At 38.2% G+C, this 72,089-nt stretch overlaps 3 protein-coding genes and 1 long non-coding RNA gene across 6 annotated transcripts in view; 1 reads left to right on the plus strand and 3 right to left on the minus strand.

The window, feature by feature from the left end:
- PNKP (Polynucleotide kinase 3'-phosphatase) overlaps positions 1 to 6,215 on the minus strand; it is a 17,985-nt gene extending 11,770 nt beyond the window's left edge. The window contains exons 1-4 of the mRNA XM_090170092.1: positions 5,790 to 6,215; positions 3,901 to 4,164; positions 2,424 to 2,725; positions 2,250 to 2,329 (exon numbers count right to left, since the gene is read on the minus strand). Coding sequence (XP_090026218.1) covers positions 2,250 to 2,329; positions 2,424 to 2,725; positions 3,901 to 4,164; positions 5,790 to 5,940 — 797 coding nt within the window. The 5' untranslated portion in view covers positions 5,941 to 6,215. The remainder of the gene's footprint in view (positions 1 to 2,249; positions 2,330 to 2,423; positions 2,726 to 3,900; positions 4,165 to 5,789) is intronic.
- A 6,113-nt stretch (positions 6,216 to 12,328) lies between these two features.
- LOC149951638 (uncharacterized) lies at positions 12,329 to 21,046 on the plus strand. Of its 2 annotated transcripts, none has more exons than XM_090170093.1 (8): positions 12,329 to 12,352; positions 13,401 to 13,564; positions 15,493 to 15,651; positions 15,997 to 16,055; positions 17,331 to 17,458; positions 17,900 to 17,988; positions 19,334 to 20,077; positions 20,728 to 21,046. In XM_090170093.1, the coding sequence occupies exons 2-8, from the start codon at positions 13,414 to 13,416 to the stop codon at positions 20,889 to 20,891; spliced, it is 1,494 nt and encodes a 497-aa protein (XP_090026219.1). In that variant the 5' UTR covers positions 12,329 to 12,352; positions 13,401 to 13,413; the 3' UTR covers positions 20,892 to 21,046. The 2 variants fall into 2 exon arrangements, with proteins under 2 accessions (XP_090026219.1, XP_090026220.1); XM_090170094.1 differs by having other exon boundaries at positions 17,900 to 17,979.
- A 537-nt stretch (positions 21,047 to 21,583) lies between these two features.
- LOC149951639 (putative G protein-coupled receptor B0563.6) lies at positions 21,584 to 26,746 on the minus strand. Its single transcript, XM_090170095.1, has 2 exons — positions 26,640 to 26,746; positions 21,584 to 23,073 (listed from the first exon to the last, which is right to left on the minus strand). Exon 2 carries the CDS (start codon positions 23,052 to 23,054, stop codon positions 21,909 to 21,911), a length of 1,146 nt encoding a protein of 381 aa, XP_090026221.1. The 5' UTR covers positions 23,055 to 23,073; positions 26,640 to 26,746; the 3' UTR covers positions 21,584 to 21,908.
- Positions 26,747 to 37,946: 11,200 nt separating this feature from the next.
- LOC149951640 (uncharacterized) lies at positions 37,947 to 41,493 on the minus strand. 2 transcript variants are annotated; one of them, XR_016480069.1, is made up of 2 exons: positions 41,422 to 41,493; positions 37,947 to 38,238 (listed from the first exon to the last, which is right to left on the minus strand). It is a non-coding gene; the product is annotated as an uncharacterized LOC149951640 (long non-coding RNA). The 2 variants fall into 2 exon arrangements; XR_016480070.1 differs by lacking the exon at positions 41,422 to 41,493 and adding an exon at positions 40,417 to 40,476.
- Between the last annotated feature and the right edge of the window lie 30,596 nt (positions 41,494 to 72,089).

Genomic DNA, 72,089 nt, shown 5'->3' on the forward strand with positions numbered 1-72,089 from the left:
TTAGGCCAATCAGTTTGATCTCCTTTTTTCTAAAGGCATTGGAAAAATTGCTGGACAATTATATTAGGGGGGTAGGTTATTTCTCAAACGCCTCTCTCGTCGGCCCAGTACGCCTATCAAAAAGGCAAATCTACTCAGACTGCCCTCAACGGCATAACCAATTGCATTGAGAGGGCTATTAACTTTAAGGAAATTGCTTTAGTGGTTTTCCTTGATATTGAGGGTGCTTTTGATGAAGTGTCGAGTACAGTCATAATGAAAGCTGCATAGTGCTTTGGTATTAATGACACTGTGCCTGTGGATCAAAGCTATGCTGACGAATCGTGTGGTGGTTTCCTCCCTGCTTGATGAATCGCTTATGGTCGCCACTAGCCATGGCTGCAAGGTGGTGTTCTTTCACCACTGCTGTGGTGCCTGGTTTTGGATGAACTATTGGTGAAACTAAACAGAGATGGGTGCCGCTACTTCGACGATTTCGCCATCATCTTCACGGGAAAGTTCCCCAATACTATTAGTGATTTAGTAAGAGGGGCTTGTTCCTTTTACTAAAAGATTCAAAATACCTTTAATGATATCGCTTTATTTAGGATTATCTTGAGCGAAAGCACCGAGGTGAAGTACCTTGGTGTTATTCTGGACAGCAAACTAATGTGGAAGCCTCACCTTGACTCTATAGTTAAAAAGGCTAAGATGCGGTGGTCTGGTGGCCTAGAGTCCGAATTAAGACTGTGCAGAGTGATCTGCGCACCCTACAAAGGGTGGCTTGTGTCAGCATCACAGGAGCTACGAGAATAGCCCCAAGTGCTTCTCTAGAAATTCTCCTGAACATTCTTCCTCTTCATCTTTTCATAGAGGAAGCTGCTGCTATGGGAGCCTATAGGCTCAACCAGAATGGTTGGTGGAGGGCTAATTTTTGGGATAATTGCCACACCAAGATCTAACGGGAAATTTCAAGTCCTCTTCCTAATGGGTTCCGATATTATGGCTACTAAATTACATTTTACAGATTTTCCAAGTCGTACGGAGTGGTCTAATCACAAAACCCTCAGGGCCAGAGGAGAAATTGTCTGGTTTACTGATGGGTCTAGGACCCACTCTGGCGCAGGTTTGGGAATGTATTGTCTTACTAGCAATCTCTGCTTCTTTGAAAGCCTTGGTGTTTATGCTAGTGTTTTTCAGGCGGAAATTGCCGCTATCTGCTTCTGTATTGACTTTTGTCTTAAAAAGAAGCTTCATGGCAAGGTTATCCAAATTTATTCGGATAGCCAAGCGGCCCTCAAGGCTCTCAACCAGTTTCAGGTCTCTTCAAAGCTGGTTTATAGCTGTTTGAATCTCCTCTCGGAGCTAGGCACCAACAATGAAGTTCAGCTCTATTGGGTTCCTGGCCATCAGGGGTTCTATGGTAATGAGAAGGCCAAGAAAGGAGCAGAGGCTGGGTTCTTTGGTCCTGAACCTGCCGTTCCTATCCCCTCTAGCATAGTGCGTAGCCTTATCTCTAATTCTATGACTGACCGTCAACTCTAGCTTTGGCTTGAGATGGATGGCCAAAGGCAGGCTAAAGAGTTTATCTCGGGCCCTTCTAGGCAGAGAGCTAAGGAATTGCTCTCACTCTCCAAATCTAATATTAGGTTGGTTGTTGGCCTACTAACAGGTCACTGCCTTCTTAACAGACATCTTTACTTGATTGGAATCAATGATGATCCAATCTGTAGGGCATGTTAGGTTGAGGAGGAAACCCCCTCTCATTTGCTTTGTAGGTGCGATTATTACGCGGCCCAAAGATTTGAGCATCTTGGTATGCATCAGTTGGGAACCTCTGATATCATAACATGCAGGCCAAGAGGATTCTCTATTTGTGTCGGATATCGGACTTTTTAAGTCTTAAGGTTAAGGGACCACAGGTCGAAGTGCGCAAATGGGCATGTCTCTAGCCCTTCTCCCCTTTATAATTATTATTATTAATGAAAGTCATCTCGTGAGCTGTCAGAGAGAAACAGGTGCTCGTTTCACAATGTTTTTCCCCTTTATAGTTAGAACGTTCTGTTGTTTTATGCTGAAAGTGATGATCAGCAAGATTGCTCAAGTCAAAATCTACTTTTCAAAAATAACCACTAAATTTTAAAACAATAGAAGAGCAGCAACTAGCAAGTGAGCAGACAGTAAGCAATATAGTTATGACTTAATTTAAAAATTTTGCTTCAATTCGTTACTAACTAAACAGTATAATATAATAACATAATAGTGCATACTTCCAATCTGAATTATTTGTTGGAAATACTTTTCCAGATTTAGTTGTGATAAGAGTTCCGTCTAAATCAAAAGCAGCTATCTGAAAAAAAAAATTCAGGTGTGCAATCACGTTTTTACCCCTGCCTTGTCCCCTATTTGAATATGGGTGGGTATAGGACTAATATTTCACTTACTTGTTTCTTATTACTTTCTACTCCAGCTGCAGTATAAACATAAAGCTTTTCTTTAGCTTGCAACCACGTAGCATTTGCCTTGCTTGCTGTATTTTCATTTGATTTTCTTGAAAATATATCAGCATACTTTGTCTCTTTGCTAATACATGGACTTTTCCCATTTTTCTCTTTAGATTCAGTAATATTTTCTATTGTTGCGTGTTTGTTTTTCAACTCTGAATGACTACTCTCAAGCATATTTTTCATATCCAACAATTTCTTTTTAGCAGCTGCTACATCACTGTCATCTTCACTAGAAGAATCTAGTCAAGACAATGATATATTTTAAATAGAAAAATCTTAGTATTTGCTAATGCAATAATTGTACACTAAGCCTAGGATGAGCAGAGCAAGGGCATTTCTTGCACTGGCTCAACAAACCAGTACCTTTTTCTCCCAGATGGCTCGTGAGAAAATGCCCAAGTTTTACCAATACACCACTGGTAAAAATTATTTATTTTCTAGCTCTTCATACTTCATGTTGAGAAATTTAACCAGTTGAATAACTCTCCCAGCCTTTTCATAACCAAATTTATTAGGCAAATTTGTCTATATTTATTTCAAGGCTATTTAAGCCACATATTGGAGATGTTACAAGAAATTAAAAGTCATAGAAAAATGTCTTTTGGGGATAATGTTTTCAGTTCCCGCGGACTTTGTAGGCAGGTTAAAAAAATGTTAATTGTTTGATAGATGACTGAATTTTCCACCTCGTCCACCCTACTTTCACCCAGCCTGAAATATCTTGACATTATGGTTCATTCTTCCCTCAAGACTATCGAGGACTCAGGACTGCAATGCCCTAAAGATAGACCCACCTAATGATCACAAGGCTCTCTCAGTTATTAACTCATGTCCTTTACAATTAAACTCTATGTATATATTTTTGGTTTGTTGTTATGCATGACCTGGTATGATGGGCGATCTTTCCCTCTTTCTGGATAAATAAACCTAGAATATACCTTGAAGAAAATTACGTAGAGACACAAGGCTTACAACATTTTGTAGGTAGAAAAGAAAAGGATCTGAAATTAATTCCTTACTTCTTTATCCCATAATATTAGTTTTTTTAAGAGTTTAAACTTTATGACCTTTGAACCCTAAAATAAGTGTGTTTTCATAGTTTTTCTCGAATGTATATCTTTTCTAATGACGATTTTAATCTAATTGTCAAGATTTAATCTCAGCTACATGCCTACTGGGAGAAGCTCTTATAGTATGTAAATACGCATAGTTAAATTGTAACTAATAGACAATTAGATAGAAATGTTAACGTAGGACTCGTAAGCTTAGTTTTTGGGCTGTGAAATTTTTTTAGCATCATAATAAGAAGGGTTTAAAAGGTAAACCTTAATTCCTAAAACTTTTTTGGATAAATCTGCGAAACCACTAAAAATAATTATATTTGAACTATTATAATATTTACTGCAAAAAATACCATTTGAACGCTTCCTCTTTGCTACCAAATTCTTTTTTTGTTGTTCAGCATGTTCACTAGTCGAAGCTATGGAGACATCATGATGTGTACCAGAAAAAACAACCCGAAACTCAAGATCCGAGTTTTGTACAAGATTTAAGATATCCCCATTTTTCATTTCCTTTTTTTGCTTAGCCTTTATTAAGCCTCCATTTAAAACGGCATTATTTGGTCCAAAATGTTGAATAGTGATAGTTCCTGAATCATAATCAGCAACAAGTTCAGCTAAAAAGGTAATAGGTACATAATTACACGTAGGTAATTGTAAAAAAAAACCAAAAAAACCATGAAAGTAATTGTTTTTACCAAAACTTCAGTCCAAAATTAAATTGGTAACTTAAAAAAATATATTTTCGGGGCTTCTTGAACTTCTGATAACATGTAAATTGAGCCATTTTATTCCAATAGAGTAGATAATAAATAATTTTTTTATATACGGACAGAATCCCCCCACTCCAATTGATTGTTTGGACAAAATCCCCCATTTAATTTCACTTTTCGGACAAAATCCCCCCAAAACGGTGGATTGTTTGAGGATTTTCGTCATTTCTACCGATTTTATGTTTCTATCGCAACATACTAACGGGATCAAAGGTAAAAATAGGGGATTTGGGTGGGCAGTAAATTTATTAAAATTTAGATACATTATTTAATAGAGAAAGTTAGGTTTATATCGGTTGGATAACATGTGTCGTTGAAAATATCGTAAATGGTCTTGGTTGTGGTGGAAATAAAATTAATGCATTGAAATATTATTCTAAATTAAATTTAAAAATTAGGCCAAAACTTTAAAATCAATTTCGATTTACTTGGGGAATTTTGTCTTTTACTGGGGGGGGGGGGGGGGATTTTGTCTTAAAAAAGCACATTGGGGAGGATTTTGTCTTAGACGATCCATCTGTTAACTTGGTCCACACAATTTTGACTGCTCAAGACCATGCTGCTATATTTTAGAATAATCTTAATGAATGTATACTAAAGAGATGATATAGGACCAGAAAAGTAGTGGCGTACTCCTGTAATCCCAAGCGTCTGGGAGGCAGAGTTTGTGGATGGCTGTGTGAGGATGACCACCAATCCCCCAATGGGTGGTCGGAATACTTCCACCATGGCTGTCCCCACGCATCCCCCCGTTGGCGTGGCCGATACACATCTCGCCCTGATTAATCAGGTGGACGAGCGGACTAAATTGGTCCCACACGTTACAATCCCGAATAATAAAAAAAACAGCCAATCAAAGATAAAGCTTTAATTGTTTTAATGCTATTTAATTTCATTTAATACAATCCAATTTTGAGGAATCTAGACTGATTTCTGATTTTAGCTTACTATTTGGTTGACTTGGTTTTAAAGGAGTTCAAGAACACATGACTCAAAGAAAAAATGGGAACTGCTACAAACTCTCACCCTTAAAAATAAACGCATTTGTAGAAGAAGCTTCAAGTCACTAGAGCGAAGCAGTTCCATTAACAACTAAAAAATTATGGAAATTCAACTATCGTCTTGTTTCCTTACGAGCCTTGAAATTCAATAATTTAAAAAGAGCCCATGGTCATTAGCCTACTTTGCCAAATATTTGGAAATACCAAATACTTTCTACATCTTTCAATAAGATATTTGACTATTTGATCAGGAAAATTAAGGTATATACGTGAATGGTTTAAGCTAAATTTGATTTAATGAAAAAGTGAATATTTGATTTGGAATTCAACCGACTTTATAGGTGTCACCAAACATTTTGCAGACCCCAACAAAATTATGTAAATTGTGTTATCAGGTTATTAAAGTGTTAGATTAAGGGAAACCTAATTTCCGATTTCAAAAGGAAATTTAGTATAGCATACACTTACCTTGTCGTTTTGAACAGCGCCTATCTTTAATACCAGTTTGTCGGCTCCGTCCGACAATTACTTCAGCATTATTTGGTATTTCAATTGACAAATGTAAACCATTAATACTTTCAAGTTTACATTGTTTACTTCCAGAAGGCAAGGAATACATAACTATGCTGAGAATAATTTACTCAACCTTCGAATCTGAGCTATTTGGAAACTGCTGTAATATATTGTTCTATCAGAACTGGGTATAAACGTCAATACTCCACATCGATGTACCTACTTTACAGTCTCTAATGAAAATAGTTCGACTACAAAAGGAAAATTCGCGCCATCATTTTTAAACTTTTGGTGACCGACAGTAACATCATGGTAACATTCTAGATGGAATATACGTCGTCTCCTCTAGCGTCTGGTGCAGTGGTGCCAGTTCGAGCGACACTTTCCATTTCCAGGAAAATTTTAGCATTGAGAAAAAAAAACGGAAAATGGTAATCCCATGAAGAAACCCAAGGTCCGTCGAGAAAAATACTCAGTGAAGAACCAAGGATCCTATATGTTAGAAGGATAGGTAGCCCTCCGGCCAGCCCGTGTTTTCAAAACGCTGGCAGTGCCGTCGATATTAAGAGAGCCTCTAAACGTGGGACGTCTTGTTTCTATTTCCCCAAGGACCAATTTTCTCGGTGCTTCCTCCATGTTTTGTCCTTGACGGAATCTAAAGACGGATTCTCCATCGCGCATGACCCACCGACGGCGCTGCCATTTTTCGTCCCTCGCCTCATATCCTTCTAACATATAGGATCCTTGGAAGAACCATGATCCCATCCCATAGAAATCTCCTCCCCCATAGAAATTATCCTCCTTGGCGGAACCACTCTACGGCCTCTCATTGGCTGAAGGTTCAAGGCGAACTGGCGTCAAGCTCGGCCGTAGGCGGTAGCATTCTAGTTACCTATGAGATTTCTATGGTTAGCTGAAAGTGGCAGTAGTTTTTGTGAACCACTTAATCCCCAAAATATTAGGGGAAGCTTAGGTGTAAATTGGGTAGTACAGCATCTGTAGTAAAACCCATAGAAATCTCATAGGTAACTAGAATGCTGCCGTGTAACTGGCAAATGGGCCAAACGCCGTGGCAGACGATAGCCAGATCTCAGCCAATCAGAGCTCAAAGAGTGGTTCTGCCAAGAATTTAATGTCACCAGAGAGAATGACGTCATCTATCTCCCGCTATGTAGCGGATCCAAGGAGGATTATTATCCTCCTTGGCGGAACCACTCTACGGCCTCTCATTGGCTGAAGGTTCAAGGCGAACTGGCGTCAAGCTCGGCCGTAGGCGGCAGCATTCTAGTTACCTATGAGATTTCTATGGTAAAACCATAGGGATAGAAAAGAAGTAGAGGGAAGATTACGAGTAAAGGAGTCTTTGTTTTTGACAGGAAAATTTCAACTCTTCCCGATTTATGAATGATGACTCGATGATAGAATAGTGCCGCTTGTAAGAACCTTGGGCTACGTTCAGTCAAAGATTATATAACTACGTACCCTAGAATCCTAGATTCGAAATCTCGGCGTTTCTCGATAGCCCGTTTTCTCGTGAGGCTTTTACTGAGTTCGCACCGGAAGTCGGAAAAATCGGGCTCCATAGCAGGGTGAGAAATAAGGAATTTCAATAGATAACCCAAAATTATATTACTCACCTTTAGTTTTCTTTCGTTTAGAAATTTTTTTAGAGCTAAAGGCATGATCCATTATTGTTTTAAAACAATATAACGCAAAAATATCTGGTATCTTGAAAAACGCAAGTCAAAAACCACGGCGCAATTTTCACTAAAACATTTTAACTAGATGTGCTGGCAGGGTTACCGACAGTCGGTAGCCCTGCCAGCAGCGGCTCTATGGAGTATGGAGGCAGTTTTCTCCGACTTCCACCGGGAACTCAGTAAGAGCCTGCATTACGTGCAAGAAGCTTGATTTCCAATCTAGGGTACGTAGTTATATTATCTTTGGTTCAATGAAGCTTAACGGTCTTACGTTTGCGTTAATTCCGTTGAGACTTTTGCTGAACGCTTTTTTACGATTGTTGTAATTTTTTTTTAAATATCGTCTGCTGAGTCGTCCGCAGCTAGCGTTCCCGTGTGCTGTGACGTCACGATTCCGTTTAACAACGAAGAAACCTGCTCTTTCAATCGGTGAGTTTGTTGAGCTAACGTTGCCAACGTGACGTCAAAACTGGAAATTACAAAAACCGTTCAGTGAAAAAAGTTGTCAAAGTTGAGACCGTTGAGCTTCACTGAACGTAGCCCTAGACTCAATCAGAAGCGGAGATGGGCAGGATTTGCTTGGCATCATTTGACCAAAGAATATAAAGCCCCAGGAATGGAAGGTGTAGCTCCGTCTAGTCGAGCTTTTGCGCCTCTCGTTTTTAAAGATAGACCGGGTTGTGTTAACCGTTTCCGGTTACTCTGATTCGCTCTGCCGGAAGTTGTTATCGTAACCAAACCACGCGGCCAATAATATCAATCCTTCCATTCCTGGGGCTTTATATTCTTTGATTTAACGCTACCTATACACTCTTTTTTTTTGGAATTTTGCTGGGCGGGTTCATGTTGAGTTTACCCCCCTTTACCCCCATTCTCCATATCCTGGGTCCAAAGACCCGAGCTTAGACCCCCACCGGTGGTTTCAGGTAATGGCCAATAGCGGGCGGCCAAAAAGAGGGGTCAAAAAGACCGCGAAAAAGAGTGTATTGATTAGCCAAGGATCCTATATGTTAAAAGGATAGGTAGCCCTCCGGCCAGCCCATCTTTTCAAAACGCCAGCAGTGCCGTCGATATTAAGAGAGCCTCTACACGTGGGCAGGCTTGGAAATGAGGTTTATTTCTAAACTGGTCTATTTGGCCAGTGACTCCCAACTCTTGAATTATGTAAGTGGTCACGTAGACCAGTTGGTTAATAATATGGTAGATAATTTTGAATTAATAAACTGGACACTGGACCAGTGAACCCCTAGCTTTTGAATAAAAAAACTGGTCTGAGCAATTAATAAACTGGTCTTTGACCCAGTGACCACCGCTTATTTCCAAGCCTGCACGTGGGACGTCTTGTTTCTATTCCCTCAAGGACAAATTTTGGCTGTGCTTCCTCCATAATTTGTCCTTGACGGAATCTAAAGACGGATTCTCTATCACGCATGACCCACCGACGGCGCTGCAATTTTTCGTCCCTCGCATCATATCCTTATAATCCTTCTAACATATAGGATCCTTGGATTAGCTGAGTAACTAGTATTAGGCGAAGATTTAAAACCATTGAAATATAAATTAGACTAGAAGCACTGCCCTTTCCGCCAATCCCAAGGGAAACAGGCGAGCTAGAAGGCTGACATTAGGGTGGAATCGCGATGTACGCGCCATCTGACAACAACCCCAGCGTTTGAAAGTCGGGTAGGATTACGACAAGGATGCCCACTCTCTCCGGTGCTATTCGTAATATTCATAGATGAACTGGCTTTCAGCCTTTTAGAGAGGAACGTCGGCGCAGCTATCGGTAAAGAAAACTATAAACTAATGATCACGTGCCTTATGTATGCAGACGACATTGCTCTTTTCGCGAACAATGCTCAGGACATGCAGAATCTCTTAGACGCCTGAATTCGCTACCCATACGGGTCTGTCTTTCAGCCCACCAAAATCAGTAATCCTTGTTATCGGTGGGGCCAAGCAACATACCGCGCTATACCTACAATCAGTCGATAGTTTTCAGTACCTAGGGGTTACCTTCAACTCTAATGCAAACTATATGGATCTAATGGAGGTAATACTCATTAAACGGTGTAACAAGTTAAGATGGGCAGTTCGAAATATGGCGGAAAAGTCATACATCAAATACACAGTAGGAAGACTCTTATGGAAAGTCGTCGCAGTGCCGGCGTTAACATATGGGAACGAGGTACTCTGTTTCTCCCCGCGCCTTGGTCGAGTACTAGAGAGAACCCAGTTCGAAGTGGGGAAGACAGCCCTCAACGCAGGTGCTTTTGCTGCAAAAGCCGCAGTCCAAGGAGAGATGGGCTGGTCGACCATGATAGACAGAGAAGCCAGTAGCAAATTATGTTACGGTGGTCGCCTGAAATTCCTACTTGACACGAGCCTCCCTAAACAAATGCACGACTTTATAAGGCAGAACGGGCTGGAAACTAGCTGGACAAAAATATTTGCGCAAATGGACAAAGTGGCCGGAATTGGTACAAAAAGAGGCGCCCTCACCACTTACAAGGACTGGCAAACGACAATTAACAGCGAGGCACAAGACCACGCTGAAACGAAATGGCGAGCAGATGTGCGATCAAAACGAAGCCTGGAGCTCAATTCAGTGAAAAAAAAAACCCAGGAAAGAGGGTTGTTATAGGGGTACATGGAGCAGTGGGCTCTTATTCCAGGCCAGGACAAGCTCTCTCCTCACTAGCCACAGACAGTCGGAATTGTTCGATTTCTCCCCTCACTGCCGCCTCTGTGGCGCGACGAGGGAAAATTTGAGACATGTATTACTTGAATGCCCAGAAACAGCAGTGAATGACGACGCGGTAGAGCGGCGAAAGGCAAATTTAAACACAGACTTGAAACATCTTTTAGGCCTATAAGCGGCTGACGCGCCAAACTGGAACCCCTCGGTAATCTGCTCGATTCTAATAGGCGGTTAAATAAACCCCTCTCTGACTGTCTTGCCCCCCTGGTGAAAAATGCTGCCAGATCCATGCATAGAAAATTCTTAGCTTCGGCAGTATAAAGAGAAACCATAGACAAACCTGTTATAAGTCCAGTCGCAGCAGCACAAACTTTATAATCGGCGATGGATGATCTTTTATTTAAACGCCTATTACGTGGCAAAAGAGAAAACTTACTATAAATTCGGAACACCCGGCCGCAGGTACTACAGTTACCACAGTGGCCATTTGACCATTTGAACAACCTAATAATTTAACAATTTGAAAATGTAACACTGGAACACTGAACGTTATTTGGGATATATGAACTACCCGAAGTTTTTGTATTATATGCTAGGTTATTTTATTATTCTAATAGTTTATTATTATCTTACTAGTCTGTCCATTTTGTAGCATCCTTTGGATGTATTGAATATATTATTGTACTTTGATTGCTGTGCTCACTTTTTGTAGAGCCGCCCTGTTTTAAAAGGGTTTCATCTTGACGGCTTAAATAAAACCTTTAAACCTTTATTAAACATTGTCGCCATGGCTACGACGTGAATTTCGAAGAGGGGAAAAAGGCGATCCACTGCGCATCACGTCGTGCGCAGCGGTGGTCTTTTCGTGTTTAAATTTTTGCGTCTAAAAGAATATCCGCAAAAATGGTTAAAAACTGCGCTTTTTCACATTGTAAAGAGAGATCTGGGAAAGAAATAAAATTAACATTTCATAGGTATGTAATATTGTAGTAAATATTTTATAATAATCTCAGAATAAGAGATTTTTTTACACTAAGATTTCCTCTGAGAAATGCTGAATTACTAGGAAAATGGGTTTTAGCGGTAAATTGCGAAAATTGGACTCCATCTTCAATTACTTCATATGACTGTGTGTAGTAAACATTTTCTGCCGCATGAAATTTACTTTCAAAATGGAAGGCACCATTTGAAAGCAAATGCTGTACCTACACAAGTAAAAATTACCCTATACATTCTGAAATAAAAAACTAACTGAAATATGAATAATTTCTTTATTAAAACAAGAATTTGAAAGAGCTCCAAAAAATATCTATTCCAGAACAAAGCATATTTACATCTTCTAGAGTATGCCAATTTATTGATTTTAGTAATTGTTATTTAGTTTCCCTATTTATCAGAGGTTATTTCAGAAAACGGAAAAAGTGAACTTCCGGAAACCACTCAATTTGACTTGACTAATAGTGATGATAGTTTAAAAGACACTGAAATCAAGATTTTGTAATCTCATGTAGGCATATTTTAAACCACACTGAAATAATGAAAATTTAGTTAAACTGTGATGATTTGTTGTATTTCAGACTTACAATGATTGCGCAAAGTAAACGTGTGACTTTAAGGGTGACACGGTAGATATAGTAGATTCTTGAGATTTTTATGATTTTCCTAAAGCAGTTTAAATAACTTAATATAATGTCAAATACGATCTGTTTTATGTTATTCCACGTGACCATATTGACTTATTTAGTTTAAATTGTTTCTATGAGATGGCGCGACTATCGCGATTCCACTCTGATGGCAGCCTTCTAGCTGGTACGTCCCCGCCCAATCCAATCGCGCTTCTAGTCTAATTTCTACTTCTATGTTTAAAACTAAAGAAATAAAGGCTATTGTAGTTCATTTTACGGCGCACTGATGGCGCCACGTAATTAGCATTCGTGGTCACCTTCACCTGATTCAATTGTGCCTCTACTTGTTTTCTATCTCTATGAGAAAAACTTGAAATAAATGGCGCATACGATTGATCTGTAAAGTAGTTTGATCCGAGGTTTTCGCATCATTAGTCTTCTTAATTAAGTTAATTTTCGAAAAAATATTAAAACAAACTGTGAAACATTACGGTATGACTTCATTAAATTAGTAATTTGTTTTTATAAAGAACTCCCAATGAGTTAAGCAACCAAAAGAAGAGGCTTACATTTGAAATGAAACAATGTCTTTTAAGTGTGTTAAATACACAACTAAATTTACATAATCAGAGAAGTATTGAAGTTTATTGGACCTCTCTGCTATTACAAAAGACCTATTTAGAAAATTCAGTTATTTAAAATAATCATTTTCAATATTGTTTTAAGGGGACTCTTGCTTTCAGTTTAGACTGTGTAGTGTTAATCCAACCTTTGAAAATTATTCCTTTTTGCGTGTAGCCATGATTGTTATGCAGTTCAAATGTTTGAGCATCTTGGTATACTTTGGTTGGAAATGCAAGAATTTTTCAACATTCTGGTGAAATGAGTGCTTAATATCCAAGATAACCCTTTTAAAGGGCTAATAGCACTTCGTAGCTCCAGCCATTGTTGCCATGCTGTGTACAATTTTTTATTAGTAGGAAAATGTATTTATGGCCTTCTATAATGTCCTAGGGCCAAGTTCTTATTGACCTCCTGGGTAGTGCTCAATCAGGTTTTACCTGGCAACCACTTCCTCAATATCGATACCAGTAGGAGGGTGGCAGAGCTTGGATTATTTAACCATGGATGTTCTGGGCCATTTAAATTTATCTAGTTTGCACACATGCTTATTGGGATCTAACAGTTCTACGTCACATGACGTCACCCATGATTTCCTATTGATAAGAATTCTACCCAACATGGCAGCCACAGCCGATTCCCATCTCTCTATTGGGAAAAATAGGCAAAATAATATGAGGAATAGCCATGATTAAAAACAGGCTTGATCCATGCGATACCTTTACCGCATGTCTGTATGGGGATAGAAATAAGTGTTTTTAGAGGAGCCAAAATGCCATTGTCGGTTATGTGTGTGTGGTGGGTTGAGATTGAGGGTGACCACCAATCCCTTAATAAGGGGAATATGATACTTCCTACTCCCAGATAATTATTAATTTTTCAAAATAATCTAATTGAAATCATTGTTATTTATGTATAGTATCATGATTTGAATGGATATCAGTTTAGTTTTAAAATCTCTTGGTGACTTCAACAAGCTTGTACATGAAACTATGAACAAAACACCACCATTCACGCCTGGTAGGAAAAGTACGCGAAGCAGATTATCAAGGAAGAATTTAAGTCAATTACAACAAAATAAAGGTAATGTTTAAGATTTTGATAACGATAAAATAATTAGTTTCATATGAGAAGTATTACTGATATTCCTGGAAAAAATGTAATTGGGCATGCATTTGAAATTGTGGTTTGGGGCTAGTTTTAGAGGCTAAATAGTAATAGTAAAGATAATAAAAATTAAAGGGGTGCCACATTCAACATATTCTGTTGAAATCCTTTATTTCTACTTTATGCAATATCCATTTTTAACAAATTATCTAGGTTTAATAAAAATTAACATAGAAACAGTTGTGGTTTTTAGAGGAGATTTCACTCACAACATGCTAAGCTTAACTTGCTTCCTAGTTGACATAATGCATTGTATCAAATGTTTAGTTAAGTCTTTTGCTCTTTTTTTGAACTATCTTAATACATTTTATGCGAAACTAGACCAGTTTCATGAAGCACATGACATTATCCAATATCTTCAGTGTAACACGTAATCTGATTTTCTTAAATCCCTTTTTGTATGTCAATTTTCTGGGTGAGTGTTCTTAATATTTTTCCTGTAACGTAGCATGGTTTCTCAGAGAAGACAGCCAGCCAGTGAATTTCAAATAACGTGTTACATCTTACATTCAACATAGTTTAAGCCCCAACTGTTTCTTGAGCCGCTTTCGCAGCAGGGTTGTAATGGATCCTTAGACATTCCACGTGTATACATATATAATTTCCCTATTTTACTTATATCCTTGGTTTATTATCTTCTACTATGTCTCCAGCTGACAAATATCCATTTAGATTAGTGTTGGCTATTGTTTGGCGGTTTTGATAGAATTCTATACTAACAGGTGGTTTTTTTGCTTGTTACGGGATTTCTGAGTAGGGTAACAAGAGCAACTCTATGACGTCATTTTACTCCGATTCTGTGATGACGAATAGTTAGAGTAAAAACGTTTTTCGAAAATGGCTGCCTGTGTCGTTTTTACAGATAAATCCTGGCTAGCAGGTGAGAAAATTTTATTTTCTCCCTTACACCTTCTTTCCAGAAGGAGCGAGGTTCTAGTCATTCCACTTAATTGGTGTACAAGCAGGGTTGGCATAGAAAAAGCAATACCAGTTATAGCCACCTGGCTAAAACCAGATATAACCACTTGAAAAAATCAAGATTTTTTTGGCTTTTTTTAAAAAAAAATTACAATATGAATATTTTATTTAGAAATTTAGTTTAGTTTTTGTTTCATATTTAGTAAACGGTTTACTTTTAACAGTTTTTCGGCCTTTTCGTAACCAAGTCGTTTATGTAATTTAATCCAAACTAGTCCGTATGTTGAAAATATTCTTTCTTGGCCAGCTTTGTCGGCGCGTCACAAACAAAACTAGGGGCAATTTCCTCAGGAAATCAAATAATTCAGTTATTTTATATAGTTATTTCGCTTTATTTGTTTAGTTTCTCATTTACTACAATAACTGCAGACAATTTCTACTTACATAAGTAAAAGGTACTGTTTATATTTTAGCCGGTTATAACAATAAAAACCGATATAACCAATTTAAACCCCTGGTCTGGATTTTTTCAAAAAGCTGTTTTTTTTTCAACCCTGTGTACAAGCCTGAACCTTTGACTGTACTAATGAGATTACACTTATTCTTTAGAGTCGGTACCTTTATCAATGTTGAGTATGCTTGATCGGTGTTCAGGCCCCCATCTGTCTGTGGTTAGCCCCTCAAGAAGGAGTAAAAAGAGTAGCCTAATACTCCGTAACAAGCGAATAGTTCATGGGGCAAAGTCATTCTCTTCCCATGAACAGGCGAATAAAAAGTTTTAGTGTAAAAAGAGTACACTTTTAGTCTGAGAACAGACAAAAAGAAACCACCTAATTTAAAAGGAATATTGTGATTAAACCCCATTTAAGCTTCCACTTCAGTAGATTATAGACTGAAGTCCATTTATATCCACTTTCTTGTTTCAGAATTATACGTGCAAAATTCCCCAACAACACCTCAGCATTCTACTAATGGCTATTCTCCAACCACGCAAGACAAATTTAGCCCAAAATATTTTCCTTTGTCACAAGATCCTTCCAGGGAAATTGTTTGGGAAATGCGGCCACTCTCACCATTGACGCAATGTATGTATTTTTTTCAATATCTCCAAGTTTAATTTCTTTGCAAAGATAAAATTTTAACTTTTTAAGGGAATTGATGCAATATTAAGTACAGTATATTCTTGAAATATTTGATAGTTTAATAACATTTAGTGCAGGTTTCAAGATATAGTGAATGTAATAATGTAAAATGATGGCAAATAACTAAAATACACCTTATTATCCCGCTATCAATGGTTGAACCGAGAAGGGAAAGATTCGTAATTTTTTTTTGGTACATATGCTTAAAAAATGTCAAATTAAATTATGATAAATTATTGGTTCTAGTTTAAATCACATAGTCATTAAAACTGTACCTTTTGTTTTTAGCAGCGAGAAATGATGATTTCATGACAAACCTATGTAATTCGTGGAAAACTGTAGAAAAGGTAAGCTTTAAAAGTAAATATTAACTTGTTGATAGTTCACAGAACCTATATAATTGGTGAACGTTTGCCAAAAATTCAACTGCTTTACAATTATTTACACCTGTATGATAATTGATTAATGTGTAAAATATTGGTAGTTTGAATGATGTTCATGATACAAATGAGCCTTTAATAAATTTAATTCTAAGATCAATATATTTTCAGCTGTTTTCAGCTTCTGGGTACTAATATTTGTAACTGCCAAACCCAAAGACTACTTTTGAACTTTCAGCGATCATATAATGACAAAGTACATGAATTAAGGGAATTTCCTTAAGTATTTATTCACAATTTCTGGATTGTCCCAATCATTTAAATATTATTAAATTTTAACTGGTTTTTTGGTGGTTTTTAGCACCACTGTTTTAAATTATGAAAATTCAGCTAATGAGACTTAATGAGAGTCCACACACCAAACCTGTGAAGCCCAGAATTGTCGGCTTATATTTACCCCATGTACGAGAGACCAATATAAAATATAAAACTCTTTATTTATATACAAGATATATTTACCAGTTAGGCATAGTTGGAATTTGGAAAGAGAAAAATGAAATGAACTAAAGCCCCTTTAAGAGAGGGAGAAAATAGCATGAACGTTCCTTGTTGGCTCCAGGAAAAAAGATGCCCTTTCGTGCCGCGGCACCCATATTTATAGGGGTCCCCTCGGATGACGCCACCGTCCTCTAAACTGATTGGCTAGAGGAAAAAGCCCGCCAAGAAATCTTGACGGACCTTCTGACGTGCCATAAAGCGTCACCGGTGACTTCACCCCGCTCTTAACCTTTTGGGTCAGAGGTCGCCGCTTTCGGAGAATTCCGAGAGTGAGACGACGCGAGTGAGGATGAGTCGTCTTGGCCCTCCCTAGCAGCGTTCACCCAAAACAACGAGAGTTTTCTCCGAAGTAAATGGAAAGGCGGCTAGGGACAAAGCCTACATTTGCGGTTGCAAATGCGGGCTTTACTAACCTTTTCTGGAAATTTGTTACATGTGATTCAGGCAAAACTGAATACCATTGAATTTTTACAAAATGCAAGCCATTTTTGGGGATGTTAGTTCCAACAAGTCTTGATAATTCCCCCCCCCCCCAAATAAGCATTATTAGTACTATATAATAACTGCTAATTTCTTCCAAGTGGAAATTTCCATGGGAAAATGCATTAGCTGATGCTTTATCTAACAATTGATATTTTAAAATGTTTGTGATTAAAATTCAGTTTTGTGGTGTTTTTTTCGTAGGCATCCTCTCCAGTTGGATCTGATTATTTATCGAAGCAATGGAAGAAGCCACAAAGTACCCCTGTAAAACCCCATGCTCAAAGAAGCTTACGATCGCGATCAGCAAAAAAATGTAGAATGGAAGAAGAGTAAGTTATTTTAAATAACTTTAAATTGTGTAATCTCAAATTTCTTTTGCTAGGGTTTTAAATACATGACGTAGTTGTTCCATAAGAACATATTAGTAGTTCATAAACATCCAATCTCCATTGAATTACCCATTTTTAAATATTCTGTTATCAGCATTTCATTGGAATTACATGCTATGTCCCTACACTTCTGTCATATGATAAATCAATACTAATTTATTAGAGTTGTACGCTCTTGGTAATGAAAATTCAAAATTCCACTGAAAACTTGAAACACAATTTTGGAAAACCTAAAAAAAAAGTTAATTTTTGGCTATAAATTTTTCATATCCATGTTCACCATATTTGCCTTTCATTTAATATTGTCTAACAGCATTTACTTTGTTATTCTACCCAAAAAATTATAGTTTGTTGTAAATACTAATTTTTTATTGCACTTAGGTGTTCTGATATTCCCGTCAGTAATGAGGTGTTAGAATTACAGAAAATTGAAAAATTACTAAGCACCAAAAGTCATACAAGTAAGGCAGGTAATTGTGTGTTTCTTTTCTTTAACTTGTTCTTCAAACAATAGGCCTTTCTATAAAGCAAGCTACGCTTGTTGAACTTGTTTTTATGTAGCTCTTTAGTCACGAAATATGTACAAGTTCAGTTTAGTTTATGCTTAAAAACAGGGTGTCTCGTCAAATTTACTCTTATGTCCAAGGCTTTTCTTAGTAAAACGTCCTCGATGCATCACCCGTGACCCAGTAGCAACATCAAAACAAGAAGGCCAATTTTACGTTATAAAAAGGCCTATTGTCCATTTTATAAATTTCAAGACATTTTTACCATAGACGAAGAACGGGTAAACCCGTTCTTCGTCTATGTTTTTACCCATATTTCATTAAAATTCAATTAAATTTCAAATGATTCAATTGTAATTACAAAAAATCTAAAAGGCCACTTCCTCTAAGTGAGAACACCAAGAGGTAAATTAAAAAAAAAGCAAATCTAGAGTAAACAAAGTAATATGGCCAAAATGGGCCTTACAGTCCTGCAATTAAAGACTGACAAAACCCAAAAATAATGGAAAACATATCAGCTGAGGCCCAAGTCAACTAGTGACTTTTATTCCCTTTGAATCAGATGGCTGGGTTACAATGCTTAGGAGCCCTTCATGCCACATGAGCAGTAGAGGCGCTAAGGTTTTTTCACAGGTGGGCTAATTATTTTGTGGCCCCTAAGAATTTTGTGGCCCTAACAACCATGGAGTGTAGCTACACTCCATTTTACAAATTTAGTGACCCCTTATAATTTTTCCAGGAAGCGAGAAGAGCAAGGTTGTTTTCTTGGTGCGTCGCTCGTGGCGTTTACTGGACCCCTTATAACCTTGTATCCCTAAATTCCCTTTCTTTTCTTTCTATTGTCCATTCAACTTTATCTCAATTTCCGCTCCCTTCCTCCCGAATCTATCTTATTGAGTAAACAAATTGATTTTGAAAGTTTTTTTCCAGAAAATTTTTTCTTGGCAATAAAACAAATTTCTAGAGATAAAGAAAATTCATAAATTCAAATATGTGGCCCTTTTAATGTAAATATGTGGCCCCTCTCAGAAATGCAGAGGGGCTAAAGCCCACTTCAGCCCACCCTTAGCGCCGCTACTGCACATGAGCCAACATCAGCTTCCTACACTGACTAAATTACCTCTTCAAATTTATTAACTTACTACCCCAATTTTCAAAACACATACTCCTTTTAAAATTATCGAATTGATTTTTCAGTTACATGTAGTTTAAAATTTCTCAATTTTAAGAATTTTTAATAATTTTTCATTTATAATCCCCTATTTTAATTAAGCGTCTTTTACTAGTCATTCGCATTTATTTCTTTTAGACTTAAAATCCAAAGAATCTAAAGCAACCAAATCGAATTCTCAAGTGGGAGATCAAGATTCCCATAAACAGAGTATTCTTGTTAAAGATGTGTCAAATACCATAGTGAAAAAGAAACAAACTATTTTGAATCAATCTCAGGACATATTTAGTGACGATGAGATTATTGCTCCTGACAGTGGTGAAATTGTAGAGACTGAAGAAGATTTGTGGGGTGATGACGATGATAGTTTGATAAAAGGGTTATCCCAAGCTGTAATTCCTGATCTAGATGCTGCTTTCATAGATTTAAGTCAAAAAACCATTCCATCTACATTATCTTGTGAAAATGTGGTAAAGTCAAATGGAACTAATTATGTAATGGAAACTTATCAGCCTATCCAAGAAATAACACTAAATCCACTTAAAAATGAAAAAATGCAAAGCTTTAAAAGTATTGATGGTACACCATTGAAGATTTGTAAATCTAATCATATTCAGGAAAGTGAAATGGTTACAAATATAAACAAAGTTAAAACCTCAACAAACATAGATAAAATTGTACCAGTAATTGATGTCACCGAGGATACTGAATTTGTTGAAAGGGAACATTTTTCTTCACAAGTTATGAATGAATCTGCAAATGGTAATGTTCGCACAAAGACCAATATACCAGCAAAGGAACTTGCTGATGAAAGTTTGTTCAGTGACGATGATTTTTTACTTTCACAAGAAATAATTTTGATGTTGGATCAACACAATGTTGGTAAGTTGAAAAAATTAGTGTTATATTGTTTAACAAAAGCTTTTTTTGCATTATCATAATGAACTCCCAAATCTGGCAACCAATCGGACAGGTCATCATAGTGCTAAGGCCACTCTGATCCTGACAACCAGGCATACCATGAAAGTGTTTCTGGGGCCCAGCTAAGCAGGGTTGTCTGATTTAAATCCAGTTATTTTGTTAAAATCACCTACAGTTGTATTTGGCAAAGTAGTCTTTTTAACAATATCAAAACCAAATTAAATTTATTCTTTAATTAAAAATTAATTAGGATTTATTTAAAATGTAGTTTAGGTTTCTGATGCACCACATTATTAATCAATTTGTCAAGACAAAAAAAATAACCAATGTCTCTTCCATATGTGGTAGAGATATGGGTTCTTGGAATGTTTTTAAATTAAAAGCAAAAATTACCCTCAACGTCCAAATTTCAAACTGGCTCATCATTAGAACTCCTTCGTAAGCACTATCTACGAACAGTGAAATATTTCTACACATGATTTTGTCAGGAAAGAAGTTGAGACTAAGATATTGTTTCTTTAAATTCATAAGATCTTAACATAATCACTTAAATAAACTCATATGAGTATGTACATATTAATTAGAAATTTAATAATGTTAAATTATTTTAGCTAAACCAGAACCAACTTTAAGCCAGAAAAGACGTGCAACAGCTGCTGAAATAGCTCGCAAGAGAGAACAAGCAATGAAAGTTAGGGAAATGAAAATGAAGAAACCTGGCGACAGCATGAATAAGAAACGTTTTGTCCGAACAAATTCTAGTACAGTGCGGTAGCTAGAATTATTTTGAATTGTATTTTGTGTCAAATTGATGAAAATTTATTTACAATAAGTGAAATGTTTCATTGCAAGTTAACTTAATACATGTATAAAACAAAGTAATTTAATCATTGGACTTGACACTAATTGAATGTAATAAATAATTATGTAATTTAGTTTAATTATAAATGCTCATGTTTAAGATTTTTGAGTTATTCATAGCATTTCTATTGAAAAGGGGATTTTGAAAAATATTTTATATTATTCAGTAATACTTAGAGATCAATTTAAGGTAAAAATATTATATAACATTTAAGTGAGAATTGAACTTTTACAACTTTACTAGAAACATTCTTATGAACGGAAGTTATCGAATGGGTTTTAACTTTTAATAGCGATTTCCACTAGCTGCTCCAAAAACAGCCGGTCGAACAAGAACTGGAGGGGAAGCCAGTAAAAATTACAAGGGGTCGTGAAGTTTATGAAGCCTAGGTCTGGATAAGCAAGGTATCTTTATCTCTGGAATTATGGTTTTTAAGGTGGCCCTGGCCCATTACCAACTGGAGATAGAAATCTTTCCTCATTGGTATTATTACTTCTAATACTTTTTTCAAGTGAGATACCAAATTTCCAAAAGTATTTTGGAAGAAAGTTTTAAATCCTAGAGAAAGGAATAGGTGATGTCCTGTCCCATGGCAGTGGAATCATTTTACTTCAAGAAATGTTGTAAATAGGGTAAAACAAAACTTGGATTTATAACATCTCATATCTCTACCACATTAAACGTAATATACAATACATAATGATCCCACATTTAAGTTGATATCATTAATTGATGTTTATGACATGAAGTTTGATGAATTTACTATTCTACTTTATAAAGCTATACGCTTGCGGGCTCGGCGGTACTTTAAAAGAAACGTTCCATTTTTATTGTGGATCAACGAATTTAGTATTTCTGCTAACAGGTTCCTCAGAAGTTTCTTTACGTTAGCTGATGATTTTTATATTGTTTATTCCCATTAAAATCAATTCACCGTCTCTCGTAAGAGGTGACACTGTTCAATGGAATGTTTATCCTGGGTGCAACTGTACCGTTGGTTCCGTCTTCACTCTCCGTCGGTGTACTTTCGATCGACGACTTCCGATCTCCCGGAGTGTATTCATTGGTTCGTTTGAAGCAAAAAATGTGCTTGAAGGTGGTACGAAATTTACGGTCACCGAAAAAGTAATAAATGAAGAACGATACGGCGTTGTTGACCATTGACAACATTCGTAACCAATCCGTCGCGTTTCTGAGACTTTCTTCCATATCGACCTCGAAGGTTTTGAGCAACACTAAACTGGCGTCCGGAAGGTTGTTTATTAAGAACAGGACTAAAATAATGGTGATCATGACCGTCACTCGGTAGTTACGACGAATGCGTTTGTTCTGTCCCTGCAAGGTTGTCGATTTGCTTTTCTTCAGTTTCAACACTTTTATGATTAGGAAGACGTCAATAATTATCAGCAGAACGCAAGGGACGAACGTGATCAGAGTCAGTCCGTACCAAAAGGCTTTCTTGTAAATCCCGTTGTCTCTCAAAGCGAATGGCGAGTCGATCATTGTATGAAGCGTTTTGTTGTACAAGAAAAATTCTTTCGTGGTGTGCAACGGGAACACTGGCACCGAGAGGCCCAATCCGAACAACACCAGTACGACTAAGGTTATTTTCGCTCTCAACATCGAGCACCATTTCGTCGACTTGGCGGGCCAAGTTACGATTAACGATCTCCAAACGCCAATGATGACGGCGAGCCAATTACAAAGTACCATGCTGAACAACTCCAAGAACAACAGAAAGAAAGTGAATTGGAGCCAAGAGTGGGCGAATATCGAACGAAAGCCGAACAAATAGTGCACCGTATACGGTATTTGAGACAAAATTAAGAGGATGTCAGCCACGGCCAGCGCCAGCAAGTAGATTGTAGACGAGTTAAACATGTGCTTGCGGCTGAAGACGACGATGTTGAAAATGTTGGTTACGAGTCCGAAGATGCATATAACCAGAGTGATGGGGAAGTTGATTTCGTAATAATTTCCGTATTTCTTCTTGGCGAATGCGCGTATCAATTCTGATTCCGTAAGCATTGGTCTTCTGACCGCTTGAGGAGCCACAGTGATAGTTGAGTTGTCCATTGTTACAGCTTCGGTTATTCTGAGAGTAAACGAAAGATTGTTAGATATAACGCTACTTTGGTTATTTCTATTATCTCTAAGCACTACTTTAGTAATCGGTGAAGTCAAGTGGACAATAAACCTTTCACGGAATTTTTATTGCGAGATATCTCCCACCCGATCCAACTCCTAAAGTTGATAAATTTACACTTTTTACTCGTAGGCTACAAATTTTGAGTCTCTTTCGGATTTTTATAATCTTATTCGTTTTTATTCGAAAGATAATTTTGGACAAGAATATTGATCTTTTTCACGGTACCAGATAGTTTTGCTCTTTTAACAATTATTAACATAAATTTCTAAACCCGCTTTAAAAAAAACTGTGGTTCCTTTGGGAATTTCACGCATATCCTCAGCGAACAGTTAGAATATGCGTTAAAAAGTAACGTTCGATTGAAACTAGGCTGGCCGTTGTTTTTGGTCCCAGAGAGTATAACGGACGACACTGTGCTAAGAAACCAAACAAATCATACAATAGATTCATACGTCATGTAGCTCATCGTTTTTAGTTCCACATTGAAATATATTTCGAGTAGCTACTGACTTTGAGCCCTTTATTTCCCAGATACGGCAAATATAAAAGATATGAAAATCTTTGTCGATCGCTATACCGTTTGGTAACTCTGGGCCGGAAATTCGTGCTAGTATCGCTCCGTCATTTGTACTAGATGTTTTGCCTTTCTTAACCTGCAACTGAGTATAATGAAAACCATCCTTTAAAAGGTGGGATTCCGTAACAATTTCACGACATGTGAAAAAATTTAAAAACGTGTTGATCCACAGAACACCTACGAAAAGAGGGACATGTATCGGTGGTAGTAATTAAAAAAATTCATGTCTCAATTTGTTTAGAATGGCCTTTTCATTTTAACGCGAGTGGATTTATGACGCTACAGAGAAGCATTTTATACTTCTACAAGAAATACATGAATTTATTTATGCTTCTACGTTTATTTGTTTTATGTTATTGTGCTTAAAACAAGAATGTATTTAGTTACCTAAGAACATCTAACCAAGGAAATGATGGCAGGAGCTTAGACACGGGTCGGCGAACTATTTGAGTATGAATTATTTTAAATCTTCGCCAGCACTCCCGCTTAGCGTCATAGGCGTATGCCGTAGCTAAGATCCGTCTTGAAACAGCCGTAATAACATTAATTCACCCCACAGAGCAAAAGGCATTTGATTTGATCACGTGACCACCATTGCCGATCTAAACGAGGTACTAGGGCAATGAAAACAGAACACACCCACGAGTCAAGCTACGAACATTTTATAGAATGATAACTGCCATCTGGTAGTTGCAAAACTAGGTTATGTTTTTTATTGAATAATCCACGTTCAAATTTCCGATTACTCGTGTTAGAAAAAAACGTTTCATTATTTTAGGGATATAAAGTTACGCATTTTTTCGCCGGTAGAGGGACTGTAATAAGTGTTGGTAATTTTTATGGGAGCTAAAACGTCTCCGTCGTTAATTAGTTCAAGCTGCATGCCTAGCAAAACATAAATAACTTCATATTGAAGAACTTCTCTTATTATTATTATATAAATGCTTCCAAAAGTATCTACGAGAGAATGATCCATCTAGCTATACTGCTGCTAATGGAAAATTTGGTTTCGAAGAAACATTTTGCCATTTACTAACTTTCTAAAGATAACACGCAAAATAACTTTCATTTCATGTAACTAGAGTTCAATCCTGGCACCACCACTGCATACGTCGATCGTAAGATATTTATTATCAGAAGTATATAGTAATTTCTTAGAGAGAAGTATTGTACTAATTTTATTCGCTTGAAATATGTATATTCGCAGGCTCCGGCTCCATTTTTGCTCAGGGCGAATTACATCATACAGTGAGTTTCTAAAGTGGTTACATCGGAAAAGAAAGTTTATAAATAAGAAAATATCTCTAGGCAATATAATCTTTACGTTTTACGTCGCTATTGAAAGTAATACACGCAGTGAAATTTGTACCGTTATCGCACCTATTGGAATCTCCGTCGAACCCGTGAAGGTGCATGTTTCAATTTAATACCGTAGGTGAATACTTCTCTGGTAAGAGGTGTATTATACACTTCTGATATAATATACTTTTTCTGGAAGCGACGAAGCAAAATATCGCGTAATATAGTCTTATAACAAGGATGGTCATTTGTCTCTAATACACCCGCGATAGAAGCTTTTGAGTAAATGGTACTTTTCTTATTTGAGATTTTAAGTTAAAACTCACTTTGCGTCACCGACTTTGAGGCACACACGCTTCCGAACACGGTCTTACATCGTAACACTTCCGCCGAGGATTATCCGAAGCGATATCTCAAAATCAATTGGTACTGTGCGTGGGTAAAAACCAATTTGGGGTCTTCTATCGAAAGATTTCTTAAAAATTGGGAAGCGTGTCTCGAGTACAAAGAGTCCAACCGAAAATATTTTCCCTGAGGCATCGAAAATCTTTCATGTGCCTTCTGAAGAACGAAAAAAACTCAATGCCACAAATCTGGTCCCGTGACTTCGGCGTCGTTTCAGAGAAACGCCTACCAATAAACCTTTACAAATTGGATACTAATGTCTTAATAATATGTTTGAAACACTTAAGAATTATAAAACGTGAAATCTATTAAATAGAAAAAAATCAAAATAATAAGCCGAATTATTGATTTAAATTTAATTTTCTATTACATTTAATGTATATTTTGATTGTATTGATACTTTTTTAATCGGTAAAATAGAGTTTATATTAATATTAATTAGAAATAAATCGATTCAATTAGTATTATCAGACGTTTATAGGGAGATGTAGATAATAAATACTTAACTGGTAATATTTGTTTTGAATTCGCTTTGGTATATAATACATAAATCAATCAATTATTTACCTTACGAAATCAATGGATTTCATTTACAAATCATTTGATTTCATTTACAAATCATTTGATTTCATTTACAAATCATTTGATTTCATTAACAAATCATTTGATTTCATTTACAAATTATTTGATTTCATTTATAAATCATTTGATTTCATTTGCAAATCATTTGATTTCATTTATAAATCATTTGATTTCATTTGCAAATCATTTGATTTCATTTACAAATCATATGATTTAATTTAAAAATCATTTGATTTCATTTACAAATCATATGATCTCATTTACAAATCATTTGATTTCATTTACAAATCATATGATTTCATTTACAAATCATTTGATTTCATTTACAAATCATTTGATTTCATTTACAAATCATTTGATTTCATTTACTAATCATTTGATTTCATTTACAAATCCTTCGATTTCATTTACAAATCATTTGATTTCCTTTACAAATCCTTTGATTTCATTTACAAATCCTTTGATTTCATTTACAAATCATTTGATCTCTTTTAAATATAATTTTATTTCGTTTAAAAAACCGTTGTATCTCGGTTAAAAAATAACTTGATTTCTTTTATAAAAGTACTTTATTTCTTTTAAAAGATCATTTGATTAAAACCAGAGAGAACCCGAAAAGAAACCGCAAAGCTAATGAGATGTTACCTACCTTTTAACTACTTTTAGAAATAGAAGACAATCTTTTGCGTGGAAGCTCGTGGCTCAATCGAGAGGCTTTCTTGAGAGAATTGAATCTTAAGCGCACTCTAGCCTCATTTCTTTCGGCGGCTTAAGCAACTTGAGTGTTTTTTCGGTGTTTTAAATTATGAGCCTCGTTTGACAGCTTTTCGTGAGAGTAAGAATGTCAAATATGCGAAAAACATAACAGATGCGAGAGTGACGAAAATTCGTACTTTGCAGAAAGACGGGCGAAGTTGAAACGCATTAGGGGCAATACGGGAGTAGTCTATGCATTATTCATTTACATGTAGCCCTTTTCAAATCGGTTCAAGATCGACTGTTGACTAATGGATGGTAATTTTGTGACGATGCCTCGAGTTAAGTCTTACACCATTTCTCTGGTAAATCATTGGCTTATTAGGTTATCTCGCGTCTTACCCTTTTTCTCGTGAAATGTCGTAACGGCTAAATGAAGTTCCCCAATCGGATTAGAAACGCTCTTGTTAAGGGTAAGACAGTCTTTCGAAGATACAATATCCTTGTTTTGAGCGTTAACTTCATCACTTCAAATACATTTTATGCGACTTAAAATCCATGATTTTGGATTATTGCCCAAATTTTGTGTGAGATTTTGGCAAGTGTCCAAAGATACAAACCCGTCATATCGTTGTTTAATAGTTTCCTTTTAAACATATGTCCAAGTAAAGCAGGGTACGTCATGAAATAAATGTATTTTGGACGTCACTACTGAAAAAAATATTAAATAAACGGTATTTGCTTTAAGCAAATGTTTATATTTATGCTCCAGAAGTGTGTCAGTTAGAAGAAATAAATACTGATAGCAGAAGTCTGTAATATATCTCTTACTAGAGAAGTATGTCTAGGCCATTAAAATGAAACAGGCTCTTTTTTTCTTCCGAAAGGTGTTTTGAAAAATCAGTGAAGAATTCGAATTTACACGTTTCGAGCTAATAGCTTTAGAAAGAATATACGGGAGATTTACACTTCAAAATATATGTTGTATACTTTTGGTAACTTAAAAACAATTTATAACCCGAAAGAAGCGACTGAACGTAGCAACTGTTCTAAATTTAATTTGGCTACGGATTACGCTATCTGGTTTTTTTCGGGGCCTATGAAAGATGTGCCATAGTGGTTCGTGCTGTTTTGAATAATTTAGGTTACGATTAAGTTAGGTTAAGGGTAAGTTAGGTTTAAGTTAAGGTTAGGTGTAAATTAGATTACTACATGTATATGAATGTCAAGGTGTTTTGGTTGAAAATTACTTACGTATGAGTACTGATTTCTGCGCGCGCTCACTACGACATTCGTTATCTTTATTTGTATACCCCCGTACCGTAATTTAATACATACCGGACGACAACGAGAGTATTAGGCTTAATGACTTAGTCTGATGAAGTGGCGTACCGAGGGTATATGGCGCCCGGTTGAAGTGTTTCCAAATGGCGCCCCCATTTATAGAATTATTAAAATTCTATTGAACGAAGAATCAGAATTATCACTGGTTGGAGGAGCAATTGGACATTAAAGATTTGGCGCCCCCCTACATGATAGCCAGCTTGGCGCCCAGTTAAATATTAACCCCTTAACCTGGGTCGGTACGCCTCTGGTCTGATGTCCACCGAAATGTGTGGTCATGCTAGAAATGGCTCTAAGTAAACATTTAACATGTGGAAGATAGGGAACTGAACACATATGTGAAGCATTCTTATATTATTTCTTCCTTTGCATTATTTTAGTCCAAAACACAATATTTGAGATAATAGGTCACCCATGCTTTTTTCAATTGGAAAATAAAGTATACCAGCATGGCGGTCTTAGCTAAAGGTACAGCGTGTCGTAATGCTGCTAAGTCCCTATTGACGGTTTTTAGCCTCTTCCTCTAATATTGAGGAAAGATGTTGTGATTTTCGCTCCTGATGTATGCGGTGGTGATGGTGATGGTGAATGTGAATAATACAGTGGAAGCTATAGGTCCGTATAGGACGAATTCTCTTCAACGGCACTCGATATAATTTTATTTCAGGGGTCATTCGATTGGTATTAGTTCTTCCTATCTACCTATGTCAGTGCTGAGCCGCGGTTTTTAATCAAAGGGGGGAAATCAAGAGTGCTAGGAGGAAGAGGCTACTATTGTGGCTGTGCCAACTTGTTAAAATTAATTTTGTGCGTGAAATTGAAAATAACCCGCCATGTTTTTGTGCAAAAAAGGAGTTAAATAAGGTTGGCATATTCTTATTTTAAAGGGTACAAACAGGGCAGCTCACGACAAAAATTGATGGATGTTTTATAAAGTACCACGAATAATAGTTAAAATCATATCATTACACTTTATAATAATAATGTAGCTTTGAGTTTTATTGATTACCGAAGACTGAATTAAGTTTTATGATATGCCTGTAATCGTTGTACAGAGTTTAAGGAAGTGATAAACTCTTCGTTTCCTGCATAGTAGATAATATTAAGCTTTCTCTTAATCATATTCCTTTTCGAGCAGACTAATTAAACCAGACCAAATAGCCTTTTCAGTTTATATAAAGTTAACGCCAAAAGCTCACAAGCATCAGGATCTTCGCCGGTAAAACTTCAGCACAGTTAACTGAAAATACAAGTTTTCTTTTTTATTTTGTTACAATACATTTAAAAAAATCATGGTTGGCTGATTTAAATCAATTTGATTTAAATCATAATTTTAATCATACAATTATGTATTTTAATATAGGAATAAAAAATGGCAAAAAAGTTTCTTCAAAAAATTAAAATACATAGAAAATCTGAGCAAACTAAAATTTAAAATATAAATTCGTTAATATTTCGTCTAATTTAAGATTAGCTAACTCATGAAAGTAAAATATCCGTTAATTATACAGGATCATTAATTAATAAAAAAACTAAAAAAAAATCGATTGATTCGATTTTTATAAAAAAAATCAAAAAGTGATAACCCTGCAAAAAAATCACTTTTATTATTAGTATAAGCTGGAATATTCCCTTATTTCAAATCGCTATTTTGGTCTAAAAAAATTTAAAGTTACCCCATATTACGCGTAATATTTTTTAGATAACCTTAATTTATGCGCATACACATGCCACGTTTAATGATGTTTACGATTTTACGCAACCATTCAAGAATATTTAAATGAGTTATGTACCGCTTTTATTATACGGTGTGGGATAGGATAATTATAAACTAATTACTTCAGTGGTTTGTTAAACACAACACACAAGGCTGTAATAAAATTTTTGGCACGAAAAATGTGAAAACACTCGACATACATAAAACCATGGCGGCAAGGTCAAATATAATATTGTCAAACAGAACTGTAATTATCTGGGCGTCTCCGGAACGGAATGGCCAAGCACACTTCAGAAAAAGAAAACCGCTGCTGAGTTAAATACGTCACTCGACTATATTGGCTCGTTAAATACAATCCAACCGTTTGTATTTACCATTTAAAATTATACCCTCAAAATAATGAAGTTGCTTTTTATGAATCGTGTACTATATATAGTATACGAGTCATTATAGGCTGGTGTCGTCCGTGTGTGTGTGTGTGTGCGATCGGGTATGATTGGGAACGCGAAAAAACGTAGCCAAGCGGGGGAAATTCCTCTTAGTTTGCGTTGTGTAGATCATCAAGAGCCCTATACAACGGCAAATTGACGTGGCAACACAGGTTGAATTATATTCAATTCACGACTGCGCGCATGCGTTTTTCGGCTTCCCGGCTAGAAATGAAATATAAAAAGATGGCCGAACGTCGTCGAGAAAATACGAGCATTCAGGCAAAACGGGTTTAGTTTCTAGTCAAAATTAAATATAATTCATAAATAATACAAAATCTAGTTGCAAATTGAGTTTGTGCAATAAAATAATTAGCGATTATTTTTATTTATCTGCTTTTTATATCAAATAATTTATATTACTTAAATTCCTCGAATTAATTATCTTGTCATTTTAATTCATTTTGGGCTCCCAACGCCATCTCGTTACAAAAAAATAACTAAGAATTTTGGAATTGCTGTATTTTTCAATTATAATTATTTATAATAGTATTTAATTTCAGTACTATTTCCAAAAATATTAAAAATATTAAATTACACTCTTTAAACTAAAATAACTACTAACAATAAACAATCTGAGCAAACACACGGGTACACGATTCATATTACAAAAATATATTTTTGTTTCCTTGTTTATTTTGTGAAAGCGATTGTCTACAGAACACTCGTTTATAGAATGAGTCAGACTCAACAATGAACGCGCTTTTTGTTGATATTATTAAGGCAAGAGTGACATGTATATTTCTACTTAGGGATAATGACTAAAATAAACCAAATTAGCGCGGATTAATAGTCTTGTCCATGGCTCAAAGCCATATGCAAATTAGGACAGTCTATTGGTAAGATGTACGTAGTACACTTATACCTAATGGTATTTACGGGTGTTTGGGTTTTGAAAAAACTAATATATGTCTTACGAGAGATGTAACCACCAAGGGCCCTAGGCTATAAAAAAAAGGGCCGTGTTCAGACATTTCGGGCCCTGGGGAACATTATGTCACCTCGACAGCAATCGAACCTGCGACCTATGGGTTACCTTCCACTGGACTAACGAGATCCAATAATGGACGTCTTGAATATCCTTGTTTAAAGAAATTGCCAATTTTAACAGTTACTACTCCTAAAATATCTCATTTTAGTATGTCACCAATTATTATGCCCACACTTCCGAAAAAGTATTTTGGAAAATCAACGGGAGCCTTCGAAGGTACAAGTTTCAAACGAATCCTTTTTGTACGTTACGTTTTAGTTTAAAGTTCGTAACTTCCTGGATAATTTCGAGAGATTATGTCCATGTAGTTGAGAGGTTAAGCATTCGACGGGAACGTCAATGTTGGCAGACGTTTCGTCTCCCAAAGTAGTTTGAAACTCTCCTTAAAACGTATTCGAGGCTTTGCTTAAATTCTCAATTGAAATGGGCTGGGGACGCGAACACGCTGCTTTTCACTCGAGCAAAAACGACACAAAGGCGAGCGACAACGCAAAAAAATATTGTATAGAGTAGTATCGCTCTGTAGCTTTGGGCTATGACCGCCATTTTGAAGGCAGTTTTTTATTTATTTATTTTTTTATTCAAGGAAGAAAGGGCTGATTGAGCCTGAGAAGACCGCGAGCCCGGCGAAACACCATCTGATTAATCAGGGCGAGATATGTGTAACGGCCACGCCAACGGGGGTATACGTGGGGACAGGGGTGGGGACACCCGTGGCGGAAGTATTCCGACCACTCGTTGGGGAATTGGTAGTCGTCCTCACACGACCATCCACAAACTCTGCCTCCCGGACGCCTGGGATTACAGGAGTGAGCCACTACTCCCGGCAAGGCAGTTTTTTATCTATAGGAAAAAGCATGGGTGACGTCGACATACGTCACGTCGATATTACACTATTAGGCCTAGCGTGGATTTTTGTGAAGACTGCCCGACGCTCATTGTCGTGGCGTTTTGAGCTAGTGAAAACATGCTTTAGAGTAGGTAAATTTCGTCACACGGATTGTATGTAATTTATTTTTAATTATGTGTGGACTCAAGTGTGTCATTAACCTATCTTTTTACCGAGTGCCCTTTCTAGAATAAGGCAATCAGGAGACAGGCGTTTGTCTTTGACGATCCTCAAAATGTTTCTGGGATAGCGAATTTTAACCGGCGAAGAAAACTCCTTTTAAGTTTTAGAAAAATATCTCTACTACTACAAAATCAGTTGATAATCATAAATAAAGGTATTTGCTGTTAATATTTTTACCTATTTTTATTCAATCAAAAAGATGCGTATTAAAATTAATTAAATACATTTCGCTTTAAGCCTTGGCAATGGAAACTAGCCAAGTTTCAAAACGTTTCCCATCAAATAAAGTTTCCGGCGGCGGCCCGCGACCAACGTCATAATAACCACGGCCAACTATTATGACCCGCGTCATCAAAGTTGGCCGTACAATAATAAAGTCCCTCCCTTCTTAAAAATATGGAGATACTGCCTAATGCAGGTTGATATTCGTGTTTGAAATATATACACTCATTATTAGACTTAATACGTGCATTTCGTCTCGTCGTCATAGTGAACGAGTGCAGGGAGCCGTGTCTAGTCGTAAGACTGGCACGTGATAATATGTGGGTATTTTTCTCGCTACCTCCGAGACGTTTATCGCTTAGGAAGATATGACGTCAATTCTACGTCACTATACACAGCTATTAGTAAACATTGCGACTAACTGACACACTTATAGAATAATAATCATAGACGTTTATTAAGAGTCATTGTATATTGTTAAGAGTCATTATAACTTAACTAATGTAATTTTGAAGGAAGTTAACATTAAAAACAAAATATATAGGAAGCAAGCCAGTTTTAATAACCGCACACCGCCATCTATCAGCTTTAAAAATAACTATTAGGATGGTTCTTGTCATAACAAAGGGAAGCCTAAGCTGACGTCATGGGCCACCGAGGTCACGCTGAGGAATGACGTCGAAGTACCATCTTCGTCTGCTTTTCCATCTAACTGCGCATATACGTACATTATACTCTCTTCAAATCTTTATTATATGCTAAAATCATGTCTTGGTAAACCTCGTACTAAGATCTACATGTAGGCATGTATATATTTATACTTCTGGGGAATGACTATGTGACATAAGAATTTTAGCGTCGCTCTAACAGGAAGCCCCCTACAAACAATAAAAACAGCACCAGTGTTTCGAATATTGTGCATAACACTATTAAATAATAGTAAATAGTGATAAATATGGTAAATGGTGGTTAATATTGTACAATAATGTGTGAAAATCATTCAAAAAACGACATATACCAACAGTAGATCTCAAACTACTTTTTCATGACTCTGCAGTCTGCAAGTCTGTTCCAAATCTTGAAGGTTTTATCGACATAAATGTAGGTTTAAGTTTTAAATATTGTAAATAATTCATTGAAATATGTTATTTACCACGTTTCCCATTCTATACCATAACGTTATTTATCATAATTTACCACGTTTCCCATTCTATACCATAACGTTATTTATCATAATTTACCACGTTTCCCATTCTATACCATAACGTTATTTATCATAATTTACCACGTTTCCCATTCTATACCATAACGTTATTTATCATAATTTACCACGTTTCCCATTCTATACCATAACGTTATTTATCATAATTTACCACGTTTCCCATTCTATACCATAACGTTATTTATCATAATTTACCACGTTTCCCATTCTATACCATAACGTTATTCATCATAATTTACCACGTTTCCCATTCTATACCATAACGTTATTTATCATAATTTACCACGTTTCCCATTCTATACCATAACGTTATTTATCATAATTTACCACGTTTCCCATTCTATACCATAACGTTATTTATCATAATTTACCACGTTTCCCATTCTATACCATAACGTTATTTATCATAATTTACCACGTTTCCCATTCTATACCATAACGTTATTTATCATAATTTACCACGTTTCCCATTCTATACCATAACGTTATTTATCATAATTTACCACGTTTCCCATTCTATACCATAACGTTATTTATCATTATTTACCACGTTTCCCATTCTATATCATAACGCAGGGGCGTAGGAACCGGGAGGGGCAGGGGGGCAATGCCCCTCCCTAGAATTTTGCTAGGAGGGGCAACTAATGTTATTGCCCCCTCCAACTTTTTGGTCAGTTGAAATCTTCAAAAAACTCAAATTCTCATTTTAAAAGCATATGAAGGTTATAGAATCTCAACTGTGTTTAAACTTCAGTCTTTTCCCGCCAATTTACATAGTGTTAAACAGTACACATGCATTCCGAGAAGCTACACTCCATTAAAAATTCAAAACCATTCTCCAGACCCCTGTTCGTTTCACTTTGCCCCCTCCAACTTCTAGAACGTTCCTACGCCCCTGCCATAACGTTATTTATCATTATTTACCACGTTTCCCATTTTATACCATAACGTTATTTACCATTATTTACCACCTGTTAAATACCACTCCGGAACCCTGAAAAATACGTCTATTTTATACCATAACGTTATTTACCATAATTTACCACATCATTTAAATACCATCTGTTAAATACTACTTCGGGGACCCTGAATATTTACTAGCTTTCCATCTTAATATACAATGACTCATTTTGTATCAAAAAGGTAAATTTATTTGGTTCGTAATTATATTTAAATGCAAACGTAAAAATAATTGGCCATTGAACATTACTTTCTGACGTCTTGGGCCGATTACTTAATTGTCCTGTTCATTTATCGCGTTTGTAGCACTGAAACCGCGAAAGAACTAATATACACCTTCCGATTGTTAAGCTTATTGTAGCTCGGAGGTGGTTCGGAATCTAATATATTTTACTCGTTTCCATCATATATATGGGCATGAGTAACATAATGAACATAAGTATAACCCGATTTCGGTTAATGATAGTCTATCGTGATTGCGTAATCGGAAGTTCCGGAAGAGCAACACCCTACCGCCAGAAACCACGCGAATATGGATATTAGATAATTAATCCAATAATTTATCGTTATTTGATCCAAATAAACGTTATTTTTATTGTTACATTTCCACTAAGCCTTGGTTGTTATTTTAAGTAGGATGTCGACTGTGATATTCCCGAAGAATAGTAACAGCTCCCGGAAAGCTATCAGTCCTTAGTCACGTAATGATTAATATGGTCAATGACGGCACAGACTATCATTATATAAACAGCATCGGTGGTATGTTACTTATAGTGTTGGTAAAATACGCCCTCACTTGTATCAACGTTAGTGTAAAGTTCCTTATTTATGGTGGAACAAATGATATCACCTTTCTGCCACCAGGGAGAAATATGGCGCTAGGTTAGAATATATACTCCCTTTAAGTATCTACCTCATCGTACTAGAACTCATTTGGAAAATAAACTTTGCAACTCATATTGTTTCGCATATTTCGAAGTCTTTTAAAATTAAAAAAGTAATAACTCAAAGTTGATCAAAATGAAATTTTGCGTTCTCAATACGCCCAGCTGAAACTATAATTTGTTCGCTTCCAAGTGACTTCCTTCGCCCTCGCTTTGACGCGCGATAATTCGTCATACAATAAATCTGAGATCCTGCAGATGGAAGCCCACGCATTTATCCGCTTCTCCCACCCCTTGTTCGTAGATGATGTCACTTTGCGAAGACTAGTAATGGTAGGCGTAGCATTCATTTAAGTACATGCAAATTGCTTGTTCCTATTTCAAAGGGATTTTGAGATTTGGAAGTGGTTGAATTTTCGTGCGGATTTCTTGATATTTATAGTGATTTTGATGTGCGGATTTCTGGAATTTTCAAGTGATTGTTAGATTTCGGAAATCGTTTTCTTTGGATTGTACGGGATTTTGACAAATGTTTGACCCCTCGGATCGTGTAATATTCCATTTATCAAGAATGCATTTATTTATAATGATGAGAAATGACTATGTTGAAACGATCCGGGGGTATCACGGTCGAGATTGGGGGAAAGTAAAACGTCACCCGCGTCCGCTGATTTGATTTTGTTGCGGGGGAAGGAGCGCACTGTTAATGTCTCAAGAAATCTTAAGACATTTTTAACGGTAATCTTTGGAATTTCTTAAGGGATTCCCTAGGAAAATATGGGTAAAATTGACACTTTTTTCCTTAAGAGTTTCTGATGAAATGTTGAAAATAAATAATATTCTAAAGAATACCATAGAATTCCCTAAACATTTCCCAAAGAATTCAGTTAAATTCCCCAAAGAATTCCCTTAAAATTTCCCAAAGAAGTCCCTTAAAATTTCCCAAAGAATTCCCTTAACATTTCCCAAAGAATTTCAGACAGAAAGTGTTGATACTGAATAATTATTATAATTTTTTTTGCGGAATGTTAAAATACTTGATTTTACATTTTTTAATTATGTTATTTTAGATTTAAAACTCAATCAACTGGTAATTGATTTTTATATCTAATGTTTTTTTGTTAATTTTTAAATGGTTATTATATATTTAAACCCAATAAATTGCTTTATTATTTATAACATCTGGTTACATTTGCGCATGTAATTTTTTCCTGTCTCAAAACGTTTAATATTGAGCCTTGCCTTTCGAAAAATAGTAATATAATCGAACTTATTTATTTATGCTAAGAGTTCTCAAGACTACTATTCCAAGTAAAACCAAATTTTTCTCTAAAATTCACTTCATTTTTCTTACGTTTTCCACAGACCTATTTTCCCAATATATCCTCGAAAGTTGTCTATAAAAATTTCCTTTTTATTTTCTTCAGAAATCTTAAGAAATATTTTCCCAATATATTCCAAAGCATTTTCTCTCAAAACTTTCCTTTAATATTTCCAAACGTTCAAACTTCCATAGACTACTTATAGCTCCCTATGATTTTCTTAAGATTTCTTGAGAAATTTTTTGTAAGGGAAACATATTCTTGTATATATGAAGTTCCTCTTGGTACGCCTTTTATGGCGGGTAAGAAAGATTTAAAGAAAGTCTAAAGTAAGACGTTCGTTGATGACTTAACTGATTTCAAGCTTTAGCTGTTAAAGGTGCGCTCTTGAATGAAGCTGGGGTTGAAAGGACTGTAGTAGTCTCTATTCCTACTGCTTTATTCAGGCTCATTTCCTGCTAGGGGTGGTGAAACATGATTTCTTTAAATAAAATTCTGCTAAACAGATCATTGTGTAATCTTTGGGGAAACCTCATAACATAATAATACTACCCCCAATTTCGAGATTTTCTCGTCTTAAGAGAATATTCATAGCTGCTATTTCTATATACAAAGCAGCCCATTTTAAATGCTTAACAAAGATTTCTCAATTTACGTACCAAAAATCAATATATTAATTTCCATAGAAATTTTTTCCGTCTTTTAGAGTCGATATTCCATTAACTAATCTACAGGAGTGCCAATTTATATTCTACAGCCATATTAAAGCTTATATAGAAAGCCTACACATAAACAGCTGAACAACCATCTGAATATAGTTTAATATAAATAGCAGTGACTAAAAATTTACACCGGAAACATTTCATTTCTAGGTTTCAATTTACACGAAGCGCCATCCAAGAAAATCTTCGTTAATTATTTAAAAGTACAAACGTCTGAATAAAGTTCGAAGTACCCCCACTGTATTATTAGTTCGTGGGTTAACGAATGACACCAAATCAAGTTCTGAAATAATATTACTATATGCTTTATTTCGACATTTAAGTTTTAATAATTCAATTGGATTCTTGCGAAATTGTTTAAGTCAGTATCGGTAGTTGTAACTGTACGGATAATATCCGTTGTAGAAATTCTGATATCCGTAGCCGTAGGTATTTGGGTAACCTCCGTTGCCATAGTATGGTTGGTAGTAATTGTATCTTCCATAACCACCGAATGGAGACTGGTTCCAGTTGTAACGGCTGTAGTAAGGATAGCCATATCCGTATCCATTAGCGTTGCTCACTTGAACGGTCAGCAACAGTAACGTACCAATCAGAAAAATTAACACCTTGAAAGACCAAAATGAAACTCATTAAATACAATTTTAAGACACATAGTAAAGGCTTTTTCACACGAGTCAACTTTTTGATACAACTAGATGAGTCAACTTGAGTTTAGTCAACTAGTTGGTTCGTGTGAATAAAAGTTCGATGAGTTGATCCACCAAAAAAGTACGCGAGAAAAAAATGGATCAATGATCCATTTTTGCTGACTCAGCATTTTTATTTGAAAAGTTGGCTCGTGTGAAAAGGTCTTTATTGATTTCTAACTTGGCGCCAGAAGAAATATGACCGTGGGTCGTTTCATTCTCTTTAAGTATATACAAATACATTATTGATGACATTATTTTTAATGTGTTGATATAAATGTGGGTATCAAATCTATACTATATTCATAAGTGTCTTCTGTCTGTCTTGCGTCCGAGCCGTTCAACCTAGGACCGCCAAATTTATCACAGCTATGCTTATGGCGCAAACGCAGCGAGTCGCGCTATTTGCATCGATTTCCAATTAAGTTAATTAATTAAATCATGTATTTTGCCCCTTGAAAGGTGCCGTGAATCCTTCAACCTACATACACCTATACAACCAATATTGTTCTGAATCAGTTGTTATAATCTAAAAAAGGAGAACCCAACTAGACGATCATCAGTAAGTGGTGAGGTCGGTTTTAAAATTTTTGTCGCGAAGACCATATTATAAGCTGTTGGTGTAGTCTCATTGGGTCTAGAGCGATTTCGGTAATAGTAATTGTAGGGAACTGTTGGCTCGCGTGACATGATGGGCCTACCACCACCCTCCTACGCAATTTAGCCCGGCGACCGGGAATTGGCTTCACAACTCACTAGTTGACTTAGGCCTGGTGGTTTCTTGCGTATAAGCTTAGCTGATTTTTATTATTAGATTTAAATGGAATCTTCTATAAATAATAATAAGCTTTTATACTTAATCAGAGATGGAATATGTCGTGAACAAGTTAAATTCGCGAAAAACGAAAAGAATAGGTTGATCGTGTCTTTCGAAGGAGATAAGTACAAAAGGACATCACAGTCTCCATTACAGAATTGACTTTTACCAATTTGAAGAACTTTTATTTGCCGTCCGTCGTATATTGCACGATATCATTGGCAATTTAAAATCGTTTAACAATAGCTGAACTTAAATTATTTTTACTCGCCTAACCATCAAAGTTATTTACCTTTTCTGAAATGTAAAATGGTCTAAAAGTACACCGACTTAATTAGTGTTAAGCTCGCATTATTTTGGCATTGTCACCGCTCCTAAAAACATCATATACGGTCTCTTAGAGGTTAGCAGTATTTTAAAGATTTGCACTAACAAATGAGCGTCTACGGGTGTTGTATTCACATGTGACAGCAGGTTGCGCCACCTATCTGCGAATATATCCACGTGATAATAGAAACAAAGTCAGCTTGTATACAAGTTGCAGCCTAGATCGGCTTAGATACACCTTTGGTTTTTAAAGAATTTCCGAAACCTAGAAAGTTTGCCAAATATTTCTAAATATTGTCAATCTTTGCCAGTTAACTTTTACATTCTTCAAACGTCAAATGAAATACTATAAATTGAGCGTAGAAATTTAAATATTAACATTGAATCCTCATATTTTGGTAGCTGTGGAAATAAAAGGAGCCAAAAGGTTCTTTTAAGGGTTTCAAAATTGAAAATAGAGAGCTCCACCAAATATTCCTGCCTAGATAGCTCAACTCGTGAATCAGTTGGTTCCAGCTAGGAGCAACAAACACAAGGATAACGCAGCTAGCCTTTAAACACGCTAGCGCAGTGTTGTGTAGAAATTTCATTGGACGTGCATTTACGCTTAACGTTTTTAATTTTCCCCTTCCGACGGCAGCAGGCACTAAAGTGTTATACCAATGAAAATTGTACACAAGAAAATGCACGACTTTTGACGGGTTGCGTCCTCCTTGTATGGGGTGCTGTGTTTCTTGCTCCTGGGTTCCAGTGACACTCTCTATCAACATGTATACTGTTTAGACTACAACAGCTTCATCCATTTAAATCGTCAATAAAAGTTATATTATCATTCATTTCAGAATACAACAAGATCTGGTTCTCTAGAAGATTTCTTTTCATCGAAATTGAAACCCTACGACGACATATAGCGTCATCCCCGCTCTCTACAATAGATAAAAAAAAGTTTATACCAACATGGTAGCCATGGCTTAAGATACGAAGTTCAATTACCCTAGCACCTTTTGCACCGTTCTAGCACTGCATGCCATGTTCTATTTATAATTAAGAATGCATTAAGATCTATCTGTGACTTGAGATGTTTGAGGTTAAAGTTCACCAATTTCACGGCAAAACAGTCTTTTAAAACTATCAATATCGATCAATAGCTTATTGCGCATCAGTTTCATTTTTCTTAAATTTCCCCGAAAAAAATTTGAATTATGTCTACAGCTTCACTTCTTTGAAAATCTATTTGAGTCCAAGCAAATTGTAATAAAACAAACAACGTTGAAGATATTATAATTTAATATAACCTTTGCTAATTCTGTCACTCACAAAGGATTCGAAAATTGGCCACTTCTTTTGATTTCGAACATTTTCGCCGCTGCTTATAATACGGTTACATTATTGCTTGAAAATTATTTGCACATCAATTTCCTATCAGCTAGGCTAAAACCCAAGGCACCACCTTAGGCCCAAGTCATCTAGTGACTTTTAATGCCTTTATTTCAGGTGACCGGGTTAATCTGAGTAGGATGGTTGTGGAAAGCCCTTCATGCGACGCGAGCCAACAGCTCCCTACACTGACTATTACCTTTAACCTTGACAAGTTTCTATGGAAAATGGAATCCGAAGAGCTCGAGCGAAAACCCATTAAACCAGTGGGGAGATAACTTGCAAACTCAACGCGGAAGTAGTTTTTCAGAGTTTTCACCCAGTGCCACAAGCTGGGATCGAAACCGGCTCCTTTTGCTGCACAACAAAAGCATTAGTCAAAACTGGCAATCAAACCGATTTAAATTGGGTTTTAAGGGCGGTTTTGACCGCGGATTTAGGGGTTTGTTGTGAAGGTATTCCTTCACATTGTTGGGGTATTCCGTTGGCGGTTACATTTCATCAGATCAAAAGCGTTTTATGAAATTTATATTCAGTTTAATTTAAATTCCTTAAAAAACTTCAGTTTCTATTTTACTTACTTGGAACGAGACTCTTGAGCCCATCGCGAAGTATTCAATACAGATGGCTATTGTACCGTATTAAGCGAAGAGTATTTGTAAAATGACATTTTTCAAATAAGATCGGGAAATTTAAAGATCAATAAATGAAGAGTCATCCTTTATAAATAGACATATCAGTCTTCAAAAACCACCCTATGTTTAGCGCAATCTATATTTCGATTGTTTTCGAATGAAGCGGTAGAATATTAATTAGATATAGTCATACTGAAAGCTCCGATAAATATTTATCGGCTATACGAATACTAATGAACAATTTTCTTTGTCTTACTTGACCAATCAAGCGAAACGACCAGGTACTTGTCATTGAAACTAACGTGTAATCAAATTATTGAGACATACTTTTAAGTTTGGACGTTTTACAAAATATAAATAATAGAAAAAGTATACAGGGTATTTCAAAAGGTTATGTAAAAAGTTGAAGGAGTTATAGGGGGTGAGTTGAGAAGTATGTCTGTTTTTTCCCATTTTCCTACGATGAGTTAAAAGAGCGCCAGAGAGCTTCAAAGTGTGGCCTACATGCCCCTGGAAGTAGGCTGCAACAAGCGCAAAACCAAGCAGCAGGGAAATGCGAACATTAAGGTTTGGGTTGGTGTGATAGGTAAAAAAGGACTTTGTAAACAAATCGTGGTAACTAGCGTAAAAAGGTAACTTAAACAGTATTTATAGTCCTTGCTGTTTGGTTTGGAGCTTGTTGCAGCCTACTTCCAAAAATGGTAGAATGAAGGAGACCTCAACATATGATTTGCTTATAGCTACGTTTTAAGCCGCATATAGTGCAAATTGGTTAAGCAAAAGTTAAGTTAAGTTAAATATTATCCGCTATTTTCCAAGATGGCGGAATAAAAATAAAGGTTTTTATGTATAAAATGGTAGTATGGATTTATTATACTTTATTACCCTTCACAGGGCTTATAAAAATGAACGAGCCTCAGTTCTTTATCAAAGCAAGCAAACGGTTAATTTTTCAATGATATCTGTATGTTTTAACCCCTCGATTTCCAGGTATAACAAAATAACGTTGGCAGTTTCGTTGATATTTCGCTTATGTTTGAGAAAACGTTTCATTGTTATTATTCAAGGACGTTTATAATTAGTTAATAAAAAACCACAACTTTTATAACTCATGTTTTAATAAGAATATTTGGGTTGAAAAATCACCGTTTTTTACATTTTATTCACTTCTTTTAAAACTTCTATTTTAATATGAATTTTGAAGTTGAAATTTGCCAATTTTATACAATTTTTAGTCGTTATTTTTTTGATAAAAAAACGTTTTTTTTTGGTTAGCTATCAACTGATTTCTTTTACTGAAGTATTTAAAAAAATAAGGTTTTTATAATATTAATTTTAAACTGTTCACGAAACCGATATCTTTTGGTATTTACTTTTTATTTTTAGACCTATATTTTAGTATTCAGACACGTGAATTTTTCATTTTTAGTCTCGAGCCTTAGATAGCCAGTGTTTCCACGCGTAAAATATCATACATAGGCCTAATAATAGACAGATTCAGTATACAAATAAAAATGACGTAAAGATAGGCCTCACGGCTGGGTCCGGCATAGAGATAGAGTTGGCGGCTAACTGTTATTGTTAGCTTGAAGTGGGTTTAGGAAACTTTGAAAAGCCAAATAGTAAGTTAAGAATAATATTTAATACTTTAATTATTTAGGAACTAGCTAAAGTAAAGTAGTTGTATTATTATTATTTTTCGTTTTTAACAATCAGGGATATAGGGTTCGTTAATGCACTCCTGTTTATGTTTACACCCCACAACTAAAAAGTAGGTATACTAAAGATTCATATGACATGGTTTAATAGTTTTCATAAACGTTTATGTTAAGTTAATTATACAACCTTGATACTTTTTTTAAGTTGGTAGAAAATAACTCTGTCACTCGTTTTAAAAGCCGTTTATGTTGGCCAGGCCATCGCGACGTACAAACCGCTTCAAGGGGGCGGAAAAAAGATAATTTATTTTTAAACTTCGTATTTTATAATGTTTTAAACGATTTAATTTCAAATCCTTTAATACAAGATAATTAGGGCTCCTCGCTCTTAAGCGGCGCTTTACTCTTTTCGCGATCTTTGGGAAAGGAAAACGACGCCCGTCTCCTTTTGTGCTCATTGTAAACACTAGTACAACGCTATACTCTATTCACGATAAATGTGAAATGAAAAAGACACCCGTCTCTTTTTGTGCTCATTGTAAACACTAGTACAGCGCTCTACTCTTTTCACGATAATTGTGAAATGAAAAAGACGCCTGTCTCTTTTTGTGCTCATTGTAAACACTAGTACAACGCTCTACTCTTTTCACGATAATTGTGAAATGAAAAAGACGCCCGTCTCTTTTTATGCTCATTGTAAACACTAGTACAACGCTATACTCTTTTCACGATAAATGTGAAATGAAAAAGACGCCTGTCTCTTTTTGTGCTCATTGTAAATACTAGTACAACGCTATACTCTTTTCACGATAAATGTGAAATGAAAAAGACACCCGTCTCTTTTTGTGCTCATTGTAAACACTAGTACAGCGCTCTACTCTTTTCACGATAATTGTGAAATGAAAAAGACGCCTGTCTCTTTTTGTGCTCATTGTAAACACTAGTACAACGCTATACTCTTTTCACGATAAATGTGAAATGAAAAAGACACCCGTCTCTTTTTGTGCTCATTGTAAACACTAGTACAACGCTCTACTCTTTTCACGATAATTGTGAAATGAAAAAGACGCCCGTCTCTTTTTATGCTCATTGTAAACACTAGTACAGAGCTCTACTATTTCCACGATCACTGTGAAACGAAAAAGAAACTCGTCTCTTTTTGTGCTCACTGTAAACACTAGTACATACTACAGCGCTCTACTATTTCCACGATCATTGTGATACGAAAAGGTGTCCTTCATTGAAAAATTCGTACAGCTCTATTCTGTTTTCGCGTTCACCGAAACCCTTTCATTATGCGCTCATTGAAAATGCAAAAGTGGCGATTTTAACTTTTCGCTTTAAGGGACGTTCTAAATAAGTTGAAATTTGCTCATTATTTGACACAAGGGTGTATCTAAGGGGTTTTAAGGTATTATCAGCTAGGCTAATCACCCAAGGCACCACCTTAGGCCTAATTAAGTCATCAAGCGACTTTTAAAGCCATTAGTTCAGGTGGCCGGGTTACAATGCGTAGGAGGTTCAAACTCCCACTCGAAACCTATAATTGGTTTTCGATAACACCAATACGCATATAAGAAGAGAGAAGACCGTTTTACAGGGGTATCGCCATTGTGTGTACATTTTTAATAATCTACTTGTTACTAGATGGCGCCATCAGTTTACAATCCAAAATAACAGAAATTATAAAACCCGCGAAAGTCTAATTTAAATTGTGGTTATTTAAAAGCTGAAATTTTGTATAAATATTTTATATAAACTTTCAGCTTGAAATAACACTGAATTTATATAATAAATATAATAATTTTTTTTTAAACCTTTGCGCCAAAATATCCACGCTAGTGTCATCTAGTGTAAAAATACGAAATAAAAATTTTATACTCGGTGTCGGTTTCTAAAGGTTTGTTTCCCTTTATGTAATATATTAATTGGTTTATTGTGTGATTTGGACACTTACTATGCTATGAGAACGTTCTTAACCGTGGTGACCACGTACGATGCGATATGAAATAGAAACCGAAATAGGCCGTAAATAGAGGCACCAAAATATTTTTCCTGGGCTCCAAAATTCCTCGCGACGGCCCTGTATGTTGGTAATAGAGGTGAGTCGGCCTAGGTTTTTTAAAACCCACCCGACCCAGGCCGCTACCCAAGCCCGAATTTCTTTAACAAAACACCCACCTTAGACCAAGAAACACAGGGACGTCGCACGGTAGATATTTCGCGCCCGAAGCTTCGTTGCGGCTGCCTATTTCCTATTTATTTCGCGCTGTGTCGCTAGTATCAAAGGTGAGTCAATTTGTATTGGCTATTTGAGTCACGTGCACAGCCCTACAATCTGTCAGCACATGCCTGCAACAGTGTGGCTCCAAAATACGAAATTTCTGATATGTTTTTTTTTTATATTTGTATCCCTAAAATATTAAAAAAATATAAAATAATTTAAAAATATGTAACTCTTAGCTGATAATTTTTTAAAGTTCTTTAAAAAACGTTATCTCCCATGGATGGCGCCTATTGACTATCTGTATCACCTAACCCCCCTCTCCCTACCGCAGCCGCAACAAAGCCCCGCCGAAAAATTAAGCGTTGGGTATGCTATGAGCGAGACGTCCCTGTGTTTCTTGGTCTAAGCACCCACCCACCACGAAAATGCCGCTTTATTTAAATTTGCAGACCGTATATTAGACTAATCACGGAATTGAAAGTTTTTTTAATTTTTTTCGGAAATATAAGGAAAATGTTCTGGAAAAAAAGGCCTCGGTCATTTTCCGGAAATTTTTCCGACTTACAACACTACAGTTTCACTGACGTCGTGAGTTTCATAACTATATAGCATAGAACAAGCTTGTCGGCCTTTATCTTGCGCCTTTTGATTAAATTACTATTTACATAATAGATCTTTTGGTCTGACAACTATTTGGAATACAGTATTTCTTTGAGCGCAACATTCTGCGACAGTCTTTTGGAGAATACCACATTTTTAGGCAGGACGATTTATAATGGGGTTGACTTTAAGTTGTAAAAAGGTTTGTTTTTATGTGTTGTATTTCCCAAAAGACATGAACACAAACGATATACGGTAATGGGCCAATTGCGCAGTTCCCATTTCCGCAAATGCAATTTCGCGGTTTTCCATTTGCGCAGTTTTCATTTGCGCAGTATCCCATTTCCGCAGTTTTCCATTAGCGCGTTTTCCATTAGCGCGTTTTCCATTAGCGCGTTTTCCATTAGCGCGTTTTCCGTAAGCGCAGTTTTCCACTTGCGCAGATATTTTCCATTTGCGCAGGTTCTTCATTTGCGCGGTTTTTCATTTGCGCAGGTTTGCCATTTGCGCAGGTTTGCCATTTGCGTGGTTTTCCACTTGCGCAGATTTTCCATTTGCGCGGTTTCCCAATGGGGCTGTTTTCCATTTGCGCAGGTTTTTCTATTCCGCGGCTTCTCACGACCTGAATATTCTATATTAAGCAATTTTCCTTGAAATAAGATTTTTTCAGGTAGTTTATTTTTAACGTAACCTTGTTTACCATCCAACTGTGCTGCTGGTGTATTTTTAATTACCGGTCGCGCTGTCCATACCAATAATTTAAAGTTGTTTGAAGTTGACATATCGGTTGTTGAATTATTTTGTTGGGAATAAATCTTCGGTCGACAAGCGAATCGTAGCTTCTCAGCCTTTAGGCTAAAAGAAAATGTAGTATCTGTAACACTGAGGACAGTATATTGCCTGCTATTTAAATTTAGTGCCTTCCACCAAAAATGCACCTTTTTAATTGCACTGCCTGTTTCCTAGGGATCAGAAAGAATATTTTTAAACGGTTAGGTTAGCCGGGCGCGCCGCAGGCAGAGTTGGGCACTTTCGCTTCACGGACTGCCTTTGAAGAAGCAATTTACCTTCACTAGACTTTTTTCGCGAAGTAATGGAATTCCTACAAAAAAGTCGAGTAGCCTTCACAAGTTGAAAGTTTTAAAACAATAAAACGTATCTAGTTTATTCGTTCGAACATTTCAAAGTTAAAAATATCATCCCTCAAAAAAATTAAGTTGTGAATCAAACATTTTCCTGAACACCATTCGGTTTTATAGATGGTAGTAAAAAATGTTTCATACTAATTTTTAACCGAAATGGTCTGAAATATCTTCAATCGTTAAAAAATTACGCAAAGGTGCTTCGAAAACCGTCGAACGAAGAAATTTTTAGTGAATGAGTTATGTGAAAGCTTCGAAGTATAAAGCTTTAGTTCTTTCTATAGCAACATTCATTCTTCAAACTAAAATTCGTACTATCATTATACTTATTTGAATCTAGCGACATCGCAATAGTGTGAAAAATGTATGCAAGTATTAACGTGATTAAAATTCGTGAGGCCATAAATAATTTTTTTTAAACTATTTACACATGTTTTAAGCGCAAAAATTATAAGGTTTAAAACTAAAGATCCAGGAACTTGCTTAAAGACGAGTGCCTGAGAGGATTGTAGAAAGGAAAGTCTAACTTCTAAGGACCCTTTTGAAGCTCAAGCCGAAGACCCTGGATGTCAATTAAAGCGCCACTGCCTGGTGCGGCAATGTTTTTTAACGTTACCGTATTTAAAGAGACTATGAGTCTGTTGGTGGACATATTTTTATAAATAAATATAATTTGTTATTTATCGTCATTATATTTGGCGTGGTATATAAATAAATAAAGTTTCAAATAGCACAACCAGGTCATTTTTTCAGTCTTGTAACGTTTAAATTTTCAATAGAATCGAAATAAATTCACGAAACTTCCTAAAAATCTCTATATTTTTCGTCGGTAAGATTTTAATGAGACATTACAGGACTTGATGGAAAACGTAATAAACATGGTTCGTTTACAATTGACCCCTTATGATTTTATCGTATTAGATGGGTGACATTTTTGAGCCGCTGGAGTGACAAATCTGATAGTCCTCGGGTTTCATTGACGTTTCTGATGTACACATTAATTAAGAATAACCCGTACTGTCATGCCAGCTTTATTATTTTTAATGCATTGAACACGATAGCTATAGGTTTCTCGTTACTTGCTCTACATTGATACTGATATTTTGTAAATTCAAATAAGTTTATCCATTATCGCAGGCAGTTGCGGAACTAATGTCCTTAGCCCACCCCTGAAACTGGTTTTGTGGACCATTGTGATTTCTTGAAATCTATTGAACGGCCGCTTATGGTTCAGTGGGACCGTTGCTCAAATCATTGAGCCGATGCTTACTAAAGTGCTGACAGCTGCCATGTTTATGTTAATTGGAATACAATGAAAATTAGTTCAGTGCATTGTTAACTGGCAGTTTCAAAGACAACAAACAATTATGAGCCGTTTTTAGTGTTTAGCCACATAAATGATTTATGTTGTGATTGGTGAGACAAACCATCGTTAAATAACTAGCATCAAGTGAAAACGGAAGCATTTTACTTATGCATTATGCTACTTATAGTTTCCTCTCGGGTTTATTAATAACTTTCGTAAATTAGCTAAAGCGAATAGATAAACACTTTCAATTACAGAAAAGTAACTGGCACAAGATTTATAGTTAACAACAGAAGTCGAGTATAGGCAGTGGCGTAGTCCAAGGGGGGAGGGAGGGGGACATGCATGGTTGTATCAACAAATATTTTACTACATTTTTCTTTTCAATTGTGTTCCCCCTCCATAGCCAAATTCTGGCTACGCCTCCACCAGTAGGTAACTTACACCCTGATAGAAGATGGATCTACTGCTAATTAATTCTTCTATTTGACCTAAGATTCTAGGGTGGATGAAATCAGTGGCGTAGCCAGGGGAGGGCACAGGGGGCACGTGCCTCACCGAAACCTATGGTTCTATATACAATTTTTTTATGTTTTGTTTTACTTTTTTCAATGTGCGCCCCTCCCGAAACCAAATCCTGGCTACGAACCTGGAATAAATCGATTCTCTAGCAATAACCTTTGGTTAATTTATGTATTAATTTGGATCTGGTTTTTAAATGTTCGATTATCGACACTACCAGGAGCCATCGAATGGCACCTGTCAGCTGGGCATTTAAGCCTCAGGGCACACCAAAGCGCTATTCAATACACTACACAAACCCGAGTCACTAGTGGCGAATGACGATTCTGACGAAGCAAACAAAATTTAAATTTTAAAATTATCTTGACGTTTGTAAATTCGCGACCGAAATAGTTTTAGATAGCGCTGCGGTTCTAAAGTTTTCTAACCACTTCTTGTGTGTAGCGTCTTCTAGAATCGAAAATTCACAAATCCGGGAGTAGATGGTGTTTTGCGCGTATTGTAATAATAAAGACAGTAACTCCAAAGGGAAATGGCGTCCGCTGTGTCGTTCGCAGTTAGCCTTCCCGCGTTCTGTGACTGTGACGTCCGGATTCCGTTGATCAACAAAATAACCGGCTCTATGGATTGCTTATTCTACAAACGTGATGTCAAAACCGGAAGTGGACAAAATCGTTCTGTAACGAAGGTGCATTCAACGGTTCAACCGTTGCTGTTACTGAACGCGGCCACTGTAGAGTGGAAGAAACCATTTTGGGAGGGGTGATTACGTACTATCTTTTTTTGAAATTGTATTCTTATTATTGTATTATTATATTATTTTGTTCATGAGGGTGACAAGAAAGAAGAAAATATATTAATTTTAATAATAAATAAAGGGTGCATTACCTTTAAGGCTTTCTTTGTTTTAAAGCGGAAATTTTGTATTTGATAGAATAATTTGATAAAAAAATTAATTTGGATCCAATTTTTAAACGTCGCGTCGCCCTATTTGGTCAAATTATTTAGTGATTTTCGAAATTCGATCCGACAGATTGTTCCCAAAAACCGACGTATTTGGTATTTGCCAAATTCCTAAAAAAAGCACTATTCGCACAAACTTAAGCGTGGCTCGAGAGTACAGAGGAATATTTTGGACGGGGCATCAAGGGGTTGTTGAGGCCATGGGCCAATAAATGATAACTACAGTACATGACGTTTCTCCCAAAACGCGGACACTAGCTCTAATACCCAAAGTATCGCCATCTGGTGGAAAGAAAAAGCGCAATAGCCGAACTACGTCATATCAGGGGCTTATTTTTAAAGACCATCTGAGAAGAAATTCCGGGGGGGGGGGGGGGGCGAAGAACTTTCGGCGGGCAGGGAAAAATTTTAACGGTTTTATTGTTCCTATTAAACGCGCGCGTGGGATTATAGGCTAGAGAAATAGGCCACTAAATGATAGAAAATAATTGAAGTAAGTACTAATTTAACTTAAATATAAATTGTTGTTCATATAAAGCTATATTGAATACCCTTTTTTAGAATGTTTCGCCAATACACTTTTAAAACTCTTGATAAAAGGTATCATAATTCACGTTCCTAACTGTAAAGCCAGGTTTAAACTTTGATAACCAGGTAACCCACTCTTTACATTGGACGGGCTTCTGCTTAGGCTTAGGAAAAGCAACAAAATCTACTCCAAGCATATGCGGTTTATGTAAGTAGCGATTATCACTATTACATTTCGAAAAAATGCAGTGCTTTTTTTTAACCATTTTCGTTTAAAGCGCGAACAAGTCTTTGAAATTATTAAATAAACTAAGTCAAAACACGCTCCCGCCAAATTCAGTTTACTTTCGTCGTTTTTTTTTCAAATGTCGAATTTTTAGATATTAGCGTGCAAAAATCCGATTTATCTAACGCTAGATGGCGCTCATGAAACCGGCGTAATTTGCCCCTAAAATGTATTTTTATCCCCCTTTCCTTCCCCTCCACAAGTTTCCCGGGAAGCCGCTTGTTCATTCGGCTTTATACTAGCGTTCCTACTTCCTAGGAACAAAGGTTGGCCAGGGTGTGAAAGCGCAACGGATAGCTTCCATCACAGCCCAGACTGTCCGGTTAACCTCCTCGAGGTGACCCTGGAAAGAGGTATACTCTTACAGATGCCAGCGGATCTAGAGCTTGTCATCTCGAGAAACTGACTTAGCTTTCGGCCTGCGAGTTTGGGGTGTCTATGCCCTCTCGCCGATATGGTGTAGGTGATACCATGTCAAGCTTCTTTACCATAAACACAGGGCGACTGTGAGTCAAGCGATGGGATTATTCTGATCATCTTTTGACGGGTAATACCCTCTATCGCAGGGTCTGAGTGAAGCGAATATACTTCTTAAGCCTCTCCTCGACCAAGACCGTCCAGGGTAGTCATCAATTGATGCTGCTTCCTCCCGAGGTGACTCCGGGTAGATAAAACAATTTCTCTAGCTAAACTGGCGGATCTAGAGTAGAGTTATTTACTCGATAAATTTTTTAGCTAAGCATCTCATTAAACTGTCGTGCCCTCCGCATAATGTGTTTATGGGACCAACTGCATGTTCGGTCTGTTAGGTTAGTCGCTTCGGCGCATAGGTTTCTTAGCTCTTCGGAGCTAGTAGTTCCTGCCAAGGGGGAACCTATCTTCGTTGCTTCGGCGGCTGGTTCCTTAACTCCTTGGAGTTAGTAGTTCCCGTTAGGGGGGAACCAGGTCGTCTGCATTCCGCTTTAGTTAGCTCTCTGTCTACGGACATCCCAGCGGTTATTCTTGTATTTGGGGGCTTACTTTTTAGGTTGAGAGATCTTCGTTTAAGTTACAACGAGGCTACCCTCCGGGATATAAAGGGCTGGCAACCCTCCTGGAGAGGGTGTTGTAAGCTTGTTTTGGTGTTTGGTGCTTATGAGCCTTAGTGTTAGGATTTTGATACCGCCGAAGTGCCGTCGTTTGTGGTTGGTCTGGCCCAAAGTTAATCCCCTTAAAGTCCACGCAGGGGGATACATGAAGTACTGTTAGTGGCAGCTCCCTTCCTAAGTGTTTCATGGGGAGTACAAATAATTATGAAATCGTTTTATCCCCTTAAAGTCCACGCAGGGGGATTCATAAATTCTGTTGATGGAAGCTCCCTTCCTTGAGTATTTCATGGGGAGTTTAAATAATTATGAACACGTTTTTCGCTTTGCCTTTCTGGCGTGACAGAGTTCCTTCCAAGGAATAGTATTTTTGGTTGTTTTTTGGACGTCCTGTTTCTTACAGGCAATTGGTTGGACATGCTGTTTTCGCCCTTTCGTTTGCCGTGAAAGGCATTCTGTAAGCCACGGAATGGAGTCCCTGGGAGTTGAGCGGGAGTTGTTCTGCGGAACATCCTTCTGCAACACGCTTCTTTGGTTCTGGACTGTGGTCAGACAGACGGTGCGTACTGGCCGGTACTGCATCAAGCGGCTCTCTCTTTGTAGCTAAGTTGCAGGGGAGTAGGTCAATCGGTGTCCATGATGGGTTCATGGCGCTGAGTATGCACTTTTCTTATCTCTGGCTTTCGAATGAAAGTCCCCTGGTCGGGCTCCGTGATGGGTGGGGAGTGAATTGTGTGAATTACTAAGTTTTCATTCATGGATACTCAAATTAACCAGTCAGAGGTCTTACTGACACCCCTATCTCCTTCGGGAGAATCAAGTTCTCAAAGTTCGAATGAACGCAAACGCCCTCGCACAGAGGGAGACGTAGTTGAAATAGTAGAAGATAGTATAGAAGATCGGCTGTTGAGTCTCTCCTCGGAGATGGAAGCTATACTGACGAATGCTAGTAGTAAAATTAATATTGCCGTAGGAGCTAAAATACGTGCAATATATAAAAACTTAGAAACTCTAGTTATTAAAAGCCACCTTCAAATCGCTCGGTTGTCTGGCTCCAACGAGCAGAAGGACAACACTATTGCTTTACTCTCTAAGCTAGAACGTCAGATACCGACCTTCTCCGAGATAGCCTCGGCAGCCGATCCGACCCCGGCCGAATCTATGGGCCAAACTGGACGGCAGCGCCTGAAATCGACTAATAGAAAGCCTTCGGTAATTAGTAAACCGAAGACTCCTAAAATTAAAATTCCTCCAAGACAGGAGAATGTAGTATTGCTGTATCCTAAGGATAAGGAGGAAACCCCCGAGCATTTTAGGCGAAGACTCGAGAAAAATCTTAATCCCTCGAGTCATAAAATTAAAAACATAAGACCCTGTAAGGGGCAGGGCATGGTCGTTCAGTTGGAGTCCATAGAGGAGGTCGACAAACTCAAATGTTCTATCGAGGCCTCAGAGAGTTTAAAGGACAATGTCGTGCTTAGACGTCCCTCTCTGGGGAAACCTCGAATTCTTGTTTTTAAGGTTGATCCTGAGATCAGCAAAGAAGAGCTTGTTAGCCAGATTATAGATTGCAATCGTCTTGAATGTGGGGAGGATGAAATCGCTGTCAAATATTCCGTCCACACCAAAAAAATGATAGAAAGGGGCGACGGCAAAAATTGGGTGCTCGAAGTTCCTAATGCCGTACTTAATACCCTTAAAAAGGGTAAAAAGAGATTGCGTATTGGTTGGCAAATTCATGGTTGGAGGGAATATCTTTTTATTCCTAGGAGCTTTAACTGTATGGGTATCGGTCACGTAGTGGCAAACTGCGATAAGGAGAAAAATCAAATATGTTCTCTTTGTGGTTCCGAGGAACATGGGTACGCAGACTGTACCAATGCCATTAGGGGCTGCGTGAACTGTGCCCAAAGTAACCGGGATAAAAAGACTAATTTTAACTCGGAGCACTCCTCCCTGGACAACCTCTGTCCACTCTACATGAGGGAACTGCAATTTTTGCGATCAAGAACCAACTTTAATTCTTAGCCTGATGGACACTTTCATCAAACTAGTCCAGGTGAACCTTGGCAAGGGGAAGATTGCCACTTCTACTCTTCGGCAAACTTGCCAAGAGGGCGGTTTTGATATCGCAATTATTCAGGAACCTCATGTGGTAGATAAGAGGGTCGCGGGTCTCCCGCTTTCGGCCAGGGTGGTGTGTTCCGACGCGAACCCGAAGACCGCTGTTGCCATCTTCAATACGCAATTTCAGGTCATTAATCTTCTTAATGAAGATTATATGACCATTGTAGGGTTAAAGGCGGGGGTGCTCTCATTCTTGGTGTTCTCCATTTATATACCTCCTCCCCCGTCGGAGGTCTTGGAAGAACACCTGAATAATATTTCAGAGCATATTCGTAAGTACGCGGGGCGGAATATTATAATTGGTGGTGATTTCAATTCTCATCATACTCTCTGGGGCTCGAGAGACAATTGTCCTAGAGGTGCTGCTTGTGTTGATTTTGTGGAGTCCATGGATCTGGTCGTGCTTAATGACCCTGGTTCGGATCCAACTTTTTCAAGTACGAATGGCAGTAGTTGGATAGATTAAACTCTATCTACTTAAAATTTTTTCAATATGATCACTGCTTGGAAAGTCTCTGATGACGTAACCAACAGTGATCATAATTATATTTTCTTTGATATCTCAACGACTATTGCCATTCAGAGCAATAGTATTATTAACTTGAAGGATCTGGACTTGGATCGCTTTCGCGACCGGATCAGTATTCCTCTTGGGACTCTGGGTCAAGTAGCACTTGAAACTAGGGATCAGATCGATAGTGTTGCTTCCTCTATTGAGGACATTTTCCATGACGCTAGTAAGTTTAGCATTAAACGTAAGCCAACTACTAAGACATATAACTCGGCTCCCTGGTGGAACGAGGGTCTTAGTACGAAGCGTAAATTAGTACGTACAGCGCGGAAACGTATGCAGGTGGCTATGGATCCTTTGGTGAGGGAACGCTACAAACAAGACTACTTGGCTCTCCAGCGAGAGTACAAGTGCCTTATCAGTTCCTCTAAGTTGGAGTCTTGGCAGAATTTTTGCTCTTCTGTGTCGAGGGAGGATCCTTACTCGCTTCCTTATAAATTGGCAACCGGCAAGGCCAAACGAAAAAATGCTGTCTCCACTGTGGAAAGAGAGGATGGCACGCTGACAAAGGGACTCACCGAAACATATGAAACTATTCTTAATTCTCTTTTTAAGGACGACTCGCAGGAAGATGACCTTGAAGTACACAAGGAAATCCGAGAGTCAGTCGAAACTCCTTACGTCGAGTCCGACGATGTAGAGTTTAAAGAAGAGGAGGTACTCGATGTCATTGATTCCTTCAAAAGGGGCAAAGCCCCGGGTTTCGATGGCATCACTATCGAATTTTTAAGGATTATGTTCGTGGTCTGTCCCTTGGTTTTCGTGCGCCTCTACAATGCATGTTTGACTCTTGGTCACTTTCCAAAAATTTGGAAGGTGGCTAGGATTGCATTGATTTATAAGGAGGGGAGAGATAGGCGTAATGCTAGGTCATATCGCCCGATCTCCTTACCTTCAGTAGTGGGTAAGGTTCTTGATAAACTCTTGTCAAGAAGACTGTACCACTCTCTTCATATGAGAGGTCTTATGAACTCAGCCCAATATGGGTTCAAACATGGCCGATCTACGACGCATGCTTTATATAACATCGTCGAGAACGTTAAGCATAATAAAGAGAATGGTCTGCACTCCAGTCTAATCTCTCTGGACATAGAGGGGGCCTTTGACAATGTCTGGGTTCCGGGTGTTCTGTCGAGACTTCAACAGGTTGCTTGTCCGAAAAATCTGTACTATTTGTACAAGAGCTTTCTGAGCAACAGAGTCGCTTCAATTGATATAGGCAGTAGTGTTCTTAGTAAGTCGCTCACCAAGGGGTGTCCACAGGGTTCTTGTAGCGGACCCCTACTCTTTAATTTAGTGATGGATGGTGCTCTGAGTCGGGTTTACCCGGCTGTGAGTGCTATTCAGGCCTTTGCAGATGATCTACAGGCGATGGTCTGGAGTTCTTCAAGACGTGGTCTTGAGGTCCTTGGTAACGAAGTTCTGGATACTCTCAATAGTTGGAGCACAATTTATAAGTTGAAATTTTGTGCAAAGAAGACCGTTGCTATCACCTTTGCTAAGACAAAGGTGATGGAGCGGCTTCCAATTTTTTCTCTTAACAACGAGCGAATCCTTAATGTCAAGACTGTCAAGGTCTTGGGCGTTACCTTGAACCAAACTCTACGTTTCTTGCCTCACTTAGAGGAGGTTAAGAACAGGGTAACTCGTCTTGTACAGTCCATTGCCTGCTTTGCGAAGGTCGAGTGGGGTCTGGATTATAGAGCCTTGAGAGTGGTATATAAAGGTTGTATTGAGCGTATTGTCACCTACGGTGCTGGCGCATGGTGGCGCGAGACAGATAATTCTTTATTGATTCGAAAGCTCAGGTCAATCCAACGAATAGCAGCTCTTAGAGTCTGCTGTGCTTATCGTACTATTTCTACCGATGCGTTATTGGTAATTACCAACTTAACCCCAATAGAATACATGGTAAGTGAGGAAGCAACCATCTTTAGGTCTTTCTACCAACAGATGGGAGCTAAACACTGTGATTACAATGTTGTAGGTGGAAATTTTCTTTACCCAAGTGACCCTTGGATCCGGCATCCAGCCTCTCGTGTAGAGATTTCTCGTGGAGACGCTCTTCCCACTAATGCAGGACTTGAGATCTTTTCCGATGGTTCGCTATCGGAAAATGCCGCAGCTGCGGCATTTGTGGTCTATTACCAAGGTTTGGAACTGGTGGCTAAGACTTTCCGTCTGGACACCTGTTATAAACCTAGTATTTTTTATATTGAGCTTTACTCCATATTGGAGAGCATTAAGTGGTTCACTAGGGAGCGACCCCACGTTGAAGAGGTGGCTATCTTTTCTGATAGTCTATCTTCTCTACGGGCCATTGGAAACTTTTCCAACCCTAATGGTATGTGTGCAAACATCAGGGATCTGATTCTTAATCATGGCGCCAAAGTCACCCTTAATTGGGTTAAAGCACACAGTGGTATTTTGGGTAACGAGAGAGCGGATGCGTTGGCCAAGGGCGCATTATTAAATCAGGTGGTCCACTCTATTAAACCCGAAAAGGGTAGTATTAAAAGTATTTTGAGGGGCATTACCAAGAGGTATTGGCAGAAAAGTTGGAGCGACAGCACTAAGGGCATTGTTACTAGGAATTTTATTCCTAGAGTGGGCGACAATGGTGTCAACCCTAACCACTTCTCAACGCAGATTCTTAGTGGTCACGGTAAATTCCCTAGTTACTTGCACGGTTTAGGTCATGTGCTCAGTCCTGCCTGTGTCTGTGGGTCAGAGACAGGCGATTCTGAGCACTACTTAGCTAATTGTCCTCTTACACTCCATCTGGTCCCTAGAGCCAACTTCGGAGATATGAAACTCACAGACAAGATTATTGTATTCGAGAAAATCATGCGCTTTATAATCAGTCACTTCGGGGACTTATGTCCAGGTTGATGACTGATTTTTTATTGTCTTTTAATTTTACACTTCCGTTTTATTTTCTTTTATCTTCTTGCCCTTTTATTGGGCTTTTATAAGTGTTGTCCAGACATCCCTGTTTAGGTTTTATCATTAATAAAAAAGAAAAATAGTGGGACTTATTCATTTATCTAACCATTCATTACAAATATAATTTGTAAATCTAGTGGTACCCCCGTAGTGCCTAGCGGGACGGGGGTATACAAATTAACAACTAAATGCTCATTCGGCTGGCCGCCTGATTTAGTTCGTGGGAAGGTACAGCAGTCATGTCCTGGATTTATCATTTATTGGCCCATGTTGAGGCAGATTTTCGAGTGACAATGGGAAATTATTTTTTTGTAGAAAAAAAAGGAAAATTTTCCGGAAAAAGGGTATCGGTAATTTTCCGACTTACAACATTGATACTGTTTGACGAGAATATGGTTGGGGTTTTAATTCTTAATTTTAAAACAAATACCTGAACTAATACAAAATATTAGGTGTCCGCATAAAATAGGGTATTTACATTGTAATAATGTTTTTTAATTATTATAATTTACAAAAGACAATTCGGTAACGAAGCCTTGGTCTCACGTTTCCCGAAGCCATTCAAAAAGAACTCACGTGACTTGTTTCAGGTCTGACGTTTTCCTTATTTTTAAAGTTTTACCGTTGGGTGGCACTACGTACAGCTCATTTGTTTATCTTATTGTCCGTGTAGTTATAAGAGAGTCATGTCTTGCTTTTATTGGCTCATGCCTTAAGGGAGTATAAAGAGAATCGAAACCGTGATGACTGGGTTTTAAATTAACTTGCGAAAAATCTAAAATTGTCAAGTTAAGATTGGTGGCATAAAGGCTAAATTCGTTAATCCACCAAAAACACGGCACTTTGTAATTATACTTACTTTAAGAAAAATGTCGTCACGGCGCAAATGGATTTGGACCTACATGTACCAGGGTGCACTGGGCTCCATGGGCCTACTTACCCTTATGGCCAATCCACCTCTGTCCAATTGCCATTTTATCGATAGATAGATTAATATTGCGCTTTTCTCCTGTTTATCTAAGAATCCAGTTAAAAAAAGGAGTGTACGGCAAAACAGCGAGAGTGGTCTTGGAGATAAGCGGGCCTTTTAAATTTCATTTGAAAGGGGGAGAAACGTGTGCAATTTCCCATAAGATTACGCTTGCCCGGGAGAGGGGACCTGTGTAATTGTTTTGAAAATTCAGTGTCAAAAACGGTTGGGTTCGCTTCGTTAACTTTAGTTTTCTTTTCGACACTCGAAGCGACAGAATCCGTTTTTTCTAACACAAACTCCCGAACTAGCAAGTATGTTCTAAATTTATAACAATGGTGACAACGTTAATAGGTAAGTCCGGTGACGATTCCTTTGTTAATACTCTCGTAACAAATAACTTTTTTTTCTAAAAAAGGACTATACGTCTACGACACTGCTAGAAACAATGATGAGCTTGGCTGAAGCTACGACTGCTTGAACTCTAATTCAGCTTTTTTGAAAGATTAATTTTTTTCTCAGTACGGAGGATACTTTTTGCAGTTGAAGTTTAATCTTTATTGTCCAGTGAAAAACTTCAATGGAAAGTTGACTAGAAAACTGTATTAAAAATAATGAAATTTTATCAACACCTTTCGTTTATTTAAAAAATAGTACTGAAAAGTAAATAAACATATTTTCTTATCAATATCAACCTTCAACAATTTATCGCCCGAGCAACCTTCACTCTAGATAGCAAAATTATTTCAAATGTTTACTTGTAATCGTCATAATATATTTTTTTAGCCTATCAGCATTTGTATATCTTCTTGCGAAGAAACGCTTTTGTAAAACTCCGTAAAAACCTTCAAACGAAGACCATGTTCATTGGAAGAATATAAAACAGTTTCGCGTAGTAAAGACGAAGTTTCGTTCACTGAGTAATAGTTTTCTTCGCGCAAGGAAGGTTTCCATGGTTTCGAAAGGTAGAGTCGTATTCTTCTTTCAGAATAAGAAGGTTTCATATGGCGGAATTGGAAACTTCACTGGCCGAAGGAAATATTCGAATAGAAAAATTCTCGTAAAATGCCCATCTCTGGCCGCAGGCGCGTAGGCACCGTTTTCATATAGGAGGTGTTCTACGACAGAGGCCATTCTAACGAAATATCTTGGTATTGGCCTCTCATAGGACGTAACTGTCCTATGACAGAGGCCATTCCTACGAAATACAGGACGCTTACTGTCCTATATTGGAGGCCATTTCAACGAAATAGTTTTTATATAGAGGTAGTTATATCAAGGCTAGCGCGCGAAGCGCGCAACGGTTAGGTGAGCCGGGCGCGCCGCAGGCGCGTAGGCACTGTTTTCATATAGGTGTTCTACTACAGAGGACGTATATTGTCCTACGACAGAAGCCATTTTAAAAGTGGTGCTAAGGTATTAGCAGCATTTTTATCTGAAATTGAAACATATTTTAATTCCTGTTTATTTTAGATTTTAAACATCGTTTTTATTTTTTATCATTTTTTATTGTATCGTTTTTATTGTGCCGCCTACAATTGTTTAAGAGGTATGGCCATCATTAAAATCGTCCTTAAAGCTGGAACTGTCAGTAAACAGTTACTACACTATGATCTTAGCCTAAAGGCCGAGAAGCTTCGAGTTGCAGTTGGACTATTGTAGCGTTAAAAATATTAGGGAGTTTGTTATGTGCTGCTACATATTAACTTGCCCGGGTACTCGCGTAACTGCTATGATTGGGTTAGCGAGGGTCCAAAATTAACGTTATAGTGTCTAGGGGATTTAAACTGCATAAATGAATATTAAGGGTTGTTGTCTAGGGGTAAATTTTAAAGATACTAAGAAATTCAAACTAATTTGAGGATTGCCAAAGAATTACAGTTATTTAATACCATACTAAGTTTTAAAGATAAACAAACTTTACACTTGATCCTGACAACTAGGCCTAGTAAAAAAAACTAACTTATAAACTAAAATCGGTAATATACAAATCAAATATTCGCGGGGGAATTATTTCTTGGGGCACAGAAGTTATATAGTCGATATACATCAAAATTAATAAAATAATAAAAGGACAAACATTGGTTCACAGTTCGTAAACAGTTTGCAACATTTTACGAGCGGTTCTTTTAAAATACCGTAATGATACTTAAGCGTTGCTGGTGATGAGAATCCATCGCTGCCGAGAACGAGAGTCCGTCGTACTGGTCAAGCGGTCCAACGTGGGGTGGCGGCGGGTGTCCGACGTAAGTTCGGCGTAGTCAGGTCTTGGTGTGGCGATCAAACTGGTGTCGGGCCTTTGAGGCTGACCCATAAGGTCGTAACACTGCGCGTACAGTTTTTGTTTTTGTTGTTTTAGCACGAAGCCTTCATTAATTAGGACTGTTCAAAAATTAAACTTCCGACTTTAAATTATTTAAAAAAATTATTAGTTCGCACCGGAGACTTAAATTTTCATCTCGCTCCTCTGGAACTCCGACCTGGTCTCCTCTCCTTTCTTTTCTTCTTTTTCTTTTCCGCTCCCACTTTTTGGGGAATCTCGCTGACGTCCCAGGGACTGACTATTTTCTGGAATTTTATACACACACGGGACACGTGCTTCTTGTTCTCCCGAAGTGGAAAAACACACCACCCGGGCTTTTATCGTTTACAATGGGGAAACTACACGGTAAAAATATTTTGGGCAATCCTCTTTGAGTCTTTCTTAATATAAGGAAGGAAATGAGAGGGGGAAAAGTATAACGCCAATAATAGAATCTCACACCCCCAAAGCGCAGTAAACTTTAAAACCCCCAAAAGGGGAAACAACCTTGAACTGATGGCGACGAAGGGGCCCTGATCACTGACGTCCTTTGCCTACCTTACAATACAAATCCCTCTATTATATTCGGCCGGCGACTAAAATATTGGGAAATGGCTGATAATTTTGGAAAAATAAAGCTAAGGCGATATGGACTAACATTTCGCATTACAACTCTCCCCCTACTTAAGTCGAACGTCCCCGTGAGACCACTACATAAGCACCCACATTAACCAAAATTGAGAAAACATATAAGAAGCTAGCAAAAAAAAAAATGGACTGAAACTATTTACAATATATACAACACGCGTGAGAGAAAAAAAAATTAAGTAAGACTAACAAATTGGAGCTCAACAAAAAATATCTCAAAATCTACTGATGGACCTCTTAAAAGGCCTCACAAAATACTAACAAACAAACAAAAATAAATGTCAAGCATACTATCGTCGAACCCTTCCAGTTTGCGGGTCGCGTGGCCTAAGTGTACGGCCACCATAGTTGGGCTTGGGGCTAACCACTACAGGGGGGTCTACATTTCCGTCGATATCGGAATCCCCCAAAATATGGTCTGTCCTCTGGACATACGGTTTTAACTGTCGGATGTTATGGGTCCCCTTGAGTACTTGGCCCTTCCCATCCTCTAACCTATATGTCCACTTGGACAATTTTTCAGCCACCTTGTAGGGGCCATCAAATTTTGGCGCAAGCTTCACGGCATAGTCGTCCGCTGCGCTGGACTGAAAGTGCGTCTTTTTCAACACTAACTCTCCCACATTCAACTCGCAATCCCGATGTCGTTTATCATAAGCAGCCTTTTGTATAGCTTGGGCTTTCTCTATATTAACGCGGGCATTTTCTAGTGTTTTACTAACATCGTTAATAACCCTCAGAGAATAGGCTTTTTCAACATCAGCGCTTAAAAAGTGATCGGGGTCATTCTTGGTTTGGACATTTAGTGCAGTTCTAAGTTCTCTTCCAAACATTAAGGCAGCCGGAGTGTGTCCGGTGGTTTCGGAGGGGGCGGTGCGCATAGCCATCGCGTATTGCTGAAGACCGCGATCCCACTCTTTATGATTATCAGTTACGTAAGCCGAAATTTTAGTACCTATCGTAGCGTTGAACCTTTCGGTTAGGTTCGACTGGGGCGTATAAAAAGAAGTGAATCTCTGCTTAACATGCAACTTTTTGAATACAGCGTCCATTAAGTTGGAGGCGAATGAACTACCATTATCCGAAACAACAACGGCGGGAAGACCAAATCGGGAAAAGACATCGTCGACCAAATGTCGAACGATGCCGGGGCTACTGGCGTTACGAAGCGGGAAGACTTCGACCCACTTCGTGAGGTAATCTGATACTACCAGGATGTACCGAAAGCCGCGGTTGGAGCGGGGATATGGGCCTTTAAGGTCCATCGAAATCACTTCCCAAGGCTGGGGGATAGCGCTGGGTTTCATTAAACCTGGAGGCGCCTGGTGAGAAACCTTGTGAGTTTGGCATATTTCGCACGATCGACAATATCTGAGGACGTCTAGGGTCATGCCATCCCAGGTATACTGGCTTTGGATTCGTTTTAGAGTCTTTTTGACTCCAAAATGCCCAGCAGATGGGATATCGTGGCTCAGGTGGAGTATCCTAGCGCGCAACGCTGGGGGAACTAAAATTCTCGAAGTTTCCCATTCGGCTGGATCGCCCTTGCCTAAATCTTGATATAAGAGTTTATTACGAATATCGCATTGGGGCGCTATTTTCAAAACCCATTCACGAACCGAGGGGTCGCTGGGGATTTTATTTTCCTCTAAATACTGAATTAATGTGCCTACTTTGTCGTCGGCGCGCTGCGCGGAAATTAATTCTTCTTTGTCAAAACGAATTATGGGGTGCGGGGTCGCTACGCCAGTAAGAGCAAGTATTTGCCCTTCGGATATAGATTCTGGAATCCGGGAGAGCGCGTCTGCTACCACGTTGTCCTTGCCAGGAACGTGAGAAATTGTAAAATCAAAAACTTGCAGCCTCGCGTTCCAACGGGCAAATTTGCCGGTTGGATCTGGGGCGCGGTGCAACCATTTTAAGGCGGAATGGTCAGTGTAAACCTCGAAGTGAGTGCCCTCGACGTATGGGCGGAATTTCTCCACGGCCCATACAATTCCAAGGCACTCACGCTCCGTCGTTGAGTATTTTTGTTCAACGGCGCTTAGGGACCTACTAGCAAACTGTACTACGCGCCGCTGGCCATCGATATGCTGGGCCAAAATAGCTCCGAGACCGGTCAATGATGCATCGGTATAAATTTTAAAAGGATGGCTGTAGTCAGGAGTAGTAAGAACGGGCGCTGATGACAAACGGTCTTTCAAAATATTGAAGGCGGCTACTTGGGAAGCAGCCCAACGCCAAGGGGTTTCCTTATGCAGGAGCGCGGTCAATGGATTAGCTATTTTGGCGAAATCTTTGACGAACCGGCGGTAATACGACGCCATACCTAAGAAACGCCTAAGCTGTTTCACGTTTTTCGGGGTGGGAAAATTGCGCATCGTTTCGGTCTTAGCCGGGTCAACCATAATACCAGAATTATTTACAATATGACCTAAAATAGCGCATTCTTGTTGACAGAATTGTGTTTTTGACGCTTTAATGGTCAGGCCCGCTTTGGCGAACCTGTTAAACACTTCCTCCAGCGTTTTGATATGCGTCTCAAAATCCGCCGACGCTATTATAAGATCGTCGAGGTAGGCGCAAACGCCGCGCCCGGACAGATCCATAAACAATGAATTAACTAAGCGCTGGAAGGAAGCTGGCGCGTTGCAAAGCCCAAACATCAAAACTTTCGGCCTAAATAAACCTCTATGAGTTACGAAACTGGCTATATCCCTATGGCCTTCAAATATTGGCATTTGCCAGTAACCACTACGCATGTCAAGGGTTGTAATAAAGGTAGGCTTATGCAGGGACTCTAATATATCGTCTATGCGTGGTAACGGGTAGACGTCGCGGCGCGTAATAGAATTAATTTTGCGGTAGTCTATGCAGAGTCTTTGGGTACCGTCTTTCTTACCCACTAACAATGTAGGGCTGGCCCACGGACCACTGGAGGGTTCTATTATGTCTTGGCTTATCATCTCGTCAATTATTTCATCAATTACAGCACGCTTAGCGGGGGAAAACCTATACGGAGGACTCGAAATAGGTCTATCGGTTGTCAAGTCTATATAATGTTCGATACGATCAGTGCGACCAGGGACGGTCGAAAATAAAGGTTTAAATCTATTTACAAGTGATTCTAAAATTTCCCTTTGTTCGAGGTTTATAGGGGCACCTTCCAGGGCTTTGAAAATTTCATCCTCGTCAATTAAACTCTCCGTAGCTTCTAAATTAAAAATTGGACTAAGCCTAACACTCTCTTTGGGTGGGACACTTACGGGAAACGGTAAATTGTCAATGAACTTCTGGGCACACAAATTAAAACAACTAGCGGAATTACGGGAATAACTACAAGTCATATCACCTTTAAACTTTAATAAATGGTCAACCTGATCTTTCCAATAAAAACTACTCAACTCATGGTCAATGACCATGCCAGTATGCCTTAGAATGTCCTTCCCTAAAATGCACGAGTAAGGAATGTTTGGGCAGTATACTGCCTCAAATTTAACCCGTTTTCTAGGTAAGCCAAACGTGACGGTTACGGCACCGTCCGTAGGTAAGAGGGTACCATCTGGTTGGCGGAGAGCTAAAAGTGAGTCAGAAGTGTGACACCCTAAATCTTCTAACAAAGGCTTGAGACTACTATGGATGATTGTATTGGTGGAACCAGGGTCAATAAGAGCTACACACGGCACAGTTTCCAAATAAATATCTAACAAATCTTGACTCAAATTAAAAATATCGGAGCCCCCTGGTTGAGACACTGCCGCGCTGACTAAATGGGTACTGTTTATCGCTGAGATGGCGGCCCGCTGCCCACCCTCGGAGCAGAGGCCGGCGCCCCGTTTCCCGGAGCCGGATTTGGGGGGTTTGTGAGGTTGGGGCAACGATTCCTAGCGTGGCCTACTTCTTGACACCCGTAGCAAGTAATGTTGGGGTTAAAATAGGGTCCTGGCCTACCGTTAATTGGTTGAGCGTTTTGGACCTGATTACTAAAGTTATTATTAGAGGGTCGATTGTTACCGCAACCCGGATTGTTATTGCGATTAGCGCTATTGTTTTGGAAACCAGTTTGGTCCGACCGATTAACGTTAAAGGAACCCTGATATCCATTTTGACCGGAGCGATTAAAGCTATTATTGCCTTGATTATTTCGACGGGAATTTTGATTACGGGGTCCATCTGAACTATAGCTATGATTACCCCCCGAATTCTGATTGCCCGAAGAGCTAGATCCACCCTGGCCGTTTTGACCATCCCGACTAGTTTCACCCTTGCGGCGGCCCTGCTTTTTATCTATCCGTTCTACCTGGGTGGCGCTATCAATTAGTTCACGCAAGGTGTCGTAACCCCGTGGATTAATTAAATGGATTCGAATGTCGTCGCGCATGTTTCTTTCGACATACCTAATTTTCTCACGTTCCGACAGGGCATTGTTTAACTGGCTAAATAATTTCTGCATTTGCTCTGTGTATTCGTACACAGTTTCCTGCGCATACTGAAGGCGATCAAAAATTTTATCTTTGACGTGCTCGTCATTGGCTCTGCGTTCAAATTGCACGCGCAAGCCCGATTCAAAATCGCCCCACGAGCTAAAGGGTTGGTTATCGCAAAACCAATCTAAAGCGGCCCCATCTAACATAGCGGGAACCCATTGTTCTAGAAAATCTTCTTCACTTAGCCGGCTGGTAATACGCATTTGCTTAGCGCGTCGGAGAAAATCTTTAGGGCCCGTGTCTGTGGGCTTACCTGAATACGTCGGGGTTTTAATGGGGTTTGAAAAAACAAAAGGCGCTAAGTTCACTGGCGCGGTCTGAAACGGAGCCTGCGCGTTAAAAACCGAGGGCTGAACCGAGGAGGACACCATCGGACTACCCGAATTAGTCGTTATTACCTGCGGGAATAAAGACGGCATGCCCGCGCTAGGGTTAATTAAGGGTGTGATGTTTTGATTAAAACTAGCTGGCAACACTGGCTGACTGTGGTTTAAGGTGATCGGTACCATTGGTGCCGTGTTTTGACTAACCGAACTGTGAGCCGGAATTAAATTTTGATTACTAATTGTTAAGTGGGGCAACTGTGATTGTGACGTCATCGTCGCCGAAGAAGTGGCTGCCGCGGAAGAAACAGTGCTCGCGGAAGGCACCGTGGGAGGGGCGGGGGGAACTACCGGCGGTGCCGGCCCGGCGTTTTGGAGTAGCGCTAAAGCGGTTTGGAACTGCTGCTGTTGTATTGCCAAAGCTTGTAACTGCGCGAGAATGGTCGTCAGGACGTCCGGCGGGACGCTGACGCCAGCATTACTAGGGGGCGGAGGATTAGCGTGACCCGTGCCCGAAGTAGTAACGGTATTTACCGCGGTAGATGCCGCGCAAGTGGTCGCGCCTGCCTGACTGACGCTTGAATTCATGGCGCGGGGTATTGTTGGAGCGGGATTTACTAGAATGGGAATAGTTGATCCTTCTCTATTCGCGGAACGCTTTTGATAACGAGCTTCTCGCTGCCTTTTGCAAAATTCTAAATAATTGGGACTGTGGGCGTTACTCATAAAGACAAATAAATCAACGAATTAAATATTTTAGAGGGGACCAATAAACAACGGAAATGCAACCAAAGAGTTAGGGGTAAAAAAAAATTAAATCTAACATGCAAACTGGAATAACCGACGAATAAAAAAAAAACTACAAACAAACAAAAGCATACCAACTAATTATGCGTAAGAAATAACAACCAATACTGTTGCGAGGCTAAACCATGAGATAGTGAGAGATTTTCCTTAAAACTACCACCTAACTACTAATTGCATTTTTTTTTAATGTAACCTGCCAACTGACCACTAATAAATTTTTCTTTCATTAATTTAGGTAACTTAATCATTAATCAATATCCCGGACGGACCCCCATTGTAGCGTTAAAAATATTAGGGAGTTTGTTATGTGCTGCTACATATTAACTTGCCCGGGTACTCGCGTAACTGCTATGATTGGGTTAGCGAGGGTCCAAAATTAACGTTATAGTGTCTAGGGGATTTAAACTGCATAAATGAATATTAAGGGTTGTTGTCTAGGGGTAAATTTTAAAGATACTAAGAAATTCAAACTAATTTGAGGATTGCCAAAGAATTACAGTTATTTAATACCATACTAAGTTTTAAAGATAAACAAACTTTACACTTGATCCTGACAACTAGGCCTAGTAAAAAAAACTAACTTATAAACTAAAATGGGTAATATACAAATCAAATATTCGCGGGGGAATTATTTCTTGGGGCACAGAAGTTATATAGTCGATATACATCAAAATTAATAAAATAATAAAAGGACAAACATTGGTTCACAGTTCGTAAACAGTTTGCAACATTTTACGAGCGGTTCTTTTAAAATACCGTAATGATACTTAAGCGTTGCTGGTGATGAGAATCCATCGCTGCCGAGAACGAGAGTCCGTCGTACTGGTCAAGCGGTCCAACGTGGGGTGGCGGCGGGTGTCCGACGTAAGTTCGGCGTAGTCAGGTCTTGGTGTGGCGATCAAACTGGTGTCGGGCCTTTGAGGCTGACCCATAAGGTCGTAACACTGCGCGTACAGTTTTTGTTTTTGTTGTTTTAGCACGAAGCCTTCATTAATTAGGACTGTTCAAAAATTAAACTTCCGACTTTAAATTATTTAAAAAAATTATTAGTTCGCACCGGAGACTTAAATTTTCATCTCGCTCCTCTGGAACTCCGACCTGGTCTCCTCTCCTTTCTTTTCTTCTTTTTCTTTTCCGCTCCCACTTTTTGGGGAATCTCGCTGACGTCCCAGGGACTGACTATTTTCTGGAATTTTATACACACACGGGACACGTGCTTCTTGTTCTCCCGAAGTGGAAAAACACACCACCCGGGCTTTTATCGTTTACAATGGGGAAACTACACGGTAAAAATATTTTGGGCAATCCTCTTTGAGTCTTTCTTAATATAAGGAAGGAAATGAGAGGGGGAAAAGTATAACGCCAATAATAGAATCTCACACCCCCAAAGCGCAGTAAACTTTAAAACCCCCAAAAGGGGAAACAACCTTGAACTGATGGCGACGAAGGGGCCCTGATCACTGACGTCCTTTGCCTACCTTACAATACAAATCCCTCTATTATATTCGGCCGGCGACTAAAATATTGGGAAATGGCTGATAATTTTGGAAAAATAAAGCTAAGGCGATATGGACTAACATTTCGCATTACACTATATATATTTTCCCAAGAGACTAATTCAACGAATGCTATTTTAACTAAGAAAACCCTATTTTTTTTGGTATTTACAGCCCAACCGGACATTAAACAAACACTAGCAGCGCAGCTGGATGGTAAACAAGGTAATGTTAAAATTTACCTGCCAGAAATAACCCTTTTTCTAGGAAAAAGGATTAATAGTGAATATTTAAGTCATAAAAATCCCCGCAAATGGGAAAACCGTTCAAATAACAAATCTGCGCAAACGGGAAACTGCGCAAACGGGGAAACTGCGCAAACGGGGAAACTGCGCAAACGGGGAAACTGCGCAAACGGGGAAACTGCGCAAACGGGGAAACTGCGCAAACGGGGAAACTGCGCAAACGGGGAAACCGCGCAAACGAGAAAACCGCGCAAACGAGAAACTGCGTAATCGGGAAAAAGTGCGCAAATGGTAAATTGCGCAAATGACAAACTGCGCAAATAGCAATTCCGCAAATGGGAAACGCGCAATTGGGAACGTGCGCAAACGAAAACTGCGGAAGTGGGAAGTGCGCAAATGGAAACCGCGCAAATGAAAACTGCGCAAGTGGACCCAAACCACGATATACATGTCTAAGAAAGGCACATTCTCAAACATGCTTTTAAATACCAACAAGATGCCACGGTCATTTAAGTACACAAAACCTCCCCGATGTATTAAATATACAGGGTGTTTAGAAAGGCTATGCAAAAATTTGAAGGAGTTGTAGGCCCCCAGGGAGTTGAGAATTATGCCTGTTTTTTCCCCATTTTCCTACGATGAGTTAAAAGAGCGCCAGAGAGCTTCAAATTGTGGTCTACTAGCCCCTGGAAGTAGGCTGCAACAAGCACTAAACCAACTGATCATTGCGGTCAACCCGTGGTCGACCTACTTCGTGCCTGTTCTGTAAGACGAACAATATGTTTGTAACGAACCAATCGCAGATAAGTTCCAGTAAAAATTAAGTAACGTACCCAGAATGTGCCTATCTCACGTAATCGACGGTGGACATTGGCATAAGTCCGTAAGACGGGGATGCGCCGGTTCGGGTACCTTTACAGGTAGAGACGTTGAGCAGCCAAAGCATTGACATCCGCTAGTCCATACACGAAATGAATATCCGCCAGTTCTTCCGAAGTAAACTCCATTTTTGCAGTTTGAAAGTGATGAGAAATCGCGGTCCATCACAACTTTAAATACTGTTTAAGTTTACTTTTTTACGCTGGTTACATCGATTTGTTTACAAAGTCCTTTTTTACCTTTCACACGAACCCAAACCTTAATGTTCACATTTCCCTGTTGCTTGGTTTCGCACTTGTTGCAGCCTATTTCCAGGGGCTAGTAAGCCACACTTTGAAGCTCTCTGGCGCTCTTTTAACTTATCGTAGGAAAATGGAGAGAAAAACAGTCATACTTCTCAACTCACCCCCTACAACTCCTTAAAATTTTTGCATAATCTTTTGAAACACCCTGTATTTTAAATATTAAATTTAAATATTATAATATTTTCAATCAACTTGTACATTAACTTAAACCCAAGATGAATTTTATCGAAAAGCGCGAGTTGTGGGGTCCGGTGAATTGGAGAGAATTCCCACTTGTAATGAAATTTCTTAATGCAACCGTAAACTTAGTTCAGAAATGATCATTATTAACTAAAAATGTAATTTTCAACCAAATCGGTCTTAATTAAAGTAGGTAGATTTAAAATCGAACATCGCCAAAAATGACTGAAATTGCAAATTGACCAACATATGGGCCTTCGATCTCCAAAATTCATAACGGGCTACCGAGGGCAGGATATTTCCGTTCGATTGAGATATTCCTGGCCTTTCTAAGCCTAATTTTTGGAGAGTTCTGTGGAATACGGCAGCGGCGGCATCGGCATCGGCTACACTGTACGTGAGCCCAGTACACACAAATCACTTGGAGATTGTATGTAAAAACGTGAACATGTTTTATTCTCACGTTATTAGGTGCGTGGCACTACTTGTTTGCTTTGCCTTTACGAGCTGTGATTTGGGCTGGCTAATCGCTTAAGACCTCTCGCAAATGTGACCGATACACGCTTTTGAAGATTTTACCCTTTTTTCTAATATGGCGGCGAAAAAACAAAGGGGAGAGTAAGGGAGACCTCACCATTAAAAAGTTATCAGAAACCAAGAATGTTTTTATTTATACCTAGGGAGAATGTCTATGTCGAGACGGTTTTTAGCCTTTCTCTCAATCCACCCGTTGGTCCCCCCAGTATACGCTCCTCCACATAAAATAAAACGAATAGTCCCGGTATTTCATTGGCTGCTTAAAATTTACGTCACCTAACGCGATGGTAATCAATCGCCGGTGGCGTGAGACGGGGGAAAGGCGTTCAACGTGCCCGGCGATTGTCGCAACATAATCATTCTTCCTAAATATAAATAAATACATTCTTTCAGAAACTAAAGATAAAAATTATAATGCAATTTGTTCGGCGTTTAAATTTGAGCTGAATTGAATGGACTATTTTCTTATTTGTTGATAAGATAATAATATTTTCCCCGAATTAATCGTCTATACCCATACTACACTTACAAGGTATTAGTTAGTTTTACTTTTACTACACATAAAACAATGGTATACCTTTAAGCGGGTTTCACACTCGACGGAAAATATGCCGGAAAGACGATAATAAACGCCGAGCTGAAAATTGATTCCCATTCGAAATACCGCTAACGTTCAACTTTACGCTGCTAATTTTCCGTCGAGTGTGAAACCAGCTTTAAGAAAATATTTTACCGCGTACGTAAGACAGCGTGGGACGCTGTTACTGGAAATATTTCGTCTTGGTAAGTTCAGAAATTGATATTTTTAGACCAACAATGATATTGTAACCCAACCACCTGAATTCATGGCTTTAAAAGTCGCTTGATGACATAGGCCTAAGGTGGTGCCTTGGGTGATTAGCCTAGCTGATTATTATTATTATTATTATTATTATTATTATTATTATTATTATTATATATTAAGACTGTACGAATTTTGCATTAACTTTGAACTTAAATCACATTAGGTTTTACGTCATGGCGGTATGTTGGTGCTTTTTGGTGTTCTGCTTCGTGGGACATTGTTGCGTATCAATTTCACTGTTTGCGTACGCTTTTAAAGTGGACGCTGGTGATGAGGCAATTCATAAATGTGCCGCAATATTCATGATCCTTGCTTACGTAGCGTTGTTGTGCATGAAGATTATGTTCAAAGGTCGCTCAAACAGATACATGTTATACCTGATCATAGCGACTGCCCTAGTGCCTATAGTCGCTATTACTCTATCTAGCATCGGTATTTATAAAGCAACGAGGATTGATAATGCATCACCTTATAAAACGAGTTTCGCGGTGATGTATGGTTTTAACATTGCTTTCGTGGTGTTAGCAACTTGCTGGTTTTGTTGCTGTGGAAATATTGAGAGTGCTGAGAGGGCTGAAGTAGGGTTTTTTGAGGTCGAAAAGTTATTAAAATAACTTGAAAATAAATAAA

Source organism: Leiobunum rupestre, chromosome 3, assembly GCF_980474605.1.
Source record: "Leiobunum rupestre chromosome 3, qqLeiRupe1.1.hap1, whole genome shotgun sequence".
NCBI classification, from domain to species: Eukaryota; Metazoa; Arthropoda; class Arachnida; order Opiliones; family Sclerosomatidae; genus Leiobunum; species Leiobunum rupestre.

Bases quoted from the DNA above. Each gene is read 5' to 3' on its own strand.
- LOC149951638 (XM_090170093.1), top strand. From the start codon at position 13,414: ATGGATATCAGTTTAGTTTTAAAATCTCTTGGTGACTTCAACAAGCTT. The intron at 15,652-15,996 runs GTATGTATTTTT...TTTTGTTTTTAG, and splicing joins ACTCTCACCATTGACGCAAT to CAGCGAGAAATGATGATTTC. The intron at 16,056-17,330 runs GTAAGCTTTAAA...TTTTTTTCGTAG, and splicing joins CGTGGAAAACTGTAGAAAAG to GCATCCTCTCCAGTTGGATC.
- LOC149951639 (XM_090170095.1), bottom strand. From the start codon at position 23,054: ATGGACAACTCAACTATCACTGTGGCTCCTCAAGCGGTCAGAAGACCA.